The sequence below is a fragment of the Nicotiana tabacum genome, chromosome 16 (genome assembly GCF_000715075.1).
Source record: "Nicotiana tabacum cultivar K326 chromosome 16, ASM71507v2, whole genome shotgun sequence".
NCBI lineage: Eukaryota > Viridiplantae > Streptophyta > Magnoliopsida > Solanales > Solanaceae > Nicotiana > Nicotiana tabacum.
Window position 1 is genome coordinate 63,868,372 of NC_134095.1, and position 72,089 is coordinate 63,940,460.

The 72,089-nt window shown below is 37.3% G+C and overlaps 3 protein-coding genes and 2 long non-coding RNA genes across 8 annotated transcripts in view; all 5 read left to right on the top strand.

Annotated features, from left to right (window-relative positions):
• Positions 1 to 3,427: 3,427 nt before the first annotated feature.
• On the top strand, positions 3,428 to 4,076 carry LOC142170270 (uncharacterized). Its single transcript, XM_075232140.1, has 2 exons — positions 3,428 to 3,778; positions 4,017 to 4,076. Exons 1-2 carry the CDS (start codon positions 3,428 to 3,430, stop codon positions 4,074 to 4,076), a joined length of 411 nt encoding a protein of 136 aa, XP_075088241.1.
• A 2,796-nt stretch (positions 4,077 to 6,872) lies between these two features.
• LOC107821995 (uncharacterized) lies at positions 6,873 to 14,491 on the top strand. Its single transcript, XM_075232883.1, has 5 exons — positions 6,873 to 8,070; positions 8,215 to 8,951; positions 9,035 to 9,124; positions 12,767 to 13,543; positions 13,950 to 14,491. Exons 1-5 carry the CDS (start codon positions 7,959 to 7,961, stop codon positions 14,082 to 14,084), a joined length of 1,851 nt encoding a protein of 616 aa, XP_075088984.1. The 5' UTR covers positions 6,873 to 7,958; the 3' UTR covers positions 14,085 to 14,491.
• A 2,441-nt stretch (positions 14,492 to 16,932) lies between these two features.
• Positions 16,933 to 25,227, top strand: LOC107821996 (uncharacterized). Of its 4 annotated transcripts, none has more exons than XR_012700073.1 (6): positions 17,346 to 17,939; positions 18,937 to 20,607; positions 21,298 to 21,632; positions 22,371 to 22,705; positions 24,622 to 24,682; positions 24,830 to 25,227. It is a non-coding gene; the product is annotated as an uncharacterized LOC107821996 (long non-coding RNA). The 4 variants fall into 4 exon arrangements; XR_012700072.1 differs by having other exon boundaries at positions 17,347 to 17,939; positions 21,298 to 21,614; XR_001656278.2 differs by lacking the exon at positions 17,346 to 17,939 and adding an exon at positions 16,933 to 17,338 and having other exon boundaries at positions 21,298 to 22,705.
• Positions 25,228 to 54,959: 29,732 nt separating this feature from the next.
• Positions 54,960 to 55,598, top strand: LOC107782475 (uncharacterized). Its single transcript, XM_016603361.2, has one exon. It carries the CDS (start codon positions 54,960 to 54,962, stop codon positions 55,596 to 55,598), a length of 639 nt encoding a protein of 212 aa, XP_016458847.2.
• A 16,248-nt stretch (positions 55,599 to 71,846) lies between these two features.
• The window catches only part of LOC142170695 (uncharacterized), a 2,727-nt gene continuing 2,484 nt past the window's right edge, over positions 71,847 to 72,089 (top strand). The window contains exon 1 of the long non-coding RNA XR_012700074.1: positions 71,847 to 72,089. This exon is cut by the window's right edge and continues 1,797 nt beyond it. This is a non-coding gene — a long non-coding RNA (uncharacterized LOC142170695).

The following is a 72,089-nucleotide window of genomic DNA, read 5'->3' on the forward strand; positions in this document are numbered from 1 at the left end:
GCACTTGCGATGGAATTTTTGTAGGTGCAGCGTTGCAGAAGCGACAAAGAGGCCGCAAGCGCGGTTTTGCTGGACAAAAACTATAAATAGAACACTTCGAGATTTTTCACCATTTTCATAATTTTAAGCTCGGATTTTGGGGATTTGAGAGGGATTTTGAAGAATCACTAAGGTAAGTTCCTTGTGCCTATTTATCTTCAGTAATAGTGTTTCTCCACTGATTTTACACCTAGTTGGTGAGTTTTTGAGGTGAAATTTGGGAGATTAGGGCTTGAGAATGGGAGAGTGAATTTCGGGGATTTGGAAGGGCAAATGATGTCGGATTTTTATGAATTTAGTATGGTTAAACTCGTGAGTGAATAGGCTTTCGGGTTTTGTGACTTATGTTAGATTTCGAGGCATAGGCATGAGGGTCGGATTTGAGTCGATTTCGGATTTTGGCTATAATTTAGTAGTTCTCTTGTGGAATTGATTTCTTTAGCCTTTATTGATTGTGTTGTACTACTTGTGGCTAGATTTGTGGCATTTGGAGGCCGATTTGAGAGGCAAAGACATTGCGGAGTAGGACTTTGCTCGGTTTGAGGTAAGTAACACTTTCAAACTTGGTTCTGAGGGTTCAAAACCCCTAATTATATGTTATGTGACTGGTACTGAGGTGACGCACATGCCAAGTGATGGACGTGCGGGCGTGCACCGTGAGAAATGTGACATGGTTGACTCCATGGCACCATATAGTGACTCTATCTTGTTGATATCCGTGTTTTTATTATGTGTTAGTAATTGAGCTATCAATAATGCTAGATATCATGTTAGATTTTATGCTGGTACTGTTGAGACCCCTAGTGGTCATTTCTTACTGTCATCTATTAATTTTATTGGTATTCTGTACTCAGTCATATTCATGCATTTTTATATCATATCCTAATCTCAATTGTTATTTATTGATACATCATATCATTGTTCCGGGTTAGCTTCCATGACATTGTGAGCCCGTGGGTGAGACTGGAGAGATTGATGACTGAGTGAGATTGAGAGCCTGATTATGAGTGATAGTTACGGGATCGGGTTGCACGCCGCAGTGGTTATTCTGATTTGTGATAGCGCTTGGGCTGCAGGAGCCCCTCCGGAGTCTATAACACACCCCCATTGAGCGAAGATGATATATTGAGGGATGGATCTTCCATGGACATGGATCTTGTTCGAAATACTTGATACCTGGAGATGGATTATCTCCATAGGGTTGGATTGCCTATTTCCTCGGTACCGAGTGACTATTGTCAGTGATGTATGTATATATTCTGGGATGGATCTTCCCTGGGCCATATGAGCCATATATAATACTGAGTGGTTGAGTATTTGAGAGTGTGAGCACCTGAGGCTGACAGCGTGGTACATCACATACATCATATGCATTGGCATGTAGAGGTAGCAAAATTATATTCTTTACGTTGTTCGTACCTGCTCTAATTTATGGTTTTGAACTGCCCATTAAATTGAAAGCATGCCTAAAAATCTGTTTAGTTATTCCTGTTGTTATTTGTAACAATTGAGCTCGTCACTATCTTTTTGTCCAAAGTTTGGACTCGTTACTTACTAAGTTTATGCACTCACGTTACTCCCCGCACCTCATGTCAGATCCAAGCGATACCGGTCATAGCGGTGGTTGCTGATTGAGGTTCTAGAGCTTGGAGACTATCAAGGTAGATGCACGACATTCGCAGGCCTTGACTCTCCTTCTTTATCATTGTCGTATTTCAGTTTATTTCTCTAGATATTGTAGTGGACTGTATTCTGATTAGACGCTCATGTACTTAGTGACACCCCGAATTTTGGGGTAGATTGTATCATACTTTAGGATTTACTATTCTTTTAAAAGGATTTCTTAAATGTTAATTGCTTACGTTATGATTTTAGAGTTGTTGAGTTGACGAGTTGAGGTTGGCCTAGTTCCACGAAGGCGCCATCACGATGGTTTATTTTGGATCGTGATAGGAGACATATTCTCCTATGGTGGATGCAATCACTTTCAGGTATCTTATAAATCTGTTAATCCATAAAAAACTTGATATGCATCTGATGGATGTTGTCACAACCTATTTATATGGCACATTAAATAGCGAAATTTATATGAAAATCCCTGAAGGGCTTAAAGTTGTTGAAACTAATAAAAGCTTTCGGGAAACTTGTTCCATACAACTTCAATCCTTATAGGGATTGAAACAATCAGGCCGAATATGGTATAATCGCCAGAGTGAGTATTTGCTGAAAGAAGGGTATAAGAATGGTCCAATTTCACTTCCAGTTAAGGTTGTTAAATTAATTGAGGCTTACTGTAGAAACTACCTATAGTCTGGTGGAAATGTGCTTACCAAAAAATCATTGCTTTCTTGGGAAAAGATATGTCTCCCTAAATCTGTAGGGGTACTTAACCTTACCAATCTGCAGATGTGGAATAGTGCTGCAATTGCCAAGACCTACTGGGATTTAACTCATAAGCAGGATACTTATGGATCAAATGGATCCATGCTTATTATGTTAAAAAGCAAAGGATTGATGATATGAGCATCCCTCAGAGTGCAAGCTGGACGATCAGGAAGATCTTTGAAGCTAAACATATAATCAATCAACTTCACAAGCCACTAGATGAGCAAAAAAGTATTATTAAGCACATATATTTATAATTGATAGCAATTCACTCTAAGATGGATTGTAGATGCTTAATGTTCCAGAACAATGCTAGACCTAAAGCCATATTTACTATGTGGCTATAGAACCGTGGAAGATTGCTAACAAAAGATAGGCTGAAGAGATGAGGTCTCCATATGGATGAGACATGTGTGTTGTGCCAGGCTGATAAGGAAACAAGAGAACACTTGTTTGCATAATGCTCATATGCCAACAAATTATGGAACAGGTTATCTCAATGGGCTCAAGTCCACTCCATTGTTCCCAACACTTGGATACAGTATTTCCAGCTCATCATTCATCACTCAAAAGGGAAGACAACTTCAACAATGCTACTTAAAATGATGTATGCTGAATACATACATGTGCTATGGAGAGAAAGGAATACTCGAATATTTGAGGGTGCAAGTAGAGAACATGAAGCACTGGCAAGGGAGGTTGTGAGCATGTGCTACTTTAGGGCAGATAAAAAAGTGAAGGGGCTGATACAAAATCTATACTTTTGAAAGAAAAAATTAGAAGAAGAAAAGTAGGCATATTGTTTTGATTTGTGTTTAGTTAGATAATACATGTATTGGGTTAGAAGGAACAGATAGTGTTAGATCTTGGGTACTCCTTGTAGAGAACAACTAGTTAGGATTGATATGCTATGCTTTGTAAGGTTTTCCTTGGTGATTAATAATAATTTTAATTACCAAAAAAAAAAAGAATGATCCAATTTGTCCTTGTGTATTTATAAAAAATGTCTGGATCTGAATTTGTTATAATCGCTGTGTATGTTGATGATCTAAATATCATTAGAACTCCTGGGGAACTTCCAAAAGCAGTTGACTGTTTGAAAAAAGAGTTTGAAATGAAATATCTTGGAAAGACAAAATTTTATATTGGTCTACAAATTAGGCATATGAAAGTTGAAATTTTTGTCCATCAATCAACTTATACCGAAAAGATCCTAAAGCGTTTTTATAAAGCACATTCATTGAGTATCCCGATGGTTACGAGATCACTTAATATAGATAAAGATTCATTCCGACCTCATGAAAATGATGGAGAGCTTCTTGGTGATGAAACTCCATATCTTAATGCAATTGGGGTACTAATATATCTTGCAAATAATACTCGACTAGATACAACTTTTGTTGTAAGTTTATTAGCAAGATTTAGTTCCTTTCCAACGACAAGACACTGGAATGGTGTTAAGCATATTTTTAAATACCTCCGAGGGACTATTGATATGAGATTATTTTATTCTTATGAATTCGATACACAAATGAATAGTTATGCAGATGCAGGTTATTTGTTTGACTCATATAAATCTCGATTTCAAACAGGCTATCTATTTACTTGTGGAGGTACAACTATTTTATGACGTTCAACAGAACAAACTTTAGCTGCTACATCTTCCAATCATGCAAAGATAATAGCTATTCATGAAGCTAGTCGAGAATGTGTACGGTTGAGCTCAGTGACTCAACACATTCAACAACTGTGTGGTCTTTCTTTAAAGATGAAGATTCTGACGATATTGTATGAAGATAATGCTACTTGTATAGCTCAACTAAAAGGAGGATATATCAAAATAGACAGAACAAAACACATTTCAACAAAGTTATTTTTCACGCATGATCTTCAACAAAATGATAAGATAGATGTTCAACAAATCCGTTCAATGATAATATGGCAGATTTATTCGCTAAGGCATTGCCAACATCAACATTTGAGAAGCTGAGGCATAAAATTGGAATGCATCGTCTTCGAGATATCAAATAAAGTTTCATCGGGGGGAGTATTGATCACACCCAACTCTAGTTCTAAAAAGGATAAGCGGTCGCTGCAAATATAATCCGGTCTAAAAGTCCGGGATCGAATCCCACAGAGAACTAAGATTTCGCTATAACTGTTCAGTATACTAAGAAGACAAGCTCGAACAATTCCTAAATTATAGATATTAAGATTCTTATATCTAACTAATTGACTAACAAACTAAAGCAGTAAATTAACAACTAAAGATACTAAGGATTAGAGACTAAATTAAGGAGGTCTAGAGTTATGGTTTCCTCAATTGTCGGAATCCTTCCCGCTAAGTCTCCTACAATTTCGCCTAAGTATTATCTACTGATCATACGCACTCGACTTATCGTAATTCTCTCTCGAGCAACTACAATAATGTATTAGTCATATTCTCTCGAACTACGCTAGCTCGCACTTTTTTACCGCTCACTAGGATCACGTCAAAGCTTCGTTATCTCTATTCCCATTTTTAAACCCGCTGTATTGATCTCCCATATGCCTTAGGAGTGACATTGTTCAACAACCACCTAAATATATATACTTTCTCAAGCAACACATAATAAATAAGCACAGTCAATTGATCAACTGAAATAAGCACGTAGTTGAACAAGTAGATAAAATTAAAGGTTAAATTATATTAAAACATACAAGAATTCTTCCTCCAAGAGGTTCCACCAAAACTCTAGATAATAAATTAGTTACTCATAATAGTATGTAAAACTACAATACTAAAAGTCATAACCAACAATGAAAAGTATGAAGAAGAAGGGGAAAAACTCGTGGTTGAATCTTCCTCCTTCCTCCTAACGTATTCTCGCCTCCTTGGGTGTTGTCTTACCTTAAAGCAGTATCTCCCCCCTTTAAAATCATGTTTTAGGATGTATTTATAGTGATTAAGGTTTGTTTGGGCCGAAATTCCTTCTCCTAGTTCTGATGGGAAAAGTTGAATTTTCTGCCCCCGGTCCCGGTCTGGAGAAGTGACCCTCACTTCATTGTCCGGGACTTTCCTAATTTATTTTGCTTCGGTCCAGGTCTGGCGATGTGAATCTTGCTTCGCTGTCCGAGACTTTTCTCTTCAGCTTTTTTTCACCAATTTTCTTCCATTTGATCCTTTTCCATGCACGTTTGTTCCTACACATAAGAAACACGTAATAAGTATATTTTCACTTCAAAAAACATGTGATCTCCCATAACTCACATAAGAAATAATATATAAACATACTAAAAAAATATGCACTTTTCATCATTTATCAAGTATAATACTCGTTGTACTCTTTTTTTCTTAAGTAAGGTTGTGTCCCAATTAGGTTTTCCTGGTAAAGTTTTTAATGAGACAACACTCAATGCGTATTACAAGATGTGTGTACTCTTTTTCCTTCACCAGACATTTTCCCACTGAATTTTTCCTAATAAGGTTTTAACGAGGCACATTATCTTTTAGATGGACATTCAATGGAGAGTGTTATGAATATTTTAAAGTGGATGTCTAATGAATACTCCATACATCCAGATTCCATGAACCATTTGAGTTCATATATTTAGTTAATTCATAACTTAATATTTGTAACCTTTAGGTGTATTCTTGTAACATTTCATGTATCCTATATCCTATAAATAGGGTATACTTTATCTTATGAAGTACACACAAGAAACACATTTGAATAAGATAACTTCTACGTTCTCCTCCTATACATCTTGTCTATATTACTATATTATTATATTTTGTTTTCATTTCTTAATATCCAAAGATAATTCAACCACTAACGCTCTTACCTTGCACATCTTTGAGTTAGAAATATACTCTAAATTTATCAAATGTAAAGACCGACTTTCTTTCATTTGCCTTTCTCCTAACCTTTACAGTTGACTAGATTTCACCCTCTAGAAATAAAATAATAAAATAATAGTAGTAAAAGGAAAAGAGAGAAATCGATGCAAACTGTTTATAAATTAGAAACCTTTACGATTGACAAGTTTTTTTTTTGCATCCAGAGTTTGAATCCTTTTTCTGACAGAGCCAAACTATTCTTTTTCTTTACATATAATATAATATAATTTCTTTAAATAATAATAATAATGCTTGAGCATCAAACCTAATATGCGGTTATGCCATAACTAAGCCAAACTTCAAAGAAAGTTTAACTAATCCCCCTAATTGATTATTATTGGGGACAGGTGAGAAAGCTAGAATTGCTAAGCACAGTAAGATGCATTCAAACTGCATATAGTATATTTAAAAAAGCACACATAAGACACAAAAAGAGAATTCATTACCTAACAACATCAAATAGGAGTAGGAAGTAACCATTTTATTTTATCAATAACACAAACACAAAATATAAAAAAAATAAATAATTTTTTCATTTTAATAGCCTTTTTCAGTTTCCCCTAACCCTCTCCTTCCCAATCTTGTGTGTACATACATACACACGCACAACGGCACAAGCACTACAATCTATATCTCTACCCTAATATACACACATAACCATAACCACAGTCTCCTTATTGTTTTTTGCCCTAGTCTCTCTTCTCGAACCCACTCTCGCTGCTCTCTCCCTCTCTTGTTCGCCTCTCTCTCTGTCTCACGCCTTTCGTTTAATACTGCGCTTATTACATATTGAGAACAAACAATTCACCATCTATTGTCGATAATTTGGTATTCACCCAACCCCCACCCCCCAGGCCAAAACGGAAATATATTTCGCGTATATTAAGAGTTTTGGTTTTGGCGTTATTTTAGAGCGGTTAGGGTTTTGTTGAGGATCTTATTCGGTTCTTAATCGCTCGCTGCTTTTATTTTTCTCATAATCCGTAACAATCAGTTTGTTAATGTTCTAATTTTGGATTATGTGGGTGATTTTTGCTGTGTAATATCTGGGTTGGTGTTGTAGAAAACCTAGGTTTTGTTGGGGGAAGTTGTTGCGGGTCTAGGGTTTGTGAATTTGTGAATTAACTCCCCATTTGGCATGGTGGGTCGGTGAGTTTTAGGTTCTGTTTGGTTCATTACTCGTTGAAATCTTGTTGTGGAAACCGAAAAGGGGTATTTCTTCTGTAATTGCAATGATAGTCTGATAATTGCTCAAATTGTTTGATAATCCATCTTCTTTTGGTAAAAGAGATGGAGTAACAGAAGAAATTTGATTTATAGGTACTTGAATTTTGTTCATTTCGTTTTGGAAAATTACGTGGGTATTAAGATTGGAAAACCCTTTATTGGTGTTTATTGGGCTGGCTTCGAATTAGTAAGCCAAAGGCAGGATTGTGATAGAGAGGTAAATTTGCCTCAAATATATAGAGGAAAGCAAAAGTGCATGGTTGATTTCTTTTGGGGAATTTTAGATTGACTAATGTAATGTGGTTGTTTACGCAAATGGTTGGATAGGCAGGGTAAACGTTCTGGACATATTGGGTTCAGAAAGGAGAAAAAGTGAGTTGTAATAAAGTCTTGTTGTAGAGTAATCTGATCATGTTCTACGGCGCCCATGGAAAGGAGTGAACCAGCATTAGTTCCAGAATGGTTGAGAAGTACTGGAAGTGTTACTGGGGGTGGTGGCTCTTCAAGTCCCCACTTTGCATCCTCTTCTTTGCATTCAGGTAATTAACTGTCAGCTGCTTTGAATTGTTTTCAGTTTTAATTAACTATAAGCGCGTGTTTAAATGGAGCTGAATGGTAGTAGTTAGTTTTGTTAATTAACTTTAAGTAAACATTTTTGCACATTTGTGTTACTTTTGCTGCAGATGTTACTTTATCCACGCTGTCTTCTCGCAATAGATCTCCTAGGAGTGTTAGTGACAAAGATAGCCCACGTTCTGTGTTTTTGGATCGCAGTTCATCGTCGAATTCTAGGCGTAGTTCTAGTGGTACTAGTTCGAAGCATCCGTACAGTAGCTTTAATAGAAGTCATCGTGATAAAAATCGTGAAAGAGAGAAAGAAAGATCAGGTACCGTTGATCTGTGGGATCATGACTCATCTGATCCTCTGGGGAATATTTTAGCCGTTAGAGTTGATAAGAACAGCTTGAGGCGCTCTCAGTCACTGGTGTCCAGGAAACCTGGCGAGTTCTTGCCCCGTAGGACTGAGGATTTGAAAGGTGGTATTAGTAGCACCCATAACAGTGGTAATGGTATTCATTCTGGGGGAAGTAGTTTTAATGGTAGCCAGAAGGCGACATTTGAGAAAGACTTCCCTTCTCTTGGGATTGAAGAAAGGCAAGTCACCAGAGTTTCATCTCCTGGGTTGAGCTCAGCAGTTCAGAGTTTGCCAATTGGAAACTCAGCTTTGCTTGGTGCTGATAAATGGACCTCTGCATTGGCAGAGGTGCCTCCTATAATTGGCAGCATCAGTATGGGGAGCTCAGCTTCTCAACAAAGTATTGCTGCAGCTCCAACAACTAGCGCATCGAGTGGGATGGCTAGTCTTAACATGGCTGAAGCATTGTCACAAGCACCGCCACGTGTCCGTGCCACCACCCAGGTATTTTTTTTAATTTCTAGTTATTACTTATTCTGATAATTTTGGAAGAGGTGTTCATGTGTGTATGTTTTGATCATTTGTAGATCCCTGATAAGACACAGAGGCTGGAGGAATTAGCTATAAAGCAATCCAGACAGTTGATACCTGTGATACCTTCAACGCCTAAAGCCTTGGTACGACATCATGTTATATGCACACAATGCTCATATGCTTTAATAATGCATTTAACCGGGACTTATTTTTTTCCTTATGACTTCATCTATAGGGGTTATCATTTATTGGTTTGTTTGTATGCAGCTATAGAAAGAATTGGTGGGGGAGTACAATCATGATACAATTGAGAATTCCGTAGTCATTTCTGTTTTTTATCCTTTTGCAGTTGGTCATTGATTTAGCTCTATTGAACTTTTCTTTTCGTCACTTATGGATTGAATGCTAATAATCTTTTGTAGCAGACTAAGTTATTATAGAATATATTAAGACACAGGAAGCTTCGGATATGAATGTGATAGCCAAGTTTCTGTAGGTCTCATTTGTGAATAGAAGTGCAACTAACTTGTGCTGGTTATAGGTCTTTGATGAGTCTTGATGGACTATTAACCATTTTATTATTCAATATAAAGAGGCTATTTGGTTGTGCTGGGCGGTTGTGTGGTGTCCGCGCATTGTTGACATATACCATTTTCCATGTTCATAATATCTTGACCTGTACATTGTCTTATGCCTTGAGCTGCTGGAGTGCATGTAGCGGGATTGAAACTCAGTTGGCTATATAGCTTTTCAAGATATAAGGAAACATTAAGCTATTCAAGATTTCCTGGTAACACATACAAGAGCTTATCTTCAACGCACTAGCTTTAGTCGATTGTAGGATGTGGTTACACCCTGGAATAATAAATAAAAGTTGTGGGAATTTCATTGTACAAATTGATATAAACCATGATTAGTAGTGTAATTAATAAGAATCATTGGAAGTGTGGAGTTGTGTGACAACTATAGTTCAAATACATGCCTTGATACAAGTGCGAGGGTTCTTTTTTCCCATTCTTGTTGTCAAAGACTTGCCTCCTCTCAGTATCTGAATTCTACTTAACTTACAAACAATGCTGCCCTTCATGATCTGGATAATCCTCTAACCAGTTTCTCACTATCTTGCTCTGTAGACCTATTTCTCCATTTATTATCCAGATGATCCCCTAATCAGTGATTCATTATCTTGCTCTATAGACCTTGTCCTTCTTTAATTTTTCTTTGAAGTTTTTTAAGCCCTTGATTGAAGTGATAGTCAATTTTTAATGTCTTTATTACTTGTACTTTGCCTTTAATTGTATTTGATCCACACATTATTGTATTGGCTGGGTCGTTGAGTAGAATCATGTCTATGATTGCCTTTTGTTTTATCCACCTGCTGATGTTGCTTGTACAGTAGACGATTATATTATATTGGTGAAATAAGTTGGTCGGACACGGGTGCGGGTGTCCGACACGCATGCGGATCTAGAGGTCGGATCCTTTGAGATGTAAATTCTAAGATTTGGGAATACGGATCCTAGTATGGATACGGGTGCGGGGTTTCCGACTTAAAGTAATTCAACAAATATTTCTAAATTATGATATTTTTTGTGGAATACTTACATATAACTTGTAAAGTGTGGATTTCTTTTTTATTTTCAAGTTGTAGATAAGAAAAAGATTGATTTCCGAGACAAGGTATGCTATTTCTCCAAATTTACCCTAGTTTTGGGTTTGATTCGGGAATCAAATTGTATCTTGTCTCGAATTTTTCCGTCCATCATGGTCAAAGTACCCAAAATTGTTTGACCAGATCCGGTATGGATCCCATACCCACACCCATACTAGTGTCGTGCCGATAGGGGTGCGACACCTAAATTGTCGTGTCAGAGCAACTTAGCTGGTGAAGCTAGATACCTAGCTACTAAGTTGCTCGGGTGCGGGTGCCCGATACTGGTGCAGATCTAGAAGTCGGATCCTTGATGATCTAAATTTTAAGATTCTGGGGTATGGATCCAGGTATGGATACATGTGTTGGGATTCAGCTAAAAATAATTCAAATATCTAAAGGTAGAGGTATAAAAATATGTCTAAATTATGAGACATTATTTGGAAAACTTAAAAATATTCCGAGAAGGAGATGAAAGAAAAAGGACTAACATAGAAATCTCTTATATGCAAGGTATTCCATTTCTTCAATTTCAGTCTAGCTTTTATTTTGATTTCAAAAATAATTATATCTTTCCTGAATTTCTCCATCTATTTTGGTCAAAGTATCCAAAATCGGTTGACCATATCCGGTATGGATCCTACACCCACGCCCACACCCACGCCATGTCGACATGGGTGCGACACCAAAAGTGAAGAGTCCGAGCAACTATCCAAAGGAAAATGGCCAATAAATGGTGAACTACAGTTGTCAAATAAACAAACTAGAACGCAAAATTACTGGAAGGTCATTAGGGGAAACTTTTGAGGGATTGATTAACCGGGGAATGCTGCTAATTCATCTTTAGGACAACCAATGTTTTATAGTAAATGATCATGAATGATGTTAAATAAAACTTGGAATTTGTGTGTAAATTATGGCACTTGAACTTTTATTGTTCCCTATTTAATGTCATAACCTTGTGGTTGATCACATTCATTGGTCAGGTGAATTATTTAGTCTCTTTAATAATTTTTGGGCACTTACAAAAGATAGTAGTACTAGAATTCAAATGGTTACTTGGTTATGTTTGACCTGTTTATGTAACATTATGCTGTCCCAACCTCTTGCTCCCACCCTCTCAGGGAGTGTATTGCCATGAATATGTAAAACTTGTTTAGAGGAGTTTGTGATGGGTGTGTGCTTTTGTTGGGAGCTAGTGTGCTTTCCTAGTTCTATCTCACTGGAAAAGCAATATTAGAGAACAAACATAAAGGAATCACATCTTCAGCTAATTACTGGTACCTATATTGTGCCTTCTCTCCTCTAAAGCTTAACGCACTAAGGGGTCGTTTGGTTCGAAGACAACTTATGCATGGATTAACAATGCATGGATTAGTATTTTCAAGGAAAAGACAAATTAAATCTAAAGAGTGTGAGGAGCTTTTTGTCAAATTTTGTTCAATCCATGTATTACTTTACCTGTATTCTTATTCTATATTCTACCCTGCATAAAATAATAAGTAGATTCCAGCATAACTTATGCGAGTATTATTTCATGTGGAAAACAAAAGAAGCAACTAAAAAACGTATATAATTGTTCGGAGTTTAATGCAGTGATGATGTTTCTCTGTGCACCTCTCTTGGCCAATGGTTCACATTTCCTGCTGTATGTATGTTTTTTGTCGTTGTAAAGTACCATGATGGTTCCTTCTCTGGCATAATCATTCACCTGTACTTGGGTCCTAGCAGTTCTGTAGCACTTGTTGTTACTGTGAAGGGTATTATTTCTGATGCACTGTTTACTGCTTTTTCCACAAATTGCTTGTTCTCTGGCACTCAAGGAACCAAATTGGTAGCTACATTTTAGCTTTTTCTTTCTTACACAGAGGGAGGGAGGGAGGGAGGGAGAGAGAGTGTGTGTGTTGTAGTGTAGTGTAGCTTTTATGCATCTTTTACTTAGAAAAGACAGCAGACTGTCTACTCGAAAGGAAAAAGGTTGGAATCCATCTTGCTTATGAATATTGTTGAAGAATCTGTTTATTTTCCATTTTAGTTGTATCTTCCTCTAGTATTTGGATATAGAATTTATGTTCAAAGGTTTGTGCTTGATTGATAGTTGATATCCATGTTAATGGGAAGTAATTGTTTCCAGGTTTCCAGTTCTGCTGATAAATCTAAGCAACCAAAAGCCACAGCTAGGGCAAATGAGATGGTTGGCTTAGCTAAGAGTATGCAACAACCTTTTTCCACTCAACTTGCAAATCAGCCCCGTAGTGGACAAGTCAGATCGGAAGCTCCAGCTACCTCTCATGGCAAAACTCTTCTGGTTCTGAAGCCAGGACGGGAAAATGGTGTCACCTCTTTATCAAAAGAAGCACTGAATCCAGCTAACAATACTGGCGGTAGATTAGCTAATTGCTCTCCTGCAGTGGCTCCTTCAGCTCCTGCTTTGACCAGTCCAACTTCGAGGGTGACTTCCCTTGAATCTAAAGCTGCTACATTGTCGCTGAAAGCACGATCTACTGCAGAGAAGAGATCTTCTCTGTCTCAAGCCCAAAGCAGGAGTGATTTTTTCAATCTAATGAGGAAGAAGACTTCATTAAATTCTTCTACTGTCCTTTCAGACTCTGGTATGGCTTCATCTGACAGTAGTGAGCAATCTGGTATTAAAACTAAAGATGAGGATAGTGCCTCATTGAGTCCTTGTGTTTCTGAAAATGGAAGTGAGAGAACCAGCAATGGAGACACTCATGAATCTCAGAACCATGTTCAAAGCCATAATGGTATTGAGGAGAACAACTCATCCATAAATGGAGCGCTATATCCAGATGAGGAAGAGGCTGCTTTCCTACGTTCTCTTGGTTGGGATGAAAATGCTGGGGAAGACGAAGGCCTGACAGAGGAAGAAATTAATGCATTTTATCAGGAGGTAACCAACTCTACTTGCTGGTTTCTATATTATGATAAGAGATACTTCCAGTGTTAGATTAGTTATGTTAAAAGATAAGCCATGATTAAGTTGTTTTGCCTGCGAGTTTGATACTAGTGAGGTTTCGTGGAGAATGTTCATGGCATATGTACCTGAACATGACCCACAGAAAGTAAGTTTTGTTCTAAAATTCTTAATAGATGCTATGTGGTTCTGGTGTTGGTCTTGTGGTCTGCCCCTGAGACGCACTTTCTTTATGTAAATTTGGAGCAGAGTTGTACCATTGGCGTTATTTTTTCTTTTTTTTTGGGGGTGGGGGGCTCAAAATTTAAGTCAGAAACTACACTGAAAAATAAAGCTTGTTTTCCCTTCAGACTGTGTTTGACTTAACTCCCTACTTTTGCAGTATATGAAACTGAAGCCTTCCTTGAAGGTGTACAAAGGTGCCCAGCCAAAGTGTTTGATGCTGCCTGAGATGCATGTTGCTACTAATCGTGGACCTGCTTCTTCCGAGTCGACTTCTTCTGAATCTGATGCTTGAATATAATTTCGCACGTATGGATGCATACAATTGGGTTTGTCAAGAGATACATCTCTTCTTTTTGTGATCTATTTTGTTTTGGAGCATCTCTGATGCATGTTAACAAGTGGAGGGTGGCTTTTGGAATTTTGAAGTTCAGAGAAGAGAAATAAGTTAGTCTGCTGGTGTCCTACTGGCTCAAAAGTAAGCTAAGGTATCAAAGGTAGCGTTTTATAAGTAGAGTTTAGGAAAATGTTAGTCTGCAGTGGATGATGCTGGGCAAATTGCTTCTTTTTGGAAATTTTTTGTGCTTTTCCTTTCCAGTATCAATTGAAAAGGAAAGAGAAGGTTTTACGTTGTTTTGGTCAATTTTACGGGGAAGAAGGAAAATTGCAAAGTTCATTATAGAATTTTCTTTTCAGTCGTAATCGCAAAGCTCGTGTTGATATAATCCTATCTATATTTTTGTCTTTAACTGTTTGGCTAAGTTTCTTTTGTGATATTAATATTTTCAATTGCAATAGGCTCACTTCTTAGAGCAGTTTGATGGATGTAGTAGGTGGCAGTGACGGGTAGGGAGATGCCTTTTGGGAGATTACAGCGTGCATAGTTTCTGTTGAAGTGCTTTGACTGGTGGCTCTGTTGTTGGAGCATGTATTTTCCTTCACAGTGATTGATCGGTTTTCTTAGAGTTGGAAATAATGTAAAATGCCTTTTGACTGATTTTCTTAAGCAGGTAATGAGGGGTTAATACTGCTTAATGGTGTTGAATCTTTTGAAAGAAAACTACAGTATCCAGGTTCTGTTTAAGTATTAAAATTGCAATAAAAACAGAAGGTAAATGGATTCAAGTTGCATTTTAACCTTGAAAGTGCCGGTCTCTTTTCTTTTTCCCATTCAAAATTGCTCTCCTCTTCTCAATTGAGAATGTCTTTCTGGACAGACGATTGACACCTCAATGGAGTAAAGATATTAGGGGTATGGAACTTTATTTCTTCTCACTCCGAGGAAGGTTCACTAGTCCTTCTGCTTTGTTATTAGGCAGACCCCTGTAGGCCTATCGACCAATGACTGATGTGATCCCTACTTGCGTAATAGAAAAATGGATTTCGTTGTGGAGGTAAATGAATGATGAAATTAAGGATATCACGTAACTTGATTGTGTACAAAGGCAACTTGGTCTCTGGCTATAAAGTTTCCAGTATTTTGCACCGCTTGTGAATTATAAGAGGAGGATCCCCCGCTGCAAGGAAACAACGGATCGACTTTTCTAACTCTCTTTAAAGAGTCTGTTTTCAAATTCACTTGCTTGCAAGTTTTGGGTTAGCAGGTTGTTGACTGGGAGAGCTGGTAAAAGGGAACAACAATCTCCCCCAGCAATACCAAAGATCCATCCAAGGAATGAGCTTCCCTTCCTGTGGACTACAAGGAAAAGATAGAATCTCGTCCGGCAACAGTAGCTGAGTCAATGACAGATGCTCTTGGAAAGAACCTTTCATTCGATGCTTCTGATTCAAGCTTATTCTTTTCTACCTTTTGAATTAATCTAGAAGCTCAATTAGCAGATTCATTAGAAACCTTTCGACCAGTATAATCATTAAATTTCTCGCATATATAACCAGCATAGCTCTTGTATGAGCGAAGTAATGCCTTCATCCTTTCTCTCCATGTATGCTTAGGAACCATACCAATCCATCCCGAACTTAGTGGTTAAACTCAACAAGTATGGGAAGGGTCCTCCTCTCCCTGGTCAAAGCTCCGTGAACGAGAACTCGTTTTGTTTGTTGGCCGGCTAATGATGGTTTTCTGTCCCAATTCAACCTTACAGTCTTCGGATGACCCAAAAAAGCTAATACCTTTTTTCTCACAAGCTATTAGTACTACTTTTCACTGGAATGCCACTTTGGAAGTTAAATTGAAAGCAATTATTGTTCATTTTAGAAATTTTCACATTGAGAAAAGTAACATGTCTTGATATTTTATTGCCGTATGTAAACTCAACTCCACTTTAAAATCAATCCTGGTTAAAAGTGAGATAATAAAAAATGATACAAGATTACCACAACCGGGGGAGAGGGATAGTTACTTTCCTATTTGTGTCTCGGAAAAAATGATGAGATAATAAAAATGACACACAATGTGGGGGATGGAGAATAATTTTGAAGTCTACATTAAGGGAAAAAAAGAGAGCAAAAAGGATAAGATTTAAGTGTTTTTTGGTAGTTATTTTCAATTACAATAAAGTCAAGTCCTAGTACAACTGTTGTTAGTCATAAATAAATTAATCAAATATTACATTTTCCCAATGTTTTCCTACATATTTACAATCTTCAACTTATTGTGGAGTAAAGTTTCAGCTAATGGTCGGGTTCAAGTATTTTAGTATTAACCCGTTTGACATTGATGAAAAAACCAGGTGACAACATTTAATTGAATATTTATTACACCTCAGATTTGTATATACATACGCGCTATATTTTTTGCAATTGTTCCAGCTTTTGTGTTAAAGTGGAACATAAGAAATAAAATTGCAGGGCCAAAATGGAACAAACAAGATAAAGTTGGAGGGTCAAAATAGAACAAGATAGAGATAGAGTGTCAAAATGAAAAATGGTGTCAAGTTGAATTGGCTGTATATGTATTTGGCCAAAATAAAAACTAGACTAGAAACACGAGTAAATCAATAGGAAAATCTGAGTCGCCTCATTGGCTTGTACATTTAGCTGTCTATTGTGTACATACTAAGGTGGATTACGCAAGTGAAATACAGGGTATTATAGTCATTCTCGCTCACGTCTATATATATATATTCAAACCCTAGCTAAATCAATGGTATCGCTCAATCGCCATTTTCTAGTCTCTTATCAAATTTCCCTATGCAGCTGACTTGTAAATGTTCTTCGAGTATCTTCATTCTTCCTTAATCCTAATGAAGTTTTAGAGGCGAAGATACTCGAAAAACATTTACTTGTTATTTGTATAGAATTACTATATATAGTCCGTCAGAACTCAAACACAATTTCTTCCTCCAGATCTGTGCTTACCAAATCGATAGTTTAGCTCAATCGCCGTTTCTCAGTCTCTTAAATTTCTCCTAGTTGTCAAAAGTTCGTACAGGTGACTTGTAAATGTTTTGCTGACCTTCTAATATGATATAACTGGCAAAACATTTACACGTACCTTGTATGAACTTTTGATTCTAGCTTTGCTGAAACCTTTTGATGGAGAACTGCTCTAACTCAAGTGGCCAACCTGAAAGGCTGTGATATTCACAGGTCGGCGAGTTTAAAAAACACATTAATTGGTATAATGTTTCCATTTTTGCTTAGAACACTTCGAAATGAATTAATTAAACAAAATCAGCACTAACTCAACTGAGTTTTTGGATCTAACATGAGGGAAAAATTTAATAATTAATTGTTATTTTGATGTTAAACAGAGACGCTCTATGCTTTAATAGGAGTTAGCAAATCTCTTGGGATTCATAATGGAAGAAAAAGATCTATTAGTTGAGAATATGTTTTAGTCAAGTGAGCACTTTTATTTTACATCCTATACTATTCTTGTAGTTGTTTAGCGTTTTAGAGATTTATACATCAATAGAAAATATAAAGAATCTTTAATACTTATTATTATTGTTTTTGTTTTGTATACGGCGATCTATCGAGACCCCTCCCCAATATTACTATACACTTTTCTTAGATCTCAATAGCAATCCCAAGAACCCAAATCCCTGTTCTCAGATCTAACCAATTTTACATCAAAAGCTGCTGCTTAAATGCAGTCACTTTAGGAAATTTTCTCTGTTTTCTTGATCTGCGGTGGCTTGTTTTCTTGATTACTTATAATCAAGGTAGAATTTTTACACCAATTTTGGTAAGTTCTTGGATTTACTGCAATTGGGTAGTGTTCAGTTTTTTCAGATAAGTTGATTGATTCTTGGAATATCAATGTTTTACTACTGCAAATTATGTTTATTCAATCTCAATTGGTTCGTGTAGAATACTATGAAATCTGCGTTTGATTGTTAATATGAATGGCCTGATTTATTTGCTTGACCAAAATTTGATATCGTGGAGCTGTTCTTGGGTGGAAATGGATCTGCTAGCTTACTATTTTGTTTAAAGATAAATAATCTTTTAAGGGAAGTTTGGATCCATTGCCTGATAAGACATTAATATCTTGGAACTTATATATCCAATTTATTTAACTTAAATATTTCTTAAGGTGAAGCATACAAGTTATATCTACACTACATTTTTGGCATTTCATGTTGTCAATGAGAAATGTCCTGCAATTTTGAAAGCATGTAGGGGTTAGTGCTACGAATGTTTTCTTAAGGAGCTAAAGTTTTAGTAGATGGTCAGGATTGAAAGCTTACTGCATCAGAGAGTACACTGAAACAGTATTTATTTCGCCTTGATCTGCAGTTTCATAGTTTGTGCAATTAAGCAGAAACCATTAGGATTTAACAGTTTGCAGCAGTTTGAATTTGTTGGACCTGTGAAAAAGAACAAAAATCTAGACAAGCAAATATTGTATTCTTATGAAAACAAATCTTATGAAATTAATCATGGAGAAAGTAAAATAACAAAGAAGTTCACTAATTTGAAAAACTTCGATACAAGTGTAGTACTGTAACCTTGAAGTTTTCTATGTTTTATGTGATTGACTTTAATCTTCACGGAAATGGCATGTTTGTGCGTTTGGAGGCTAATTGGGTGCTATAGAGGCAAATTTATGCTAGAAATGGCATGCTTGTGTACTCGTTAATTTTGATATGTTTCTCTTCATTACTTGCAAAATAATCAGGTTTAGACATCTCTTCTGATTGTTATTGCCATTTAATGACCAATTTTATCCACCTATTCAGAAAAGAAGAAAGAAGAAAACTACCATTTGATCACGCTTGGCACATTCAATAGACTACACCTGAACTCCAGAAAAACAAGGACAGAGGCAGACCAATCAGGGTGATAATTATTGTAACACACAGGTTGTACTGGATAGAGTGGGTGTCATTGTATTCATGAATCTCTGTACTGTCTTTAATGTTGGAGTTCCACCATTCATTGTGGCAGTCCAATGCAAAAATTGATCACTAAAAAGCTGCTTGTTTTCTGTCTGTATGTCATAGTGGTCCTAATCAAAATCTTTCAGGCATATGATGGAGATCAGAATCTAATGGTTGATTTGTGGATAGATTCCTTGATTATTTCTCCATGATAATGTTCTTTTACCATAAATATCTCTTTACATTAAAGTTTATTTTTGGTATTGGATAAACCATCCGACATTTGTCAGCAATAATACAGTGTAGCAGGGCCTTAGAGTATATATTAGTGAAGTAGGACTCTTTTCTGATTGGTCAAGGCTCTTGAGTTTTCCTATGTGTCTTCAGAAATATTTATCTGATTCAAAGACCTGCAGCTCCTGTGCATGCCTATTTCATTTATCTGATTAGCTTATTAAACATGGTCTAAATTTGTAATTATACTAGTTTGTTATTCCTGATTTTATGGAAGTTCACATTTTGACCACATTCCTCCCCCTCCTCACGCCAATAGAAGAAAATATCCATCTCTGGAAAATGTTCAACAACTTTTTGTTGCATTTGTAGGAGTGAAGTTTTTGTGGTAATCTCGTTGTTTGTGCCTCTCTAATGTAAATATCTGCAGTGTTATCGGTATCCATTTTAGGATAATCAAAAGTTTGTAAGGTGGCGTTTCTTTGAGGTTTTCCGAAACTTGAGTTTGCAGACTCAGCTTTAAACCTTGAGAAAAGTGTTTGTTTGGGTGTGTTTGCAAAAACTGAGAGATTTGGAAAACTCAGTTTGGAAATCTTCACATAAAGTTATATTTGTTCTGGAAACAAGTCAAAGGAACACTTTTTCCAAAACTCAAAACCTGGGTTTGCAAACTCAGTTTTTGGAGAACTCCAAACACTATGTTTTTCATATTGGTTGTACAGCTGGTTCACTTTACTACAAAGAGATTTTAATTCGACTGTTTAATTAGCTAAATCTCTTATCTTTGCCATGATTCTTAGTGTTTTTTTTTGTTTCTGATATAATTTGTTTATGATGTGGAGATTCAAGCCTTTTTTGCCCAAGGAACAGGCTGGGCTTGAAGGTCGCACCATTGATATTGGCAGTCTCAAAGTTCATGTGCGCAATGCAATTGGAGTAGGCGGATTCTCTTGTGTTTATTGCCCGAGATGTACTACATGGTTCAAAGCAGTATGCATTAAAGCATATTATTGTTAATGATGAAGAATCACTTGATCTAGTACTGAAAGAAATTTCAGTGATGAAATCGCTCAAGGGTCATCCTAATATTGTCACACTAAATGCGCATACCTTCTTGGATATGGGTCGTACAAAGGAAGCTCTCCTTGTTATGGAATATTGTGAGAAATCCTTGGTCAGTGTCCTTGAGAACCGAGGAGCTGGCTTCTTTGAGGAGAAACAAGTCCTCTTAATATTCAGGGATGTATGCAATGCTGTCTTTGCTATGCACTGGCAGTCCCCAACCATAGCTCAAAGGTAAAGTCGGACACTCTTAAGCCCGAATAGTTTTTTGAAATGATGATGATGAATGTTTGTAGTAATTTCAGTTGAGCTTAGGCTTTGTTTATGGTAGTCTTCAAAATGTTTCATCTTTTTAGTGACTTAGGGCTTCATAATTCCTTTCTTTGCTTGTAATATTTCAGTAGTTTGTATGTTAAATATGTTGTGATGTAATTCATATCTGTCTATATATTTGCTTCCAGCTTAATTTTGTTCAGTGCCTTTGATTTTTCTGTCATTCTATGGTTTCTGTTGATGGTACTAATATATTGTCTCTTTTCGTTTTCTTGAGCCGAGGGTCTATCCGAAACAACCTCTCTACCCCCTCGGGGTAGGGGTAAGGTCTGCGTACACACTACCCTCCCCAGACCACACTTGTGGGATTTTACCGGGTCGTTGTTGTTGTTGTTTTTGTTTTGTGTAATATTGGCTTGAGTTGAGTTTATATGGTGTAACATGGTCAGTGAGTATTCATATAGCCGATCCCAACATGTTTGGAACTGAGGCGTAGTAGGAGTTGTCAAAATAGACAAGTTAATGTGTATTGGAAGGCATGATTTTTTCCGTCGAAATCCTGAATGACGTTTTCCTTTATTTATGTGTGCCAGTAATTACTTCTAATTCTTTTCATTCTTGTTTGTATCAACAATCTTCTTATTGTTGTAGGATCGAATCAGAGAGCATTATTAGTGGATTGTCGGCAAAATTTCTTCATTGAGCAAACTTCTTTTGTCGTCCTCCCAAGATGTTGTGGGTATAGATGCTCATCTAGAGCAAGTGAAACCTGCTATGGATGAAAACTGATGACATTCAAAATAATTATTGGTATCTGGGGCATGGGAGGAATAGGGAATACGGCAGTTGCACGAGCCAGTTTGAAGCTTCTTGTTTCCGTGGAGATGTTAAAGAATACAGGCGTAGCGTGTGCGCTCATTGCAAAATGCCCTTCTTGGTAAACTGTTAAGGGAGAAAGATGAATGTCGGTAAGGAAGTGCATGATAGTGAGTAGACTTCCTTTTAAGAAGGTTCCTATTTGTGTCTGATGACATAGATCACACACACCAATTGGATTACTTAGCAGGGGATCTTGGTTGGTTTGGTAACCAGTAGAATGCATGATTTGATACATGATATGGGTAAATATGTGGTGAATATGCAAAAGATCCTGAATGTAGCAGTATGGCGCATTGAAGATACTCATTGAGTTCTATCATTGAATTAGAACGAAAGTACATGACAAATTTATTGGTCATGTCTTAATTAGGAATTCCTTCGATCAACAACAACGACAATAACAAACCCCGTGTATTCACACATGTGGAGTATGGGGAGGGTAGTGTGTATACAAACCTTACCCCTACCTAGCGAAGCTAAAGAGACGAATTCCTTCTATCACTTGATAAAAAAAAAACTTAAAAGACTCTGAATCTGAAGAACCTCTGAGAAAATGTTCTTTAGAAAATAGAATTGTGTAATTAATTGCTTAGCGAAATAGTTCATCTGTTGAGCAACATTTTTCTTAAAAAAGGACCTAACCAATACGGTACCTTAAATTTTCCAATGGCGCTCCTCGAGAAACTGCTCGTGCAATAGTAAAGTTTAACCTTGATATTATAGAGTAGAAATATAACTAAAAGAAAGTAAAAAGGAATTGGGCATCGCGAGGAGTGAAAGTACTTATATTTGCAGAGGGATCCTTGTACTGCGTTTGAAATTATACTTTGTTATCTTTTAAGCAGGGGGCCAAAGCAATGGAGGCAATCTGGATTCGTCGTCCCCCAAAAACTATTCTTTAGCAGAGGGCCATGAAAATTCTATGAACTCATCATGGATCAAACAGATGTTGCACATAGATAATGTGATGATCCTTTTTGATTCGCGATGACTGACAGATAATGTGATGGATGTTGTGAGTTGCCTTGATGGCTCTGTTGATTATTTGTCCAACAACTTGTGTTGGTTTGTCTGGGATCGCTATCCTTCAGAATCACTTCCATCGAATTTTGAACGCAATAGACTTGTTCATCTTCGACTCACACGGATATCACTATGTCAATTATGGAGAGGAACAAAGGTACAGTAAATAATTATTGTTGTCCCATTTTCGTTGGCATATTTCCTAAATTGCATATCAGCTTTCTTACATTCCTTGCAATTTAATACTGTTCTTATGCTATTTCATATATGCTGTTACAATTTGGGAAATCAAACAACTTTTACTGTGACTATAATCTGTCAAATATCCTAAGTGTTTTAAACTATAAAAGATTTTGATTTATAGTATTTTTGTATAAATGTCTCAGAAATTTAAGTCTGATGTCCAAGCTCACACCAAAATTACAAGTGTTAACCTTCGAAATCAAAACCAAGTCATTATTTTTGGGAGGGACAGAGTAGTTTTTCTAATACAATATAGGAACACTATCACAAAGTCAAAAACAATTTGCAGATAATGACGGAAACTCCTACATAAAATGTAATAATGATCTCCACAAAGTAAAACATGTCCTGTTTTAACTGAATAAGTTTTTATAACGTTTCTAGTCAATTATTTATAACATCTGAAAATTAGTTCAAAAAACTCATTCCATATAATCAAGTTTTTCCCCTTACCCTGTCAGTATCTAACAGAGGAAAAATCTAAAGAAAATATATAGTATGTATAAAGACAAAATCTTACGGTGCTCTACTTTACGTTTTGTTGACCCCTGGTCATTATAAGTTCATTGACCTCTGATGAGCTATACAAGAGCCCCTTTAGGCACAAGTTTAGTACATTATCTTTGGGCTCACCCCTTCCTATGTATGAGTACAACAACAACAACATACCCAGTAAAATCCCACTAGTGGGGTCTGGAGAGAGTCGAGTGTACGCATACCTTACCCCTACCCCGAAGAGGGTAGAGAGGCTGTTCCAATGTATGAGCGGATTTTTTTTTTTTTTTTTTTGTAACTAAACAATTTTATTTACCAAAGTAATATTTACACATTTGATTCTCTTTATAGCTTGATCTGGACATAAGTCCCAGATTCAGCCATCTATTCTTTTCCCACTACTCCTATTCTATTCATAACTACCTTTTTACATATCTATATGAACAATAGGATAGTAGTTTAACTCTAGTAACCTACTCTTCAATCATTGCTTCAAATTCCCTCGACAATGTATTTGTTGTGTTACCAGTCGAGTGTTTGTTTCAGCATTCCTCTGTGTTGCTTGAAAGATTTGTGCATTCCTCTCTTGCCATATATAGTATATGCTTCTAGCTAGTGTCATCCTGTAAATTTCAGCGTTGGAACTTCTACCTTTACAGTGTTGTTCAGCCCATTCCAATTCTTGATCCCACGTCATCACCTGTCTATGAACCCTCTACCATTCGAGCATTGCTGCCCATATTTGTGTTGAGAATGAACATTCGAGGAATAGGTGATCGATAGTTTCTTCTTCTGTGTGACACAGTGGGCAGGTAGTATCTTCCAAGCAGCCTCATCTCCTCAATCTGTCCCTTGTTAGTAGCCTTCTATGTGCAGCCAGGAATAAGATGAATATCCATTTAGGTAGCCCATCTCCTCAATCTGTCCCTTGTTGAGTGGATTGGTAATATGGACTTTTTTGTTTGACTCACTATTGACCTACTACCCAATCTGTGATCACTATAATTTATTCCTGAAGCCATGGGAAGCACCATCCTTCTATGATTTCTTTTTAACTCTATTGTTGGTACTTGGTAGTTGTGCATGCTGTTTGTTTTTTGTCTATCTCTTTTTGGGTTGTCAACAAGATTTGTGAATTCTAAGAACGGTATATCTCAGCTACTCTTATGTGCTTGATAGAATGCATATAATAAGTGAAAGAGCTAATGTGGCATGATTGCAATTATAAGTTTCCTATTTAGTATAGGGATTTAGGGACTAGACCTGTTGAGGAATTGAGATGCTTCATTAGTTCTTGTTTCATTCATTTGCATTTCCCCCCATTCTTTTGTGCAGGAGATTGCTTTGTTAAGTTAGTTTCAGCACGAAAACACAGTACGGTATTATGTCACACTAGGTAATTGTTGTTATTGCTTCCTCGATTATATTTTCTTTGCTCCTTTCTTTGGGAGTCAGAATTGTTGTTCATCTTTCCCATGATTGCTTGTTCTGTTATATGCAAATTCGAAGTTGTTCTCACTTTCCAACGTCTTATTTTATGCAGTTCTGAATATGAGAATGGCTACCACGACACACCACGGGTATATATTCTTAAACCTTCTTGGTTTGCAGTGTGTTATGTCTTACAGCTTGAAGCACGTTTCTATTAGCTGGAGCTATTGGGGAGTGCAGAAAAATCCAGTAATCGAAGATCGATTCAATAGCAGCTCCTGCACCTACTGATTTTTGAACCTTCTAACATCTCGAGCTTGATATTGTACTTTAATCTCAATTAGATGGCTATAACAGTCTGTCCCAAGCTGTAGTTTTTGCACTCTATGGATAGGAATCAAAGATAATTTGTGGGGGCTGTAACACCTGTACCGCAAGTTGTCTCATGAATATGTTTTTGGTGTAATTACTGTGATGTATTCATGTAAATGATGTTTATTACTTTCTGGACTTTCTGTCCCAAGCTGCATTTTTTGGACCTTATGGAGAGGAATCAAAGATCCTTTAAGGGGTCTACGTCACCTTTTTCGGACCTTATGCTTAGGTGTTTTGTGAATCTGTTTTTTGGTGTAATTACTGTGATGTGAATTATGTAAATTATTTTTTGCAATTTGTTGATACTTGAAGTTTTACCCATGAGCCAAATATGTCTTCGTGCAACTTCATACATCCACTGTATGTATGCAGCAAATCAATAAAATCCTTATTGTTTTTATCCCTGAATTTTTTTCAAAGTTGTGATCTTTAAGATCTGCCATTCCTTGTTTATAAAACTTGAGCAACTTTGAGGGTACGGTACCATTTACTTATATCCAGTACATATATTTCGCACGAGTTTTTCTAGTCGACTTTGAATATGGTAGCGTTTGGGCTCAACTCTACTCTTGTTACTTGTACCTTTAGGCAATTTTCGGTGGCTGTCCCTTTTCTGTTGTTTAATAGATGATTATATATATATTTGTTTGTATATAGGACATCTTTCTTCCACTTTGAGTTTTATTCTCTTCTCCTTCATTCTTCACTTCTTCGGTGTATGGTAGAACACACTCTCTCTCTCTCTACATGTTTATTCTCTCTCTTACTAATTCCTGTATTTGATATCTTAAGCAGAACGATAGTGACCTCTCTTCAAAAAGTTTTATGTTGGTTGGTCTGTGCTTGTGGATCGGTTCTATCTTGGGTATCATCAAAATCCCAAAGGCAGATTTTTTTTTTTTGCATCACATGGTTCAAATCTAACATTGAAGTTGGTAAGTTCACATTTTCCCGGTCTGAATCTCAATTATTGAAAAGTAATCAAGAATGAAGCAAACATCTAATGATTAGAAATGGAGTTCTTTCAACCAGTAAATATTTCTATTTTTTTATCATGGGAAAAAGTTGATACACATTGTTGCTCTTGATCTGCAAAGCTGTGTTCTTTTTGCGACTCGAGTTTTCTTCAAAATCTTCGCCCACAATTTTTTTTGCCTGAACCTTCGGCAAAATCTTACTTTCAATATCAGAACATGCTAATAGATGTAGAATTACATAATTTACTTATATGATATTTCATTGGTTTTTCAGAATCTCGGAAATCTAAGCGTGTAAAACAGTAAGCTTATATCTCTCTAGCACTCCATGTCATTTGAGAAAATGAAATCTTAGGTATTCATTTCCCATAGGATGCAAGTTTGGGTTATATAGAGCAAACAGTCTGCATTCTAACGTACCTTATTTGTGTATCTGAAAGCTCTGTCTACGTAATTCTCATTTGTTTCCTATAACACCTAAAAGAGAATACCAAAATAACATGCCTATTGTCACGACCCCAGTTCGCCCTCCGTGAACTATCGTGACGGCACCCAGTCTCTACGACTAGGTAAGCCTAACAAATGCGGAAATAAATAATTTGCGGAAGAAATAATTAAAAACCAGAATAACAAAATGAAATAATGTTTACGATGCCGCTCGACATATACAATACAAACTCTCGAATCTAACAACATTTCCCAAAACCCGGAATCTCATGAAAACACAAGCATTTGGATGTCTACAAATATCTAACTCCAGAGTGTCTAACAAAAGAAAATACAGAAGGGCTAATACTTAAAGAGAGAATAGAGAGGACTCCTCGGTCTGCGGACGCAGCAGATATACCTCGAAGTCTCTGGAAAAGTCGTCTCGCCTCAAGGGTGATAGGACTGAGTCGAAGTACCTAGATCTACACATGAAAAACATGCGCAGAAAGGGCATGAGTACACCACAACGGTACTCAGTAAGTGCCAAACTTAACCTCGGTCGGGTAGTGACGAGGAAGGTCAGGCCCCTACTGAGGTTAAATGAAATACAAGGTTTAACAATGTAGAACAAATCAGTATAAGTAAGTGCAACAGTAAAAGTAACACAGGATATGAAGAACAACAACAATTACTACAGAGGCAGAGTAAGCACAGAAATAAATACAGCTCAACACAGAGATAACAACCGGGGGATCTCCCAGGATACTGTCCTGTAGTCCCAAATATAAATATCCAGTGGATCTCCCGGGATACCGTCCCGTAATCCAACTCATAATGCGAAGGGATCTCCCGGAATACCGATTCGTAGTCCCAAATGTAAATACTCAATACAGGGAAAATCTACCGGGTGCAGTCTTGTAGTTCCAATATAAAAGTGCAGGGGGATCTCTCGGAATACCGATCCGTAGTCCCAAAGTAGACATGCAGGGGGAGGAGATCTCGCGGGATACCGTCTCGTAGTCCCAAAATAAACACACAGCACAACACGAAGGATATGCAATTCAATTCAAAATTCCACACCAAGGTAAAACATGTATTTCTAGTCTAGCATGCTGCACATAATCCAAATAAGGTAGTTTGAACAAGTAAAGCAATTAAGTCAATTAAACATGCTTCCCTAGGCTAACAACAGGCTAAAATTTCAAGTAGTATAAACAGGAAAAGAAAACACAATTAGAATTACTTATTGAAAATCGAATTTTCAACAATTAGCACAAGTACGCACTCATCACCTCACGTACAAGGCATTTCAAATATCAATAATACCAAATCCTAAGGGGAGTTCCTCCACACAAGGTTAGGCAAGCCACTTACCTCGAACCGACTCAAAATCAACCCGAAACCACATTTTTGCCACGAGTACTCGACTCCAAATGACCCAAATCTATTCAATTCAATTGCATAATATAAATATAACTTCAAACAATTGATTTCACAAATAAATTCGAAGCTAATACACGAAATTAGGTAAAATGACCAAAATGCCCTTCGGGCCCACGTCTCGGAATCGGGTAAAATTTACATTTTCAGAATCCTCATACTCTCACGAGTCTAACCATACCAAATTATTCAAATTCAATATCAAATCCCCAATCAAAACTCGAAATTTAGGTCTAAGAACTTTCCCCCAATTTTCATCCAAATTTCGAAATTAGAAATTAAATGATGAATTCATGTTTAGATTAATGGGTTACAAGCAAAAAGGATTTAAGAATCGTTACCCAATCGATATCTCTGAAAATCCCTCAAAACCTCGCTTAAATCCGAGCTCCCAAGCTCTAGTTTTCACAAAAATGGCTAAACCCTCGATTTTTAACTTAAACATTCTGCCCAGACGCGTTCTTCTTCGTGAACACGAGCCAACAGTCGCGAACGTGATGCTAAAATTTCCACTTGCCAGTCTTCCTCTTCGCGAACGCGATGCCCGAGTCGCGAACGCGATGGTCATCTTCTCTCCTCCTACGCGAACGCGAGACTGCCTTCGCGAATGCATAGGTATAAGACCTTCTAGCTTCGCGAACGCGGGAGCACCTTCGCGAACGTGAATCATTAAACCTCCCCCAGCCCCAGCTCCTCTTCGCGAACACGAGACCCCACTCGCGAATGCGAAGAAGGAAACCAGAACTGGGCTGTTGCAATTTTTCTGCAATTTCCCTAAGTCCAAAAATGACCTGTTGAGCATCCGAAACACACCCGAGGCCCCCGGGACCTCAACCAAACATGCCAACCAATCCTAAAACATCATTCAAACCTTTTCAAATCTTCGGAACGTTCAAAACAACATCAAAACACCAATTTAACATTGGATTTAAGCCTAAGAACTCCAAAAACTCTCAAATTACGCTTTCGGTCAAAAAGTTTATCAAACATCGTCCGAATGACCTGAAATTTTGCAAGCATGTAACATTCAACACTACAGAGCTACTCCAACTTCCGAAATTCCATTCCGACCCCGATATCAAAATCTCACTATCGAATCGGAAACTTCAAAAAGTTCAACTTTCGACATGTCAAGCCTAAATAAGCTACGGACCTCCAAAACATAATCCGAACACGCCCCTAAGCCCGAAATCACCCAACGGAGCTAAAGGAACCAGCAGAATTCCATTCCGAGGACATCTTCACACTGCTCCGACTACGGTCCAAATTCTAAAGCTTAAGCTCTCGTTTAGGGACTAAGTGTCCCAAAACACTCCGAAACTCAAAACCAAACATCCCGACGAATTAAAATAGTAGAAACAAACATGGGGAAAACAGTCAATAGGGGATCGGGGCATTAATTCTTAAAACAACCGACCGGATCGTTACATCCTCCTATACTTAAACATTCATTCGTCCTCGAATGAGCATTGAGACATACATGAAGTAGTGAAAAGATGAGGGTAACGCCTGCGCATATCCTGCTCGGTCTCCCAAGTCGCCTCCTCGACCGACTGACCCAGTCACTGAACCTTCACTGATGCAATGTTCTTTGACCTCAGCTTTCGGATATGCCTGTCCAATATTGTCTAATATTGCCACTGGCTCCTCAACATAAGATAGATCCTTGTCCAACTGAACTGAACTGAAATCCAACACATGCGACGGATCACCGTGATACCTCCAGAGCATCGAAACATGAAATACCGGGTGAACTCCTGCCAAGATGGGAGGCAAGGCAAGCTCATAAGCAACCTCCCCAACACGCCTCAATATCTCAAAAGGGCCAATAAACCTCGGACTCCAACCTATGTTCCAACTCGTCACTACTTTCAACCTAAGGTTAGGTTTGTTACTTATTGAGTATATGTGGTCGGTTGTACTCATACTACACTTTTACACCTTGCGTACAGATGTTGGATGCTGATATTGCATAATTCGACGGGAGCTAGAATTGAAGACGTAACTGCGTTCCGGTTGTAGCTGCCTCTTGTTCATGGTAGCCTTAGATTCATAAAAATCTGTTTATGTACATTTCGAACATATGATGTATTTATTTCATACTAGCTTTGTAAATTCTAATCTTAGAAGCTTATGATTTGTACTACCGGTCCATGAGAATTCATTGTATAAAAGCAGTTTTATTATCATTTCTTCTCTTAATAAGTGTTATTTGTACTGGTTTTATTGTTAACTGGCTTACCTAGTAGGTTAGGTTAGGTGCCATCACAACTAATAGAATTTTGGGTCGTGACAATTTGAAGTTGAAGTTGAAGAGTTTGGTGGCATGAAGTTATATTCTCTGTCATTTCTTTTTTTTTTGTTGGAGAACATTGGTAGGAATGAACTATTTGTAAGCATAAACTTTAATTCATACCAGGATCTTGAACATGATAATCTTACATGTAATTTCCATAGAAAACATACCTGAAGCGGAATCCATTATCTTGAAGCGGAAGCGATAATTCAAAAATTGGTTTCTCGCCCCTTGCCCTAACTTTATGTTACCGCCGCCTTTAATGATGGAAGAGAGAATAAAAATACGGTAACCCTAATGGGTGAGGATAGGACCAATTTATAGAGGTTCTCACTTAATCCGGTACGTCCATCAAGTAACCAATCGGACGGATGAGATTTGCTCATTAATTAAATATTAATTATAGGCCTAATCTTATTGGGCCACATACACGTAAGAAAATAGTTTACATTCTCCCACTTGGCCCAATAATCACATAATATTAATATTTAATATAGTAACATTAGTTGCGCATAAACAAATCTCTTCTATAATGTTCATCATAAATACCATAATACGATAAACTACTAAATGTGAGTTATGGCGGTTATATATAATTTGTCTACATACTCCCTTCCATATACCCAACATTAGCAACTCATTGTACCAAGTCCATAAGCTATAAAATATTATGGTCCACAATAATATCTCATTGAGACTTATCCTGTAATATCTCAAAACAATAATGTGTACACCATTATGAGAAACATGAAATCACTAATGTATATCAGAAACATATAAATGAGCTCAGAGTGTCAAAACATCATAAATACATCAGTCATAAATACAGCCAAGACCCATTCTATGTACGTGTTCTTTAAATATCTTTGGCTGTAAACCTTTCGTTAATGGATCTGCAATCATGAGATCAGTTCTAATATGCTCAAGTGACACTCTTTGTTTCTGAACTTCCTCCTTGACGGTAAAGTACTTTAATTCCATATGTTTGGCACCTTTGGAGTACTTATCGTTCTTGGAGAAGAATACTGCTGCAGAATTATCACAGTAAATTTTCAGCGGCTTGGTAATGGTGTCGACAACCCCAAGTCCTGAAATAAAGTTTCACAGCCATAATGCATGAATTGTGGCTTCAAAACATGCCACAAATTCTGCTCCCATCATGGATGTAGCAATAACAGACTGTTTGGCACTCTTCCACGATATTGCTCCTTCAGCTAATTGGAACAAATAACCAGTGGATTTTCTAGTGTCAATACATCCAGCGAAATCTGAATCCGAGTATCCAACAACTTCCAAATGCTTGGATCTTCTATACATGAGCATGTAATCCTTCGTTCCTTTCAGGTACCTCAAAACTTTCTTTGCAGCTTTCCAATGATCAATTCCTGGGTTACTCTGATATCTTTCTAGCATTTCGACCGCAAAACTAATATCTGGTCTTGTGCAAGTCTGAGCATACATCAGACTACCAACAATTGAAGAGTAAGGAATTGATTCCATTTCCTTTCGTTCTACATCATTCTTTGGGCATTGCATGAGACTAAATTTGTCCCCTTTTTGAATTGGAACAATTCCTGCTGAACAATTATTCATGTTGAATATCTATAGAACTCTTTCGATATAGCCTTTCTGAGACAATCCCAATAATCCTTGTGATCTATCACGGAATATTTCTATTCCTATCACATAGGATGCCTCACCCATATCTTTCATTTCAAAATTCTTAGAGAGAAAATCTTTAGTCTCACGTAATATGCCTAAATCATTAGCAACAAGTAGAATATCATCAACATATAGGACTAAAAATATAAACTTGCTCCCACTGATCTTTTGGTATATACACCGATCAACGGTATTTTCCACAAATCCAAAAGATGTTATGGTATCATTAAACTTTATATACCATTGTCGTGAGGCTTGTTTAAGTCCATATATTGACTTCTTCAGCTTACACACCATTTGACCTTTTCCTTTAGTTTCGAAACCCTCTGGTTGGTCCATATAAACTTCTTCCTCGAGGTCTCCATTAAGAAAGACAGTTTTCACATCCATTTGGTGTAACTCTAAATCATAATGAGCCACCAGAGCCATAATAATTCTTAACGAGTCTTTCTTTGAGACCGGCGAAAAGGTCTCTTTATAATCAATGCCTCCTTTCTGAGTATAACCCTTGGCAACAAGTCTGGCTTTGTATCTCTCAATATTTCCATTTGAATCGCATTTGGTCTTAAAGACCCATCTACACCCGATTCTCTTAGAACTTTCTGGCAATTCAACAAGATCCCAGACTTTATTGTATTCCATGGATTTTAACTCTTCCTTCATGGCATCAATCCATTTGTTAGACTCATTACTTTCTATGGCTTGTGAAAATAAAACCGGATCCTTATTAAGACCAATGTCAAAATCTGACTCTTGCAAATAAACCACGTAATCATCCGAAATAGCCGATTTTCTAACTCTTTGAGATTTTCTTAATGGCATTTCTTGTGGTTCATTTGTGTCAGATATTTGTGAGTTAGTTTCTTCATGAAGTGTTTCATCCAAATTTTGCTCTGTGTTGTCAAAGCGTTCTTCAACAACTGGAACAATATTTGGTATTTGTGTGGAAGTAGGCACATTTCTGGGTAATAGAATATTGACCCTCACCTCTTTAATTTCCACACTTTGCTTTTCAACACGCCCACTAACTTCACCATTCTCAATGAATCTTGCATTACTGGTTTCAACAATTCTCGAACTATGGTTTGGACAGTAAAACACATACCCTTTAGATTTCTCTGGGTAACCAATAAAGTAACCACTTACTGTTCGAGAATCTAATTTCTTTTCTTGTGGATTATAAACTCTAGCTTCCGCTGGGCAACCCCAAACATGCAGGTGCCTTAAACTAGGTTTCCTTCCTGTCCACAGTTCAAAAGGGGTCTTTGGAACTGCCTTACTAGGAACCCTGTTTAATAAATATACAACGGTTTTAAGAGCATACATCCACAATGATTTGGGTAATGAGGAATTACTTATCATGCTCCTAACCATATCCATAAGTGTTCGATTGCGCCTTTATGCAACACCATTTTGTTGAGGTGTTTCTGGCATAGTATACTGTGCACATATGCCACGTTCCTCGAGGAACTTTGCAAATGGACCTGGACATTGTCCTGATTCATTATATTTTCCATAATATTCACCACCTCTACCTGACCTAATGATTTTCACCTTTTTATCTAATTGCCTTTCAACCTCATTAACAAATACTTTGAGAGCATCTGGTGCTTGAGATTTTTCTTTCAGCAAATAGATGTATCCATAACGTGAAAAATCATCGATAAAAGTGATAAAATATTTCTCTCCACCAAAATATGGAACATCAAAAGGTCCACAAATATCGGTGTGTATAATTTCAAAAAGCTGGGTGCTTCTTGTGGCACCTTTCTTACTATGCTTGGTTTGCTTTCCCTTAATGCAATCCAAACATATAGTAAGATCAGTAAAATTTAGATTCGGAAGAATCTCATTTTTTACTAATCTTTCTAACCTTTCTTTGGATATATGACCCAAATGTCTATGCCACAAGTAAGCAGAACTTTCATCTAGTGAACTACGTTTCATTCCAACATTATGTTGAACAGTAAGAAGGGATTCAGAAAAAGCAATATCGAGTTTCAATTTATATAAACCATCACTGAGAAAGCCAGAACCATAAAAAATAGCATTTTTATATAAATTGAAACATCCATTTCCAAACTTTAAATCAAATCCAGAAACATCAAGTCTTGAAAGAGAAATCAAATTCCTAGAAACTGAAGGTACATAAAGAGTCTGTAATAGATCAAGGTGATGTCCAGTCTCCATGATCAAACGATAAGTCCCTATGCCTTCTATTGGAGCCTTCATACGATTTCCATGAACAAGAAATCCTTAATTGGATTTGTAGTTTGGATCGTAAGGAATCCCTGCAACGTAGTAGATACATGAGCAGTTGCACCAGAATCAAGCCACCAAGTATTATTAGGAACTTCTACTAAATTTGATTCGAAACATACAAAAGCACTTATTGTACCTTTCTTTTCGAACCAAGCTTTACGTTTCAGGCAATCTTTCTGATAGTGTTCTTCCTTGTTACAGAAACGACACGTATCTGCCTCATGTTCCTTGTTAGCATCCTGTTGAGATTTAACAGGTGCTTTCTTCTTCTTGAACTTGTTGGCCTTCACTTTAAGTCCTTTACCAGCTCCTTGACCCATGAGGTTAATTGAATGATTCCCTTGTTTCTTAAGTCTCGACTCCTCCTGAGTAAGCATACTGGACAATTCACTAACATTCCACTTATCCTTAATAGTGTTATAGTTAATTTGAAAAGGTCCATACTCAGGAGGTAACGAGTTCAGAATAAACTGAACCAAGAAGGAGTCATCCACTTTCATCCCCAAGGTCTGAAGTCTTGCTGCAATGTTAGTCATCTCGATGATATGGTTTTGCATACTACGCGACCCATCAAACTTCATGGTCGTGAGTTCAGCCATTAGTGTACCAGCGAGAGACTTATCTGCAGAACGAAAACGTTCTTCCACAAACGTCAGGTATTCCCTGGCACTTTCTGTTTGTGGAATAGTACTCTTAATGTTGTTGGCAATATTCATTCGCATAAACATAAGGCTTAGCCTGTTAGAGCGTTCCCATGCTTTATGGAAAGACTTCTCATCCGCACTGCTCGAATCAGTAACGGTAGCGGGCTTATCATTCAGCAGAGCCAAGTCAAGATCCATTACACCTAAGTGGAACTGGACTTGTTCACGCCATTCAGAGAAGTTCAATCCATTGAACACAGTAACAGATGAAGCAAGCGAATGAAAAGGAATAGCTGCAAAATAGATAATACATGCTCACAAATCAATATGGATTCAACAAAACAGTTAAAACATATCACAATTCTCCTTTGGGTAGATACTACGATACACTATCATAATTTAAATGCCATTTAGTCTTTAACAGATAACTAAATATTTTTAACCAAATATATATGCCATCTTTGGACAGACAATATATATCTGACTAAGAAAATTAATTTACCTCATCATATTCACTATTCATAGAATAATTGATTCACCTTTGGGTAAATCCTTAAGTTCTAGCAATAGTGAAAATTAATTTATCCATTTATTTTAATCATAGGCATTTCATTAATTTCATGGATAAACTATAATTTTATGCATGCAAACTTTTCATGAACATACTAGTTTGGCCACTTTGGTGACTAACAAACTATATAAACATAAATGCATACATAAAATAAATATCAGAAAATTTTATGCATGTGAATACTTTAAACAATCTAGTTTGGTTACTTTGGTGACTAACAAACTATTTACACATTAATCACATATATAAAATAATTAATAAATAGTTTTATCAACTAATAGCCCAACTAATCTATGGGGTACTACTACCCACCACAGGTACCGGGTAAAGGTTGCAACTTTTTCAACAAATTAAGATCCAATAAACATAAAATCTAACCCAATCAATAAGCAGATTCATCCAAACCAAATAAACACAACTCATTCTTCAATAATATCAACCCGTTAAAAAAAAAACTATACTAACACATAATTAGAGATATGTGCAATAAAGATACATACAAGCACTTGTTTACACCTAAAGTGAAGCAGTAACTTGTCTAATTTTAAATCAAATTATGGCAACTTAACTTTTTTTTTTAAAAAAATACGTTCATAATAGTCTTAATATGTTGGAACATATTATCTTTAGGGCATTCAAAGAGAAACTTTGGCCAAACTGAATCGTTAATTTGAAACAGAAATTTCATGGTGAATTGATATCGTAAAATTAAAGGAACTTGAATCAGATTCGAAAATATTACAAATCCCATTAAAACAGTTACGCATCAAACATAATAATATAATCTTTCTTTTACGAAGATTATCAATTCAAATATCCAGGCTCATGATACCACATGTAAGCATAAACTTTAATTCATACCAGGATCTTGAACATGATAATCTTACATGTAATTGCCATAGAAAACATATCTGAAGCGGAATCCATTATCTTGAAGCGGAAGCGTTAATTCAAAAACTGGTTTCTCGCCTCTTGCCATAACTTTATGTTACCGTCGCCTTTAATGATGGAAGAGAGAATAAAAATACGGTAACCCTAATGGGTGAGGAGAGGACCAATTTATAGAGGTTCTCACTTAATCCGGTACGTCCATCAAGTAACCGATCGGACGGATGAGATTTGCTCATTAATTAAATATTAATTATGGGTCTAATCTTATTGGGCCACATACACGTAAGAAAATAGTTTACACTATTTTGTTAATGTATTTGCAATAGTTTTCTACGAGATCAAGTTTTAGTTGTTTTTCTTATGCTTTGTTCTAATTGATATTAGACATATGTCACTGTAGAAATTACATATGGGTCATTCTATTATTACTTTCCTCAATCTCTCTTCTCTTAGTATGCTAGATAGGTTGAAGCCCGTGCCTTCCACGGGCCTAAACATGATGATCATAATAGGTGAGTAACTTTCTTTCTAGCTTTCTTCGGTTGTCTTTTTTTCCTTTTGTTTTCTTTCTAAAGGACCAAGAATAAACTCATTGAAAAACAACCTAAACAACGTATCATATTCATGCTACCTCAACAAGAAAATGCCAATTACTGCAGTATTGTCTTGTGAGTTAAACCCAAATCAATATTTCATTTAAAGCAGATTGAACTATTTGCTAGTTCCAAATCTTAGCTAAGAGTTTTTCCAAGTTAATAAAATAGTGCTGCTTAGATAGTTCCAAATAATAGTTCGAGAATTTTTTTCAAGCTAATAAAATAGTGTTGCTTAAATGACAGTGATCTATACTGGAATGAAACATAATAATCACAGGCAAAAGACTTATCTATTAGAAATATGTGCATAATGAGCCATTTGTATTTACAATAAGCACAAAAGTGGACAGAGCTACATTGTAAATTTCTGGTGCTATGAGTAGCGGGTATATTGACCACAATGGCAGACTGGTGAACAGAGGATGCATCTTCATTTATAACAAAACATATCGCTTCCCCTGGCTTCTTAGGATGTTGATCACTCCAATATCTGGAAAAGGAAAAAAAAAATCTTAAATAATGCTTATGTCACTTAACACAACAAAACAGAAGAAGTTAATGATCAGTAAAGATGAAATTGTACATAGTTAAGATCAAGGCCAAAAGTTGCAGTACATAAATTTGACTTGAGCAAAGATGGAAACTGCATGAGTTCTCATAAATGTTGAATGCTCATATCATTTTTTTCTAGCTGCACAATCCAGTAATGAGGACCTGTCATTCGGAATTAGATGCCTATATGAAGAGTATGGATTGTAAATAGAGCGGATAACCATTTTTACGGTATTTTCGCTTCCAGCCCAGATCCATCCTAAACAAAAGAGCGGCTCTAAGCGAGGGCATAGTGATATAGTGCTCATACTCGAGTTGCTCAAATCGAGTAGGAATATCAGGATTGCCTTGGAATGCAGTGAGGGAGTGTTGCCTAAATATAAATTTCGTAATTCTATAGGCACTTGATGAGAAATCAATTTAATTGATCCGCTACCACAACAAAAGTTTGGTGATTCATATTGGAACCTTTTTGCTCCACAAAATTTACAATCTGGAACTTCTTTTAAATGCACATAATTTTTTCAATTCATCATTCAGCAATTCGACATCTAAATTTTCTTTTACTTATACATGATGAATTATGACAATGTTATGGAAGGAGACAGTAATATAATATTATACGATTATATTCTTGGCAAATAGATATATACCTATACCTTTATGTGCAATAGATGCTGGAGTAGAAGAATTCCTTACATTATATGTACTTGAAGTTGATCCTGACAGTGCAATGGTTTGGAATATTTAAAGTATACAATTTTTGTACTCTCACCTACTTCAAAGATGGACAAGCAATCAATCATATTATATCCTTTGACGATAATAATTAGCATATTTGTAGTTGCAGAAGCATGACCTAACAAATGAAAAAAATTAAAAAGAAACTTTAATGCTTGTAGATCAATGTATACATCACAATATACCTATATAAGTACATACAACATTGTGTGTGTAATTAAGTATGTCGTCTTTTAGAAGTTAGACATCAATATACTTGTTGGGAATAACCCCGTAAAAATAATATTTATGGTATTAATAATAAACGCGGACCACTAAGTTATGGTTAAATCAGCAAGAATAAAAATGCAGCAAAAATGACACCAAGATTTTACGGGAAAACTCTTCTGAATAAGGGAAAAACCACGGCCAAGAAGAGCAACTGATATCACTATAGCGAGGAATTTTACACTGTGTAGTAACGAGTACAAATACTCCTAAGACCACTACACCCTCAAAAGAAAAAATAATCTTTTGCTTTTTCCACCCCACTACAATATCTCTCACACTCTATTTTTTCTTCACAGACTATTTTCTTATAGTCTATAGAATACCTTGTTTTCTATCTTTCACTCAGATGTATTGTCTGGGATTTTTGGTGTATAGAAATGAGAGCCGAAGCTCTCTTTTTATTGGCAGAGTCTTGCCTACTACACTTGACCTACCCTTTTTGACAATGCAGAAGAAAAAGTTGCGGAAGAAAAGTGTTCCTAAATTTATGGGATGGACCCCAAAATACTTTCTACCTTCTTGTGAATGTAACGGAGGGTCCACAACTGTAAGAGCATTTTGTCTTTGAGATAAGTACCAACTTCCCGTGTATTACTCTTACTCGCCGTTTTTTTAGTTCAGCTCTCTTAGCTTGCAGTTGCACCAAAAGTGATTGTTGACATGCTCTAATTTCAGCTACCCAATTTTCCCATGTCCTTTGCCTAACTCCTCTGTATATACAACCTGAATTCTAAGGACCGCCTTTTCCGCGCATATATACACGGGCGGCATGAATAATATTTTTTCAAAATAATTTTGGCAATCTGTCAGCCAAGTCAAGTATGGACAACCTTTAAAATTACTAAACTCGAATAAAGGTATAATAAAATATCACACAGTTAAAGTAAGACAAATGCATCATTTTAGTATCTTTACACAAGCTTGAGATTTTCAAACACTAAATTGATCTTCAGAATGCACAAAGAACATGCACGTTTGGAAGATTACTCGCATTATATTTGTTTTTGGACTTTCCCAGTATATCTTTGTGCACAGATGATAAAATTCCAATTTCCAGGTTGTAGTCCCCTCTGTTCCCTGAAGCATTATGAAAATGACTACGTCAACTAAAATATGAAGCTTGTCACCTAAACTTACCAGTTACCACAAATAACCATCAAATTTGCTTGCTTAAACATCTGAAAGCTAAAATGTTCCTTATTTTGGGTGATTTGCATTCTTCAAAAGTATACATATCCTTGACAGTATTGAAACTAAGGCCCTTAACCACTTTGGTCCTTTTTGGCTAAAAGTTCTCTAAACACTTGGTTCTCTTTTGACCACACAACTACTTATTCATTTGCAATTGGAATAGCAAGTGGGTGTATGCGTTCCTCAGCAACATTAAAAAGTGATCTACCAAATGTTGTGGCAAAAATATAGATTCACGATCCAAAATGATCCTAAAATCTCTATCATAACCAAAAGTTTTGCACTAACTTCGCCTTTACTGGTTCTTTGAAAGGCCAACATACGATGAGACATAAACTAAAATACCACAAGCTCAACAATATATATACTGCCTACCTTCCAAATGAAAATAACTACGTTGATCCGATGTTGGAACTGAACCAAACAAAGAATGTTAAAGAGTCCTCTGACGCCTAATAAACTCTTACTACATATTAAGCTATATGGCTAGGAACTCTACTATTGCTCTTGCTTTTTCCCCTATCTACATTTTTGCTACCTCCCAACTCCGTAGTCAAGATTTATATTCAGCAATTATTATAGTTAAAAGTAACATAGCAGGGAGTAAATTACAAAAGCAGCTTCATACCTTTTTCCATGTGGTGGAGGAATTCCAAAATTCGTGCTCCAACTGCATCACAATCTTTTTCCCCTAAAATTATTTTTTATCACTTCAATTTCTCATTCGGCATCAGATATCAAAATGTTAAAGCACTTGTCCATTCTCCTTCTAGCAGACTCACAAATTTGAAGAAAAAAGGAAAAAACTTGAGAATTGAGGGAAAAAAATGAAGAGAACCAAGCAGTTGCTGTTGAGAACACAAAAGGAATAACCTACTGAAATTAGAAAAGCAAAACTCAAAACTGAATTACGTACTGATAAATGAATTTGGTTATCTGAACCACCTACTGTAGTAGTCATGTTTGAGTTATCATATCTCATTAACCCTCCAGTAATATATTAGTATTCATAGATACTCTGCTACAAGCACTGCTGCCTGATGTAGCATAAGCATATACTACTAACATCTACACTTTCCAAGTAAATATCCAAAATTAGGGACCAACATTGGTGAGTTTCAATGCTCATGTTTATCAACTTTTAGTTGGACTTCCAAAAATGTTACTTGAACTTAAAATAAGTAGGAGTATAAAAAAGTCCTCTGCAGACACTATGGATACGTCAGACTTGTTGATAGCAAATAGTCGTGACTAAAAGGAATCTGATTGATTCATAACTTTTCTGCGTCACTCTAACACTTTTCTCCAAGTGAAGTATAACTTTAATTTCTTCTTTTCTGCTACTTTCATGTAATTTAACTGGGAAGTCGGCAATTTTCACAATAGAGTTTTCCTTGTATTATCATTCTGCTCAAACTGTTAAAAAGGTATATATGTTAGGTGGTCCATTTTTATTGAGCTTTTAGTCATGTTTATTAGAAGAACTCATAAGATGTATGTGATCATGGCTTCAGCTTGATGTTGTAAGAATCCATAAAGTCCAAAAACAAGATTTCCTAAATATCTAATTCTCTTAATAAGATCTTATACATCCTTTCTGAGTTAATCTTCTCACTGTATAAGATAGACAAATAAAACCTAGCCAATCTACTCTTAGCCTTGTGAACCAACACACTATAATTATGCAATCTTCTAAGGTTCTTTTAGAAGAATTGCTAACTGAAATAGCAATTCACAAGAAAGTTGGCATTGGAAATACCTTCTTATCCTTTCCTTAAACCTTACAAAACCAGGAAACTCCAATGATTGACTGCCTGCCTATTCTAACGGGGCATTCTATTCCTTCAAGTCCCACAACTCTAAATGTGTCTATTCCTTCGATGCCTTTCTATGGAAACAAGGCTAGAATGACTTATTGCCCACCAACATAAGCCCATTATTATTCGACTAAGTAGGTAGTTGCTTTAACCCCAATAAAATCATTTCAAGAATCCTCCTCTAGGATTGGCAAGTTAACGTGAAATCATGATCGTGAGAGTAATGGAAGTTAAACTAAAGGAACAGAACCAAAAGTATTCATGTGAAGTAAATGGCAATTTGTGTTAGCTATCATGTGCTCTTCGAATTATAAATTGCTTTAATACCATTAACCAATCGTTTAATATTTTGCTCATGATAAGCCTTACATATCAATTTCATCTTCCAGTCTCATAATTCTTTAAGCTCTGTTTTCCAATCAGTTACTCATTAATTCAATAGCATGTTAGCACATGTCTCATCAAGTATTATTTTCTTCTTCTTCATTAATTTAATTTACACTATTTCTGACTATCTTCTCTCAAGTTTGTCGAATAAAAGAATTTTGGTGATTTAACTTAGTATATATGTCAAAATTTGGTTATGCTCTTAATGTCTAAAAGCTTAATTTAACATGTAATGCCTGTTTGCTTAGACCTTTTAGTTCTAATGGTAATGAGAAAGATCTTGCCTCGTGTACCATTCTAGCATTGACCTCAGGCTTTGACCGAAGCTTTAGGTGCCATCTGTTCAAGAAAAAAGTAAAATATACTAGCATATTTATAATTTTCATATGCTTTGTTGCTTCTACTGATATGTTGCTGATAGTATTTTCTATTTTACTACAATTGACCATTTTCTAATTTGGACTTAGTGTTCCGAATTAATAAGTGCCTTAGTTTATGACTGGATCAAAATATCTTCTAGAGGGAACTGAAAAATCTGAGAAAGGAAGCTATACATTGGCAAATATTAAAAGGTGACTTGTTGTTCTTTTCTTTTACGGTTGTTCATAAATTCCACAAAAATTTTCATTACTGTCATCGACACGTACTGATCACTTGATTTTCCATTAAAACTTCAGAATTTCAAAGTGAACTAATCGTGTAATTAAAACTCTGAAGTTCCAAAAGAAAATCTTTTTCTGTTGCGATTCAATTCCCTCTCTTAAGTAACTGATTATTAAAATTCCAAATTAAAGTTCCAATATTTTAAGTAACGAAACGAGAAAGTGTACAAATTCCATAATAGTTTTATCACAGGCATTTATGATACTCCGAAAGATTTTATTGACGTACTTATCATGCATTGCATTCATTTACATTGACCCATGGCCAGATGGCATTATATACGCGTATATATGTATATTATGTATGTATATGGGATATGAGAAAAGGTGATGACATTATACGCACCACCACCTGATCAGCTGGTATACATTTATGATTTTGCACACAGTGGCACCAGATGACGTTATATACGCGTATATATATAAATATATGTATATGGGATATGGGAAAACACCACCACCTGATCAGCTAGTATACGTTGATGATTTGCCCATAGTGGCCGAGATGATGTGATGGGATGCCCTCAGAGGCATGATGAATTTATGAACACATGTACCTATGCACGACATAAGATTCATACGCATATGCATAACACTATACGTATTTCATGATTTACAGAGTCATCCAAACTTACGAGTTGAGTCATTTACTCTATAGTTCTTCCATGTCTTTAATTCATGTTGACTTATTGTTATGTTCCATTTCTGTCTTACATACTCGGTACATTATTCATATTGACATTCTTTTGTTTAGGATGCTGCATTCATGCCTCCAGGTATAGACAATCAGTTTGACGAGCCCTCATAGTAGACGAGGTCAGCATTCAGTGAGGGATTAGTAAGACTCCACCCCATTCGGAGTGCAGCCGAGTTTTATGAGTCATCGTGTCAGAATTTTGCTCCAGTTGCTACCCTACCTGCTCAGCCAGCTAGAGGTGGAGGTCGCCCTAAAGGGGGAGGCCAGGCCAAATACTATGCCCTTCCTGCCCGTACCGAGGTTGTTGCCTCCGATTCTGTCATCACAGGTATTGTCCTGGTTTGTTACAGAGATGCATCAGTTCTATTCGATCCTGGCTCCACTTATTCTTATGTGTCTTCTTATTTTGCTCTGCATTTGGGTGTACCTCGGGATTCTCTGAGTTCCCCTCTTTATGTTTCTACTCATGTGGGAGATTCTCTTGTTGTGGACCGCGTTTATCGGTCGTGTCTGGTTGCTCTTAGTAGTTTTGAGACTAGAGCCGATTTATTGTTGCTCAGCATGGTAGATTTTGATATTATCTTGGGCATGCACTGGTTGTCGCCCCATTATGCTATTCTTGATTGTCACGCCAAAATCGTGGCGTTGGCTATGCTAGGCACTTACCAGCACATGAAGTCGGTTGTGCTAATACTACACTCTGTACTGTGTGCAAATCCCGGTGCTACAGCTTTTGGAATGCAGTGAGGTGGCTGCCTTCAGTCCATTCAGGCAACTTGAGGTAGTCCTGCAGGCATTCGTAGGCCCTGGCGTCTCCTTCCATCTTTCCATTTTGTTTCTTTCATGTATTTCAGAGACAGTGTCGTATTTATCTTTCGGACCCTTAATTGTAGTATTCCTAGAAAGTCTATAAAATTGTGACACCAGTTCTGGGTAGTTTTATATGGATCTGTATTGGAATTATTATTAACTTGTTATATTTCAGTCTTCCGCTTTATTATTTCCGTTATGTATATGATGTTTATTAACCACTATTAAGGGATTAAAAATGAAAAAAAGCTAAGTAATCGGAATAATTGGCTTGCCTATCTTTCACTAGTAGGTGCCATCACGACTCCCGAGGGTGGAAAATTCGGGTCGTGACATGAGCGTGGATGTAAGGTTTGAATCAGAGGTCATCCCAAGTAGAGACAACTTCAAGTACCTTTGGTCGGTTATCTAGGGGGGGGGAGATCGATGAAGATATCACACATCGTATTGGGGTAGGATGGATGAAGTGGAGGTTAGCATCTGGAGTCTTGTGTGACAAGAGTGTGCCACCAATACTCAAAGGTAAGTTCTATAAAGTGGTGGTTAGATCGACCATAATGTATGGGGCTGAGTGTTGGCCTGTTAAGAACTCAGATATTCAGAAGATGAAAGTAGCAGAAATGAGGATGTTGAGGTGGATGTGAGGTCACACTAGGATGGATAAGATTAGGAATGATGATATTCAGGAGAAGGTACAGTGGCTCCCATTGATGACAAGATGCAGGAAGCGAGGCTCAGATGGTTCGGGCATGTTCAGAGGAGAAGCCCAGATGCTCCTGTAAGGAGGTGTAAGCGGTTGGTTGTGGAGGGCACGAGAAAAGGTAGAGGGCGGCCTAAGAAGTATTGGGTAGAGGTGATCGAGCATGATATGGCGAGACTTCATATTTCCGAGGACATGACACTTGATAGGAAGATGTGGAGGTCGAGTATTAGGGTTGTGGGTTAGGATGTAGTTGAGTCTTGCCTTACTTTGTACCTTTATGAGACTACTCTGGTAGGATATTTGTCTAAGATAGCTAGTGGTAATGTTGTGTCTTACTATTTCGCTTTTCAGTGCATGACCTATTTACTAGCTATCGCTTTTGCTTTGCATCATTCTTCTAAATTTCATGTTGTTCCTATTTTTCCTATGATTTTTGTGGTGATACTAATATTGTCTCCTTTTGTCTTTTTATTTTCTTGAGCCGGGGGTCTTTCGGAAATAACCTCTCTACTCTTTCGGGTTAGGGGTAAGATCTGCATACACATTACCCTCCCCAGACCCTACTAATGGGATTTTGCTGGGTTGTTGTTGTTATTCCTTTAGCCTGTCCTACTAGATATTATCAAATGCAGTATCTTTAAATTTCAGATAAACTGCGACTTGACTAACAAAACTCACAATGATGACTTACGTGTGAGACTTTAAAGCATGAGATAATTTTTGAAAATGCAGTAAAAACGATCTACATATTATTAAAAGAAGTCGTCAAGCATGACAATAATGATTAGTTTTTAAAGTTAAAATAGAAGAGGAAGTTTTTTTTTCGTTTTATTGTGAAATGTAATTAAGTCAATAGATATAGAGGAAATTGAAATAAAATACTAAGTTACGGTGACTGGAAAATTGGATCAATTGAGAGAAATTTCAGAAATATTTGAAAAATGATTGGTGTGCTTACACGAAGTCAAAAGAGAAAGAAGGTAAGGACGAAAAGAAAGGGCCTTCGAAGAAAATATTGCTCAAAGATAAATCTAAAATATGATAAATACGTTATGAAAATACAAACAAACTGTAATCAAAGCCAAAAGTAAATTTTTGTGTTTGTCGTTTATGCTTACATACCGTTTTCGTTTCTTTCATAAGATTTATCCAATAGATTGAACTTTTTTATATAATATATATTAAAATGTTTTGAGAAATATTCATCGATAGGACAAAAAACTTGGTAAGTGAATCAATCGATATTACAGGAATATATCATACAAGAATTTGATTATATAAAGAAGAAATGCATATATGAATTTGAATTTCTTTCAAATTGTAACGATGCTGTCGGTCGTTTGTGTATTTGAGCCACATTATTTTCCCTTTTCATGTTTCACACATGTGTATTTGTGGTTTTATGACTTACGGGGTTGGTTAGTTTCTTTGCGGAAAAGTTATTGGTTGATTTGGACCCTTTGGTTCTTGGTTTAAAAGCCTAAGTTCAAAATGTTGACCAAAATTTAACTTTTGTGAAAACGACATTGGAACGGTATTTTGATGGCTCCGATAGGTTCCTATCGTGATTTTGAACTAGGGCGTATGCCCGGAATCGAATTCGGAGGTCCCTAGTATCACGACCAAAAATTTAATTAGTTGTGATGATACTTAACCCAACCCACTAGGTAGCCCAATTAACAATAATCCAATTCAAATGAGATTTACTGAGAAATAAATGATAAAATAAATGAACTTTTATACAACCACCCAAGGATTGGTAGTACAAATTATGAGCTTCTAAGACCTAGAGTTTTCAAAGCTAGTATGAAATAAATACTCATATGTTCGAAATATAAAGAACATATTTATAATTCTAAAGCTACCAAGGACAAGTGACAGCTATAATCAGAATGCAGTTATATCTCCAATACCAGCTCCCGCCATACACAACAACATTAACTCCAAAAACTGCAAGCAAGGTGCAGAAGTGCAGTATGAGTAAAACCGACCCCTTGTACTCAATAAGTAACAAACCCAATCTTAGGTTGAAAGCAATGACGAGTTTGGACGAAGGTCAGTGGACAACATCAATAGCGAATAACAGTTCATAACAGTGTAGTGAAGCAGTAAGGGTATATAAATTAGGAAATATATGCTCAGCCAGATCACAGTTACGGGAAACGTAGGCATGCTTTTCCAGTAAAACAGTCAATTCAAAATCTCACCACCAAGAAACAACTAATCATGAGATTATCAAAAGAATAATATTGTCAATTCACAACACCAAATAAGAGTTTTCATTTACCTGTTAGCATGAGAAAAATAAATCTCTATGCCTACATGTCAATATACATGTTAAGTCACCAATAATCAGATACTGTCTAGCATGAGGAATATACATCTCTATCTTACATGTCAAATAAACATATCAAATCATAAATGTCACGTTATCGCCTAACACGAGGAAAATGCATCTCTATGCCTACATGTTAGGCATACATGTCAAGTAGTCAAATGTCATATCACTGTCTAACATGAGGAAGGTGCATCTCTATGCCTACATATCAAATAAACATTTCAAGAACTCAGCGTCACAATGAACTCATTAAACGTACACAATCTTAGCACACTCTAGGTGTGTGACTCAAATACCCTAAAACATTACCATGGATCCATCAAATACTCACATTTAGCACTGTACAGGTGCCTGGCATAACTTCCCATCACCAAAGCATGTATATGAAATGTTGTGCCTACTCCAACTGCTGGCATGTCAGACTCTGAAGGGACGGATTCTACCCAAGCTCTAATCATAATCACTTATCCCAATAGAAGGGCCTGATGCAAACGTAGCCTCAAATCAGTGTCGTTTAGACCGAGGTGGGGCCTGGCATACGCGTAACCTTAATATCAATTTAAGCATTGCAGCGTGCAACCCAATCCAAATATTAATATAAATGAGGCTCTATGGCATACCTTAGTCATCAATCTGCTCAAGTCTCATTGTGCAGACATCTCACAGCAACAACATCCAATTATATAACACGAGATAACATAATATGTCTCAAATACAATTCAAACTTGTGTCACATACATGGACACCAATAACATATGAGACAACATATCTACAATGCACTGGGACTGAGATATAACATGCGAATATAACTATCATGACTTTACAATATGACTACGGCTAAGGCACATAGCTCAACATGGCGAAAATAGCCCTATCACGTCTCAAACAATTGAACAGGTAGTCTAGACATGATTTCTAACATGAACAATATCCCACGTAGTCACATAAACGAAGAAAACATGATGTCAAAGAAGAATGATAGCAAAATAAGGCATGTAATAGTCTAGGAACTACCCGCATAATGAATACCTCGGTGCACGCACTCGCGCCTGTTACCTAGCACGCGCATCACCCCAATACGTCTCATATAAGATAGTTCTCAGGTTTAAATACCCTCAAATAAAAGTTCAAATATGTTATTTAATTCGAACAAGCCAAATATAATACGAGAAGCCAAACAACATTCTAGAAATGCCATTCCGCGCAAATCAACCTCTGAACGACTCGAAACTAGCCAAAAGCAACTCAAAACATCAAATAATACCTCAGGAAACAATCACAAATGATAAAGGTCAAATCTTTACACATTTACTCAAAGTCAACCAAAAAAGTAAAACTCGGGCCCATACCTCGGTACCCAATAAAACTCACAAAATTTGACTGTCCATTCAATTACTAGTCCAACCATACTAATTTCACTTATATCCGACTCCAAATCGATGTTCAAACCTCAAAAATTCATTTTAGGAAAGTTTAGACAAAAACTTCCAATTTCTCTTCTGAAATCATCAATCAAATGCCAACAAAGAAGATATAATCATGGTATATAATCAAAATCGTGTAGAAAACTCTTATCCCAATCCATTTGGTGAAAATTACCTCCAAAATGACATTACAAAGCTATTTCAATTCCTGGAACCAAAATCCGAACCCGATATCATCAAAGTCAACTCTCAATCAAACTTATGAACTTTCCAAACCTTCAAATTTCCAACTTTCGCCAAAATAGTGCTGAAACCTTCTAGAAACATTCAAAAGCAAATCCGAGCATACGCCCAAGTCCAAAATAAACTTTCGGACCTAATGGAATCATCAAAACTCCGATTCGAGGTCAAATACCCAAAAGTCAAACTTGGTTAACTCTTCTAACTTAAATCTTCCTAGTTGAGAATCATTTCTCCAAATCAATCCCGAATCACCTGAAAACCAAAATCGACGATTCACACAAGTCATAATACATCATATGAATCTCTTCAAGACTTTAAACAGCTGAACGGAATGCAAATGCTCAAAACGTCCGGTCGGGTCTTTACATTCTCTCCCACTTAAACATACATTCGTCATCGAACGTGCCGAGAGTCATTCCAAAGCCATCAAATCTCTGTGTAAACTCATCGTGGACAAACCTGGGGTGATCTCACATCACTCCAATCAATATAAGCTTGACAACACAACATAACTAAAGATCCTTGCTTCAACTTAGTCCGTAAACCTTAGAATACAATTTCCAACATCCAAAATTCATTATAAGGCCCGAATCTCACATCAACACAGTCTGAACAGGTTGTATCAACCCATAACCATAACAAAGATGTAATAAAATGATATACCACCTAGCTCGCATGCTCGTAGTAGTAATTTTCAATTATAGTGGCTGCTCAAAAACAGATCCGGTACCTGTGCATTCGACGAGAAAGAAAGAGTAGAAAGATAGGGTTTTCATCGATTTGGTAGTAAATCTCATATCAAATAAATCTCATTCAAAACCTTCGTACACTGCTGATGATGAAAGAAACACGCATAAACTCATAACCACTCATCAATTCAACAAGTCATGGAGATCTCTCTCGCCCGACAAGAACCAAAGCCAAATTATAAGTAGACTTCCAATATTATTCTTTCAAACATACCGTACTCAAATATAATAGAACCCATTCTAGGTCCAATGACCTCATCTCATCAAAAATCGCTATTCTATTGGCATGCCACACCAATACAACCTAAAGTCACAAACCGTGCAACACATGCACCAATAAGCAACATTTCAAATGTATTCAAACATGCAAAATGACTCAAATGAGAGAACCATCCCTCAAGCTCAACAAGTGCCACCACAAATGCAATGCTATGAACCCATCATACATAGTAGAACCAAGACGCATGAATATATCACAAAGGCTCATATCCCAACATATCCCCGGTGCAATGCGTGACCCATCCAAACAATGGTCCATATAAAATACCCCAAGCAGCAATGCTCAAAATTAACAACCACACACAATTCGATATCAAGTACACGAAGTGCATGACCATAACCACAAATAAGCGAATAACACTGCCCGGAAAGACCATAACCGAGGTGCAATCAACCATTCAACACCCCTAGAGCCATCTTGCTTGAATTCCGCTACAAGGTCCAAACAGAATGCATCAAGTGTACAATTAACCAACAGAACAATCCATTGTAGCATAGAAGAGTAACACCTAGATCATATCAGAACATGAACCAGCTTAACTCTAACCGAAAGACACACCCCTCAACTATAATAGTGTTGAGCCAACAAATTTGACCCAGTGTAGAATACACCTCCTCATTGGGCCTACCTATTACATCTCACATTTTCGTACGTTAAAAGTTTCTTCTTCAGTTAATTAACATAGACTCGGGAATGAAATTATCTTGAAATTAACGTATTTATTCTATTTATAATAACCGATAAGTAAGTATCATGAAGGGTACACAAATTAAAGAAAACGAGTTTCGTTGAAGGTTGCTGATTTGGGATAAAATACGGGTCGAGCGATAATACCCGATATTTACGGACTAGTACTATACAAGGTATCATATGACCATGATAGAATGATGTATAAGATGTAATAAAAATAAGTAGAATTTTAAGTAAATTGAGACAATTCTTAATTATGCGGGTAATTGGTTAGTTATTGGGTAACATGACATTACATAATTAAGTAACAACTTATCAGATAAGACCAAATATCCCCCCTCTAAAAAACGTGGTAGTAACCCGCTATTGCTACATATGAATAAGTAGTCATATAATATTAGGTGGTAACTAATGTGTTAGATATACACTACTTCATTTTTAACAAATTCAATATTTTAATCAAATGGATCACTACTTCATTTTTCTAACGTTTTCAAGACTACAATTGGATAGGAGGTTTGGTACCATAACATTGAATTTTCCTACAAAGTTCCTACAACCATAGACATTAGCATTTTTGCAATCCAAAACGTTAGCCATTAAGTAAGCACTACAACCAGACGTGAAGAAGGATTTCTTCAGTTCTAACGCTACAAGTGATTTCTTCAACCAACAAGATTTCCTGGCACAGTAGCAAACATCTTATGGGGATCGCCTGAAGCAGCTTGAGGTGCGGATTGAAAAGATGGAGCGGTGTGAGGTTGGAGACTTGCCAAAGCTTCGTGATGAGGAGGCTTTTTCTTTCTAAGGAACGGTTTTAGATGTTTTAGCCATTATTATTGTTGAGAAATTCGAAAGAAGAGAAGGAGATGATGCTGTAGCAAAGATTATAAATGTTGTGAAGGGGACCTATTTATAGCGGTAATCTTAACAGTTTGGGGAAGCTAATGGCCGACCATCAGTCATCTTCAATAAATGGCCTTGGGAACTATACAGAAGCGACCTTTCAATCACTTCAGTCACTGACGTCACAGGATTAACATCATGATCGGGTATCAGAGCATCGAGGATCAAATCGTTTCTTATCATTTTACTCTAAGAAACGCGTGGACTATCTGTATACGGTCAAAATCAGGTATGCTCGATTTTATGGGCTCGAAGGGTCGCTTCAAGCCCGAGTTCAGGATGGGTCGAGTTCGAGCCTGATGGACCAAGTTCGAGCCCGATGACAAATGCAAAGCTCGAGCATCGAAGTATGCGATGGGCATCGAAGCCGAGTATGACCAATCCCGAAATGATACCGTTATGGGTTTGTAACAGAATGAACAAGATTCCTGCCACGTTCCCAAGATCATGGCGTAAATTCCAGAATGGATTTGTACGAGTTAGTACTATTCCGTACTAGGCGGTTAGACAGCTGTCCCAATAAGATTCCTTACTGTAAATAAAAATGTACCTTATTTAGGGTTCCCCTATTATATAAAGGGGACCCCAATCATGTGTAACCATCATCAATCATTGGCAAAAGAATACACTCTCTTACTTTCTTGCTCATTGCTCACCAGAATAGTCCTTTAACTTTATTGTTCTTACTTTATTGTTCTTGACCTACCTCGAGACCACCTTAGCTCGAGACTGGCTTGCACACTGGTTTGATTTTACTTATTTCTTTCTTTTATACGTTAGATTTTTTGATTATTAATTAGTATTGAACTAACTCACATATCTTTAAAACTATAAATCAAGTTTAATTGTTACTCGTATTTTCGAGGTAAACAACATGTTAATTAGGATCGACGTTCACACGAATATGTATTGTTTCTTTCTTTAAGATGCAAAAGTTGCACATGAAAGATAAGGAGAAGTGGAGCAATATGTTAATGAAAGGAACAAGGCGAAATTTAGGGAATGAGAAAATCATAGAAAATCACAGACATGTACACTACCTATTAACCATGGAACCAGGTACACATCTTTTCCCTTATTAGTTGGTAACTATAGAAATTCATAATGACAAATAAAGTTCTCCATGAATAGCCTGCAACCCTTATTTGAGTAAATATCTTGAATTAGTTTGAATAAAAGAAACACTTTGGAACAGAGCTTCATAATATCCAACTGCAATGAATTCTTCCCCAAAAAAGTAGCCTAAACATTCAGAAGAACAAACACAAAATTGAATAATAATCCTACCTTAGTCAAATACATTAACAAAATATTTGCAAGAAAGCCAGACAAACTAAAATTAAATGAGGAGTCCAGGCTTTTTCGATTCAAAAAAGAGTCCAAGTTTTTCCTTTATTAAGCAAAATTCCTTAAAATAATGCATGTTCATTTAACTAATAAAGAAAAGAGAGCAAACACAGTGATATTACATAGACAAGGAAACACCCAAAAAAGTTACGAATATAAATTAATGCAATAATTAAACAGAAGTTTCACGTTAAGCGCCAGCTAACATACCAATCTAAACTACTAAGTCACAGAAGAGCTAAGCAACTATTGTGAGGAAACATTTTCCGGCAATGCTAGCATTCAAGGTTTATTTGGGGCGTACAATATTCAACAACAATTCAATTATAATATGAGCAAAAATGGTGAAACACTCACGTGCGGTAACTTTGAATAGCCATTTCATAGCCCTGACTCCTGAGTGTCCTGACATATATAGAGTTCAAGAAATATCAACCGGTAAGAAGTACAAAATTTTATGCAAATAATCGATTCAATCTTTGTCAAATCACTAAGAAAAACACATTTAAACTAAATTATCAACACTAAAAGAAAGAGGACTCTCTGTACCATTACTCGTTACAACCATCTCGATAGAGAAACCCATCAAATTTCGGGGAAAAAGGGACTGATAAGAAAAAGAAAAAAGAAAAAACCTAAAATAAAAGAAAGCCCATTGAGAAACATCAAAGCGGTAAGGCTTTATTTCAGTTTATTTACAAGTTTTGAAAAGAATTCTTTGGTTATTCTTTTGTTTCAATCTGTTGCATGATTTTATTGATTGACTTGATTTGTTTCTCCCTCTTTTTTCTTAGTTAGCATCTATAGTTTAAACATGAGAGATTTTATGTAACTCAATTAACACAAGATTATACATAAACCAACTTTGAAATCAAGTATTTCCGTTGTGTCAAATTCATGAATTATGAAAGTGAGATATCATGAAATACCCAACTCGGGGTAATTAGGTTGGAAAACAACCATCAAGATTTGATTACACAGTGAAGGATCTTTCATTTGACATTTGAAAAATAAATTCTTATTTTCCCTTAGCACGTGCTATTCTGTTGCTTCTACTCGTTCAACTCTACAACAAAGTATAAATGGTGGGGTCTTTCATTAAATATGTTGGTGTTAGTGATGTTAACACCGTAAATAAAGATGTAGTAGCAATTTGAATCTTTGTTTGCTTATTGAGTTCATTACCTTCAAAGAAGTCAAAACTGTAGGTTAGTTGCAAACTTGAAATCCAACTGTCTTGTTTCTTTTTTCTGCTATTCACTTTTGTGGTCATAATGAGAGTGAAGATTCCAAATATAAAGGTCTTTTCTTTAACTTTTGGAATTTTATGGGGATAAGCATTCGGACGTGGGAAAGGTAATATTACATAAAGCTCCACAAAAATGATATGATGATTTGTCCAGTAATTCAAAAGGATAATGTGGATGCTTATGCTAAAGAAACAATTAAAGCTATCCTCAAAGAGTTAGATGATGATTTCTTTGAGATATTAGTTGATGAAATGACTTCTCACATAAAGAGAAAATGGCACTAGTTATACGATATATTAACAAAAGTGGGGAGGTGATAGAGCGCTTTATGGCTGTTGTCCATATGAATGATACATCTGCACTATCATTATAGAAAATAATTAATTATTTGCTTTTGGTTCACTCGTTAAGTTTATCCAAGTTACGTGGACAAGGTTATAGCGGAGCTAGTAATATGCAAGGAAGAATAAATGGCCTGAAGTCTTGTTTAGTCCATCAGTTCATCCAAATTACGCGTTCATTGTTTTGCCCATCAGTTGCAATTGAGACTTGTAGCTCTTTCTAAAAAGTATCTGGATATGAATAATTTTTTGATGTTGTCACGAATGCATTGAATCATATCGGAGTATATTTTAATCATAAGAAATTACTTCGACAACACCAAGTAAAAAATCTAGAAGAATTACTTAAATCTGGAAAAATAATTACTGGGCAAGGATTGAATCAAGAATGTGGACTCCAACAACCAGGTGATACTCTATAGGGATCCCATTTTAAGACCTTGAAAATTTTTATGATTATATTTTCTTCAATTATTAATGTGTTTAAAGATATGCAACAAAATAGTTCTCATTCTCTTGAGAGATTTGCAGCAAAAAATCTTTTGGGCAATATTCATGAATTTGAATTTGTATTTTTGTTGCACTTGATGGTCAAGATGTTTCTTCTTACAAATGAATTGAACAAAGCTTTATAAAAGAGAGACCAATACAACATCAATGCTATGAGCTTGCTTGACCTTATAAAGACAAGATTGCAAACGATGAGAGAAAGTGAATTGAAGTCTTTGATGAATGAGGTTTACTCATTTTGTGGTAAACATGATATTATGATTCTCAAAATGGATGAAGACTATCCAAGGTCGAAGCGCAAGAAGTCTGAAGTTTCTTATGCACATCACTTTCGTGTGGAAGTATTTTATGCAGTTATTGATTTGCTACTTCATGAGCTAAATAGACGTTTTGATGTAGTGACTAGTGACTTACTTCTTGGTATGACTTGCTTGAATATGGTTGATTCATTTGCTAATTTTGACAAAGACAGAATAATGATGTTGACCGAGTATTATCCTAGTGAGTTTGATGACAACAAGCTTCGAGATCTTAGTTTTCAGCTTTATAGTTTCATTGTCTATGCTCGAACGTGTGATAGAAAGTTTGTCAACTTGAAGGGTATTAAGGATCTTGCTATAGTGATGGCAAAGACAAAATTGGATCAAACTTGGTGTCATATTTATTTACTTGTGAAGCTTACTTTGATTCTACCTGTTGCTACTGCAAGCGTGGAAAGAACATTCTCCTCAATGAAGCTCATAAAAAATAATCTATGTAATAGCATTAGTGAAGAATTTTTGAATGGTTGTTTAGTTTTTAATATGAGCGTAAGGTATTTGCAATTGTAAGCAATGATGCTATTATAGATAATTTTTAAAGTATGAAAACTCATCGAGTACAATTGTAAATTGTGATAATGAAACTAATTATTTTTATCTCCCTAAGTTATTTTACTGTAAGTATTTATGTCATCAAACTTAATATTTATCTTAAAAGCAATGGTACACCCATCTTTTTGGAATCCTAGATCTGGCTCTCTCGAGGTCAGATTGTTATTCGGGAAATTAGAATAGGTCTATTTCATCATTTAGAACTTGTGTGCAAAGTTCAGGTTCATTCTGGATTGATTAGGCTTGAATCAGATGCTTGGTTTGAAGTTGAAAGTATATGAACTTAAAGATTCTGGGATTTGGTGTTGATTACAGTGTTTAGAGCCATTGATAGGTTTGGGAGATGTATTAGGACTTGTTGGTCTTATTGGATGGGGTCCCTTGGGGTTTAGGTAAGTTTTGGACCATTTTGGTTGAGTTTGGCATAGATGATCTTTTGGTTCTCTAGTGTTCTTCACGTTTGCGATCATTATGGCGCATCTACATATAAGGTTTTGGATGACCGGTGATTTGTTCATCTCATTCATTTTGAAGTTGTCACGTTCACAAAGCTTTGTTGTCACGGGGTTTTTGGCCATCGCGTTTGCGTAGGTGTGGACCTTGGCGCTCGCATAGGAGGATTCACATTCGCGAAGCATAGCTGGAGCTGGAGCTGGAGGCAGTTTGACCTTCGCGATCGTGAGGGTACTACCGTGATTGCGTAAGGTACTGTTGGGCAATGCATTTAAGTTGCCATTTTCGGAATTTTACCCATTATTTCATATTTTGAGCCCTAGATTTCGAGAAGATGAGACTTTGAAGAGTAATTTTACTACTACATTGGAGGTAAGTAATTTTCACTTGGATTTGATTTTATATAGTGATTACCCATGGATATCTACACTAAAGCTTGGAATTTTGAAAGAAAATTTAGGGGTTGTCTACATTTTAAGGAAGTGTATTTTGGGGATTTGAGCATCAATTTGGATTCATTTTTGGAAACTAATTATATATTTGGACTAGGTGGGTTATGGATTATTAAATTTTGGTACTGTCTTGAATTTTGGGCACGTGAGCCCGAGTTGACTTTTATTGACTTTTGGAGATTTCTTCAAAGATCGAAGATTATGGATTGGAATAACTTTCTATGGTATTTTTGACTTTCTTGAATGATATTTAGCTTGGATTTGTGCGATTGGAGGGCTAGATCGAGGTTTTGACGGGATTCGAGGTTGAATACTAGCCTGGATGAGGTTAATATCTTGCCTAAGTTTGGTTTGAGGTTAGTTTTCCTATTAGCTGTGATATTTGTTATATGTTAGGGGTGGTGTATATGCAATGTGATGAGTGTATATGCGTCAACCCTGGTTATTCATGATCTGAGTAGATCTTAGGCTATTATATGCCTTGTTTTGTTATCATGCTTCTTTTTAATATCATGTTTTCTCCATTTGTCTGACTACGTGAGTTATTATTCATGATAGGAATTATGTCTAGGCTATTTGCTAATTTGTTTGAGACATGATAGGGCTATTGTTTTTTCTATGTTGAGCTATTTTCCTTTGCTGTAGTTATATTGTTCAGTCGTGATATTATATTCGCGTATACTATCGCTATCTTTGTGCACTTTAATAGCCTAAGACCAACCGTGCAATTTCTAGATGGCAGAAGTAAAAAAAGAATTATTTATCCAAAGACTCACACACATGGCACACAAACTGTTTGACTTAACATAGTTTTAGCCCTCGAATCAACACTTGGCAACTCGAAGCTTTCATCATATTTACATGTATAACTCTAGGTAAACATAGAGTCAAAGAGCGAGACTCAAGTTCACATAGTTGATTTCCCTTTTTTTGTATTAATGGAAGGGTATATGCTATTTACAAGCACACATGCTTGTAACTAGACAATTACACCAAACCGGTCAAAATATTTCATTCTATTGCCCTGGTTCTAGTATTACACCCTTGGAAAACAACCCGGTGAAGAAAAATCAAGGGGGATTCATTACTAATTACTAAAGATGTATATACAACTATCTACTTATTTTTGATTTTTTATATACAAAGATAACCTATGTACAAAAACCACGCAACACAAGTATATACAGAAGTTTGCTTATATAACACAAAAACATGTACAACAGTTCAATTCACAAAAGAGTTTGTACAAGGCTATCCCACCCCTAACTGAAAAGCATGCATTGTCCCCAATGCATAAGAATGTAAAACAGAGTTTAGGGGCTCCCTAAGGCGCACTAGGCGCTATGGGAGTCGGAAGCTGACTGAATGATGGTGGGGTCACCCTCTGATGCTGAAGCTAGGACCGATGAGATCTCGGCTTGAGGAGTGACTTCCACTGATGGAGGAGGGATCTCCAACTGGCCCGAAACTGGAGCTGGGGCCTGTGAGCTGCTAGCCTCGCCTGCTGATAGCTGAGTGGCCGATGGATTTTCTTCGGTAACCATATCTGCTAGCAAATATTCTATTGCCTTCTGAACTGCTGCTTGTTCTTCCTCTACAACTGTAGGGACATCAACCTGATTACCTTTCTCCTGAGGGCCCTTATCCTCCTCAGACCATGACTCCTCATCAGTCTCTCCCTTGTCTGCCTCCCCACCTTCGGACTCTGCAGAGTGTCCGGAATCTTCCTCAGAAGGGATGTCAATATGTGCAGGGGAAGCTGGAGGCTGGGAAGCCCTGACAATCTGAGGTGCAGGAGTTGTCATCAAGGTGGAGAAATCAAAATCTAATCCAGCCACGGATGTGCCCGCCCCATGCTCTCCTTCTTTGGGCATGAAGGAGGATAGATCGAACTCTAGAGTTTGCATTTTGTGGAGCCCAGTCTTCAGTGTGGCAATCTCATCACAGAGCTTTGGCAAGTCTCCAACCTCACTTCGCTCCATCTTTTCAATCCGCACCTTAAGCTGCTTTAGGCGATCCCCATAAGATGTTTGCTACTGTTGGAGGGCCATCACTGAGGACTGGATAGGGGTCAATGCTTGTTTGATGAGTGCGGGGAGGTTCTTCAGAAGGTGGTCTACCTTAGCATTTGCATGTTGAGCTAAGAGACCGAGCCTCGAAATGGCTGGCAGTGGGGCAGAAGGCTGTGCAATAGTGGCCTGGAAGGTGGGTTGTGGTGTGGAAGTGGAGGCCATTGTGGCTTGAGGAGAAGCAGGAGTCTAAGAGTCTGAGATCTCTGTATCAACAGGAATCGAGGTCTGAACCTCTAGGGGAGCAACAACTACCGCGTCATTAATGCACGTGATATCAATATCCTTCAACGCTTTCCCCGTCTTGTCAGTGTGTGGCATTGAAGGGACTTCCACAGCCTTACAGAGGGCTGTGATCAAGCTTGGGAATGGAAGTGACGTGGTTGTCTGGTTGGCCCAGATCCCTAACTCTCGGAAGATAAAGTCACCCACATCAATTTTTATCCCAGTCATAATGCATGCAATGAGAAGAGCTTTCTCAATGCTTATATCAGTCTCATTTCGGGATGATATCAATCTAGATGTGACAAAGCTGAGGCAGAATCTACCCTCTTGTGTGAGATCTTCCTTGAATATTTTATGCAGAGGGTCAATCCAAGCAGGGGTCCCCTTGGCTATCACTGAGGCTATCTAACCATGCTCAATATCTATGTTGGCCCATTTGTTGTTATACACTGTTGTGCCCGATCTCCAGTTTGGAAAATAGAACTCATTTATGGTGTCACTACTACAAAACAGCTGCTTCCCCCGACCAAGACAGTATCATAGAAAACTTTGTTGCGCTTGTGGTGAGGTGTACTGGAGGCTCCATAAGATGCATAAAATTCATGCACCACTGGTTCATTGTAATCATCAGGCAGCTCAATGAAATACTCCCAGTTTCTAGCCTTGATGTTCTCCAGTATATGAGTGTACTGCTCCTGTAGCCCGTTCAGACTCAGTTGTTTCTCGACAAGGATTTTCCGTTTTGTGAGCCCTTCTCTATACACCTCTAGAGCCTTCGACCCCAAACCTGAGTTGGAAATCATCTCCTCTTTTTCTTCTTGCCTCAGCTTGTAGGTCAACTGATGGCAAGGTCTCCTCCTCACCAGACTAGGAGGGATGTGCAGTAGTAGGGTCCGGTCGTGAACGTTTGGCTTGCTGTGCTTGACGACTGGTGGAGGCCCTTTCTTGGAAGAAGATATATGTTTCTTGGGAGCCATATCTACAATGAAATTAAGTGTGAGAAACATAGCAGACATTAGAAGAAAAATCACAAAGAAAGTCAAGTATGCGACAGGGTATGCGATTGCATAACCACTATGCGGACCGCAAACCTATCGCAAAACTTTTGTCTACTGAAGGGATATAATTATGCGATGGGATTTGCGATCGCATATCCATTATGCGGTTCACATGCCCATTACAAAACTATTTTCTTGGAAAGGTCATCACACTATACGATCTTAAAATTCACCGCAAAGATGAATTTGCGATCGCAAATTAGCCGCAAACCATATGTTAAAAAAGGCCAGATACTGTTTAGGTATGCGATGGTTTGCGGTCCGCATATCACTTATGCGATCACAAAGCCTCCGCAAATTGTCATCTTACTCAGGCCACCTAGGGTTTGTTATGCGGCAACAATGCGGACCGCAAATCGACTATGCGGTCTGCAAAAATCATCGTCCTCAACGTTTTGACTTTATCCTATACAATGGTGACCCTAATTTCACTACCTAGCACCCTGAGCCTAACTAATTATCTAAGAACCCCCCCTATTACGAGCAGATACCCAAACAACAAAGAGGAATAAAAAAACAAAAACCAAAGGAAACAAAAAATGGGAAAACACACAACAAAATTTAAACTAAAATTTACAGGGATGAAATTGGGAAAGGAGAACATACCAGGAATGGAGAATTTAGAACACTTGGAAGATTAATGCACAAAGTGGGATCGTTGTTTACTCTGTTCACTAGCCGTTTTTTCTTTCTCCTTTTTCTTTTTGTGTTTCGTTTTCTTTTTGTTCTTTTTTTGTTTAAGAGGGAAATCTTAGTGCTGGTGTGTGTTTATGTGCAAAGGTAGGGGGTACTTACCTATGAAGTTTATGGTTTGTAAGTCATTGCATAACACCTTATGCGACTGCATAAGTGTTATGCAGTGGTTTCAACTGAAGTTACTCATGGACACAATGCGGTGCACTTATGCAATCACATAAATGAAATGTGGTCCGCAAAGTACACGTCCTCACCGCATTTCTACCCCCAATATTTTCCAAACAAACTGTCCAGGTATGCGATCACTATACGGTCTGTATAGTTAAAATGCGACCACATATGTATAGCAGACTTCCCATTGTGACTTTTCTTCCCTTTCACACGCAATTTTACCCTGTGTAACGATATTTTGAATCACCTGCACTCTAACACACACTTTAAATTGCTCAATTAAATCTATCTAACAAAATTTAAAATTTAAAGGACAAAAAGGGTGTTACCACACATGGGTTGCCTCCCATGAAGAGCTTGATTTAACGTCGCGACACGACAAAGTTGGCCTTTCTTTGGTTTCACTCATTGGTCGGGCATGGACCATCTTTGAGAGCCAACTGTTCCACCAAGTGTTTTTCTCCATCTGTGCCCAAGTAGTGCTTGACTCGCTGGACATTTACTTTGAAGGTTCGGAGCCCATCCTCCGATTCTAATTCCACAGCTCCAAAAGGGGATACATCTACCACCTTGAACGGACTGGACCATTTCGATTTGAGCTTGCCTGAAAACAATTTGAGCCTTGAGTTAAAGAGCAAAACCAAGTCACTCGACTTGAACTCACTTTTCAAGATCTTTATGTCGTGGACGAACTTCATCCTTTCTTTGTACACAACTGCACTTTCATATGCATGGAAACGGAATTCCTCAATTTCATTGAGTTGTGTTAACCTCAAATTTGCAGCTTCAGCCCAGTCCAAGTTCAACCTTTTTAAAGCTCACATGGCTTTGTGCTCCAGTTCTACGAGTAGATGACAAGCCTTGCCGAAGACTAACCAATAAGGAGAAGTGCTAATAGGGGTTTTGTACGCCGTGCGGTATGCCCACAATGCGTCATCTAGCTTCTTTGACCAGTCGGTCCTGTTTGCATTAACAGTCTTTGCTAGAATATTCTTTATCTCCCGGTTGAAAACATCAACTTGGACACTTGATTGGGGATGATAAGGTGTGGCCACCTTATGTTTGACGCCATATTTCTCTAGTATCCCCATGAAAGCCTTGTTACATAAGTGAGACCCACCATCACTAAGAATGGCTCTAGGAGTGCCACACCGCGTGAATATGTTTTTCTTTAAGAATGTGGTCACACTCCTTGCCTCATTGTTTGGTAAGGCAATTGCTTCAACACATTTGGACACATAGTCCACAGCCACCAAGATATATTTCATACCACAAGAGCTTACAAAGGGGCCCATAAAATCAATTCCCCATACATCAAAGATTTCTATCTCCATCACAAAGTCCATTGGCATTTCATGCCTCTTGGAGATTGATCCTTGCCTTTGGCATTGGTAGCAAGCCTTGATCATTTGATTGGCATCATGATAAATTGACGGCCAATAATAACCACATTCAAGCACCTTTGCCGCTGTTCAATTGCCCCCATGGTGACCCCCGATCGGTGAGTCATGGCATGCCTTTAGAATTGACATAATCTCCTCTTATAGAACATATCTTCTGATGATGTTATCAGCACAAACACGGGACAAGAATGGTTTTTCCCAATATTATTACCGACAATTTCACAAAAACTTCTTCTTCTGATAAGCTTCCAATCCATCCGGGATAAGGTCGCTAACCAAGTAGTTAGCAATATCGGCATACCAAGGAGAAAAAGTGTTAGATAATGCCAATATGTGTTCATCCGGGAAAGCATCGTTGATTTCAAGATCTCCCTTTGGTCTCCCTGCCTCTTCAAGCCTTGATAGATGATCTGCCACTTGATTTTCCGTCCCTTTTCGATCTTTGACTTCAAAGTCAAATTCTTGCAACAACAGGACCCACCAAATCAACCTAGGCTTTGCATCCTTCTTTGCCATAAGATAGCGAAGAGCAGCATGGTCTGTGTACACTATTACCTTGGATCCCAACAAATAAGCCCGAAATTTCTCAAAGGCATAGACAATGGAAAGAAGTTCTTGCTCAATCACCGTATAGTTCATTTGCGCCCCATTGAGTGTCTTGCTTGCATAATAGACCGGGTGGAGAACCTTGTTGTGACGTTGGCCAAGCACTGCCCCAATAGCTACACCACTGGCGTCACATATGAGTTCTAATGGAAGAAACCAATCGTGTGTGACAATAATAGGTGTCGTGGTGAGCTTTTGTTTCAATTCCTCAAAGGCTTTGAGGCACTTCTCGTGAAACACAAATTTTGCATCTTTCTCAAGGAGTTTGCACATGGGATTTGAAATTTTGGAAAAATCCTTGATGAAACGCCTATAGAATCCAGCATGCCCCAAGAAACTTCGGACACCTTTAACTGAAGTAGTGGAGGAAGCTTGGAAATGATATCGATCTTTTCCCGGTCAAACTCTATGCCATGTTTTGAAATTTTATGCCCCTAGACAATGCCTTCATCCACCATGAAGTGGCATTTCTCCCAGTTAAGTACAAGGTTAGTCTCCTCACATCTCTTGACCACTTGTCTAAGATTGTTAAGACAATGCTCAAAAGAGTCACCTACCACCGAAAAGTCATCCATGAAAACCTCTAGAAAATCCTCCACAATATCTGAAAAGATGGACATCATGCATCTTTGAATAGTAGCCGGAGTGTTGCACAAACCAAACGGCATCCGACTAAAGGGCAAATGAATGTTGTCTTCTCTTGGTCCTCCAATGCTATGTTGATTTGGTTGTAACCAGAATATCCATCAGGAAAGCAATAGAATGACCTCCCCCCTAGCCGATCAAGCATTTGATCAATAAAAGACATAGGGAAATGGTCTTTGCACGTGGCACTATTGAGCTTCCGATAGTCCATACACACCATCCGGTAACCATTCTTGTTGGGATGATCTCATTTTTATTATTTTCAATCACGGTTATGCCTCCCTTTTTTGGCACACATTGCATCGGGCTCACCCAAGAACTATTGGCAATGGGGTAGACTACCCCGACATCCAACCACTTGATGATTTCTTTCTTTACCACCTCCTGCATGGACGGGTTCAACCGTCGTTGATGCTCCAAACTTGGTTTAGTCTCATTCTCCAATTGGATCTTGTGTTCGCAAATTTCGGCGGGAATCCCTCGGATGTCCGCAATTGTCCACCCAATAGCTTGACTATGCTCCTTCAAGACATCCAACAATTGTTATACCTGCACATCATTCAACAAAGAAGAAACGATTACCGGTAAAGTATCATTTGAGTCAAGAAATTTATACCTCAAGTGTGGTGGAAGTGGTTTGAGCTCTAGTTGTGGTGGCTCTATAATAGAAAGCTTTGCGGTAGGAGTGGCTCTATTCTCCAAGTCGAGAGAGAGCTTCTTCGAAGCATAAGTGTAGGAACCAAGCCCTTCCAATGCATTGACTGATTCCATATACCCCTCCATGTCTTTACCATTGAAGTTTACCAAAATAGCCACCAATGCCTCACCGAGGCATTGTTCTTCCATATTTATTTCAACTGCATCTTCCACTTCATCAACAACATCAATCACCAAGATGCTTTCATATTCATGTGGTAGTTTCATACCCTTGCTTGCTTGGAATGTAACCTCTTCATCATTCACAAGGAATTTGATCTCATTCCGTTCCGAATCCATTAGTGCTCTTCCGTGGCAAAGAATGGCCTCCCCAAGGTTATAGGGATCTCTTTGTCAACTGCATAATCAAGGATTACGAAATCGACTGGTAAATAAAACTTGCCCACTTTTACAAGCACATCATCGACAATTCCCACCAGTCTCTTTATGGAACGATCGACCAGTTGCAATCTCATACTTGTGGACCTTGGTATACCTAACCCTGCTTGCTTGTAAATGGCAAGAGGCATTAAGTTGATGCTAGCCCCGTTATCACAAAGGGCTCGTGCAAAATTATGTGCCCCAATAGTACATGGAATAGTGAAAGCTCCCGGGTCTTCTTTCTTTTGAATGGTGGATGTTGCAATGATGGAACTAACCCAGTGAGTCACATTCACCACTTCATTCTTGGTGGTTCTCTTCTTGGTAATCAAGTCTTTCAAATATTTAGCAAAACCCGACACCTCTTGAAATGCTTCCACAAAAGGAATATTCACCGATAACTGCTTGAGAATGTCATAAAACTTTTCAAGTTTGCTATCATCAACCTTCCTAGCAAGTCTTTAAGGGAATGGAGGAGGAGGTCTAAGAATAGGGGGTAGAGTTTTTGGTGTCTCTTTTACCTTTTCCTATACCTCTTCCCGATTTACTTCTTGAACTTTCAACTCTTCCGGAACCTTTTTAACTTCAACAACACTTGGCTCTTCAACCTCAACCTCTTGTTCGGACTCTTCTACTTCAACCACTTGTTCACTCTCTCCTTGTAGTACCTTCCCACTCCGAGTAGTAATTGCCATGATATGAGAAGTTGGGCCACTCCCACTACCCTTTGGCTTCACAATTGTGTCACTACGAAGTGTTCTGATCACGCCCAGCTATGCCTTATAAAAAGGACAATGCGGACGTTGCAAATATAACCCGAGTATTACGCCCAGGGTCGAATCCACAGAGAGTTAACCTATCAATCACTATTTTTGGACCCACTAAACTCTTCAGAACCAGCTTCCCAAATGTTTGAATCACAAGTTGATGGTTTCAATAGTAACTAAACTTGCAAGTAAATTAAACAGCTGTAAACTAAAATGCTAAGGTTGTAAACAATGATGAGAAAAAGCTAAGGTAAAGATTTCCCCTATTGATGGAATCCCTTCTGTTTATGCTTCATACAAATTTACCAACACACCTCTATCAATTATGAACACTTTTCTTACCGTAAATCTCTCCCGAGTAATCACAGTAATATACTATTGCACTCTCCCGAGATACACTAGCTAGCTTTAATTAACACAGTTCACTTAAGATTGCACCCAAGACTTCGTTATCCCTAATCCCGCCTTTAAACCCGCAGTTATAGATTCCTCTTATACTTTAGGAGTGGTGTTATTCAACAATAACCTAAATATGCACTCTCTCCCGAGTTATGCACACTAAATAGGCACAACTAATTGAGGATCCTGTCAATTAACTACAACAAGAACATAGTTGAATAAATAAAGATTGAAACTAGCAATTTGTATTCACATAAACAAGAAGTTCATCCCCCAATAGGTTCCATCAAAACCTTAGACAAAGGATTTAGCTACTCCTAACTATGGGTAAATAAACTAAAACAATATTCATCATAAAACTTGCAAGAAAAATAAAGAGAAGAAGAAACCAAGATGTTTTGGGTGATCTCTCACACTTGTTCTTCTTCCAAAACTCCTCTCCAAAACAATCCATCCTCTCTTGGGCGGAGTCTAGTGTTTAAAATAGGGTTTTGGGCTTAAAATCCCGTGTTTTGCACTTTAGTCCCTGAAATTTCCGCCTCCTTCCGCGGTTCTACCGCATTTGCGGTCAAACCGCGGTCAAACATGGCCTCTGCTGCTTTAATTGTCTGCGAGCAGCCCTCACCGCGGTTCTGCCGCAGTCGCGGTAAAACCTCGGTATTTCATCCTGTTACGTTTGGAATATGAAAAAACGTAAAACATGAAAGTTGTGTCCCTTTGAGTTATATTTCCAACCATATATTATGGAGCCCAAATGGGATTCTGAGTAAAAAGTTATGTCTATTTTACTAGATAGTGCGCAATATGCCTCTTCGAGTTTTCGTTTTGTTGTTTTATCATTCGTTGATCCCCGAACGCGATCCCGTCTTAATTCCTTGAGCTCTTACTCAGAATTCAAAGCTCAAAACCACTCAAGATAGAAAGAATTCACTCACTCTCAGAAATAACATTCATATGCCACAAAAGATGCACCATAAGCTTGCCCGTAATGTACTACTCCACTAATCGAGCTCATTCAATCTTGGATCAATTAGGACTTTATTTGGTTGTAATGTAGGTTGAGGGACGAGTAAGATACATTTAGATATAAGAGTGACTACACCCCCCAAGCACTTTAATACATACACTTTAATATTTAAAACCCCACTTATGTCAAACCAAAACTCCACCTTCATATCAATGTATATTAACTCCATACTTCTTTAAGCACAATTACATCAAAAGTCACCGCCACAAGAAATATTCTTCACAACAATACAACTCTTTTTTTTCTTTCTTTTTCAATTCAAGTGGCTCTTACATTTTTTTTATAAATAGTGCACATTTCTCCTTATTTCATTAGTTCCACTCAAAAGCCAAACCAACCACCCCACACTTTAACTTTTATAAAGTTCATAACAATTCAAGTGCTCATGAGAGGTGAAAAGGTTCAAAAGATGGTTAATTCAAACAAATGGGTAAGGCTTGTAATGTGGTTGCCAAAGAAACAGGATTACAGGCTCAAAGGGGTTAACTACGATACATAACAATTAGGCGGGTAAAATATAGATATCTGGCTCAACAAAGAAACGCCTATATCACTTCCAAGACTGAACAAAACTACTATTTCGCTTTGCAAACATACAGGGCAAGTTCTAGGCATCAAATGCAATGCACAGAATACAACAACCCTCACGCACACATGGCACATGACTCACTCAAGATTGGATCATCAAGACACTCTAGTCAAAGCAGTTAAGAAAAGTTAAGATCATACAATTTAAGGTACTTCTACAAGAGTAAAAAACTGAGCCTAAGCGTCACAACCAAAGTACTCACCATTCTCAAGGCATAACAAAGTCAAGAGATATTGCTTCACTTCAAAACACAACATAATGGCTCCTACTCCCAAAAAAAAAAACTAACTACACCTGGTTCAAATAAAACCCTTGGAAAAGAACCGTGATTTAAAGAAAAACCAAGGGGTAATTATTACTACCTAACAAAAGAAAATCTTTTTGTACTTTTTCTTTAGACTTAAATCCCTCAAGAAAATTGTCTAATAGATCCATCGTCTGGAAAAGTCCAATCTTTTCTATAAAAAAATGTTCAATTAAACTAATACAACTAAAATAGCATAGAATGTCCCCCAGACAATCTCCTCACCCCACACTTAAAATTGTGCATTGTCCCCAATGCACACCATAACTAATAAAAAGGGTAAAAGAAACTCCCTGGTAGGCTAAAGGCCGAAGCATTAACAGCTCATGGGGTACTCAGACTTCTCCCAAGTTTGGTCCTTTGTGCGGGTACCTCACACTTAGTTTCAACCATTTGGTTTGCTGTTGCATCCTTCCAATACCTTTGCTTTCCATGCTCCTAGAAAATAAAAAATTGACACTACAAAAATAATACAATTAAAAAAAAATAAAAAAAATAAAAGAAAGCAATAAAGTTAGGTTGCCTCCCAACAAGCGCTTGGTTTAACGTCGCGGCATGACGTGAATCACTTTTACCACTTTTCTCGCCACTTGGACGATATGAACTGTGCACCTAGCTTGGAATCAAGCTTGTGACCACGAGCGATAGGGGGTGGTAAGTTTATTATCGAGTCGAGCCTTAAATTCTTCATTTTGCACTTCTTGGCTCTCATGTGAAGAATGTCATTTTGTTTTTTTGTTTCCTCAAATTGTAAAATGTATGGTTGTTGCCTTTCCTCCTCGCAGTCCCTCACGGACTCATGTAGTTCAATTTTTATATCACTACACAATTCTAATGTTGAAAAATGCTTGGAATGTGACTTCAAACCTTCATTTTGCAATTTTTCTATTTTGACATCCTCTTCTTCCCCCGGACTAGAGTCATTCTCAACCAGATTTTTATTTACACCGGTTGATTCTAAGTCCATGTTTTTCTCGGCATCATTGGTACTCATGGGGTCGGTTGGCAGAGGTTCAATTCTTGACTCTTCAAATTTTAGCTCACATTCTTCCTCATTTTCAAGAATGGTCTCTAACATGAGCATTATTTTCTCATTTTGGGCATTTGAGAGTTCTTGGTTTTGATTAAGTGCCAAGGAATTTTGGAGACTATTTTTCAAAAACTCCTCCAAGGCACTTTGTTCTTTGTGTCCTCCTTCAACTAAGCACTCCAACATGAGCTTGAACTCTCCCTTTCGGCCATGCTCAACTTCTTCCAATTCGTTAGCCCTATCATTTTCATCAAAAACAATAGAATCATCATAGCGGGGGCTTGGGGAAGGGAAGGACCAATCAACACAATCATCCCAATGACCATTTTGAAAACCAAACTTATCATGAATACTCCACTCATGGGTTTGAGATTGTGCGTACAATCCGCCCCCTGGAAAATTTAAACAACTTTGCCACGAGTGTGGTCCTCCACAATAAAGACAAGGGTCATCACAATATGAACAACTACCATCCCACCATTTTTTATTATATGATGCCATTTTTCAAAACTAAAAAAATAAACAACCAAACAATAAAATTAGACTAAGGTAAGAAAAATTAATTACACAAATATTCACAAGTTGGGTATAGAGAAAACTGACCACACTAAGAATTTTTGTATTTCTATCAATGGTAATTGATAATTCCGTTAACTCCCCGGCAACGGCACCAAAATTTGATCACGCCCAGCTATGCCTTATAAAAAGGACAATGCGGACGTTGCACATATAACCCAAGTATTACGCCCAGGGTCGAATCCACAGAGAGTTAACCTATCAATCACTATTTTTAGACCCACTAAACTCTTCAGAACCAGCTTCCCAAATGTTTGAATCACAAGTTGATGGTTTCTATAGTAACTAAAATTGCAAGTAAATTAAACAGCTGTAAACTAAAATGCTAAGGTTGTAAACAATGATGAGAAAAAGCTAAGGTAAAGATTTCCCCTATTGATGGAATCCCTTCTGTTTATGCTTCATACAAATTTACCAACACACCTCTATCAATTATGAACACTTTTCTTACCGTAAATCTCTCCCGAGTAATCACAGTAATATACTATTGCACTCTCCCGAGATACACTAGCCAGCTTTAATTAACACAGTTCACTTAAGATTGCACCCAAGACTTCGTTATCCCTAATCCCGCCTTTAAACCCGCAGTTATAGATTCCTCTTATACTTTAGGAGTGGTGTTATTCAATAATAACCTAAATATGCACTCTCTCCCGAGTTATGCACACTAAATAGGCACAACTAATTCAGGATCCTGTCAATTAACTACAACAAGAACATAGTTGAATAAATAAAGATTGAAACTAGCAATTTGTATTCACATAAACAAGAAGTTCATCCCCCAATAGGTTCCATCAAAACCTTAGACAAAGGATTTAGCTACTCCTAACTATGGGTAAATAAATTAAAACAATATTCATCATAAAACTTGCAAGAAAAATAAAGAGAAGAAGAAACCAAGATGTTTTGGGTGATCTCTCACACTTGTTCTTCTTCCAAAACTCCTCTCCAAAACAATCCATCCTCTCTTGGGCGGAGTCTAGTGTTTAAAATAGGGTTTTGGGCTTAAAATCCCGTGTTTTGCACTTTAGTCCCTGAAATTTCCGCCTCCTACCGCAGTTCTACCGCGGTCAAACCGCAGTCAAACATGGCCTCTGCTGCTTCAATTGTCTGCGAGCAGCCCTCACCGCGGTTCTGCCGCGGTCGCGGTAAAACCGCGGTATTTCATCCTGTAACGTTTGTAATATGGAAAAACGTAAAACATGAATGTTGTGGCCCTTTGAGTTAGCTTTCCAACCATATATTATGGAGCCCAAATGAGGTTCTGAGTAAAAAGTTATGTCTATTTTACTAGACAGTGTGCAATATGCCTCTTCGAGTTTTTGTTTTGTTGTTTTATCATCCGTTGATCCCCGAACGCGATCCCGGCTTAATTCCTTGATCTCTTACTCAGAATTCAAAGCTCAAAACCACTTAAATTTATTCCATAACATCTATATAGCTCGGAATCACACCTACAAGGCATAAAACACACAATTAGTGCAAAACACTAGCGATTAAAGAGCAAACTCAACTAAAGTACAATAAATTAGAGTGTAATAATCGACTAAAATACGTAATTATTGCCTATCATCATGTTCTCTTTTGCTTTGGATTTTGTTCCCTAGAGAGATCTCTCATTTGCATCTCCAATTTTTGAATGGATGCGGTATGAGAGCCAACAAGCTCGGTCATATTCCTCATAGAAGTGTCGGACTTCTCTTGATTTTGCAATACCCGTTCAAGCATGCTTTCCAACTTGGAATCACTTGAGGAACCTTGATTTGAATATTGACCCTTTGGAGGAACATAAGGGTTTGAACTCCGATTTGAGAAGTTGTTTTTGTTGTTGTTGTTATTCCAATTTCCTTGATTTGAGCCACCTTGGTCATTTCGCCACTATTGGTTGCCTTGTTGATCACGCCCAACTATGCCTTATAAAAAGGATAATGCGGACGTTGCAAATATAACCCGAGTATTACGCCCAGGGTCGAATCCACAGAGAGTTAACCTATCAATCACTATTTTTAGACCCACTAAACTCTTCAGAACCAGCTTCCCAAATGTTTGAATCACAAGTTGTTGGTTTCTATAGTAACTAAAATTGCAAGTAAATTAAACAGCTGTAAACTAAAATGCTAAGGTTGTAAACAATGATGAGAAAAAGCTAAGGTAAAGATTTCCTCTATTGATGGAATCCCTTCTGTTTATGCTTCATACAAATTTACCAACACACCTCTATCAATCATGAACACTTTTCTTACCGTAAATCTCTCCCGAGTAATCACAGTAATATACTATTGCACTCTCCCGAGATACACTAGCTAGCTTTAATTAACACAGTTCACTTAAGATTGCACCCAAGACTTCGTTATCCCTAATCCCGCCTTTAAACCCGCAGTTATAGATTCCTCTTATACTTTAGGAGTGGTGTTATTCAACAATAACCTAAATATGCACTCTCTCCCGAGTTATGCACACTAAATAGGCACAACTAATTGAGGATCCTGTCAATTAACTACAACAAGAACATAGTTGAATAAATAAAGATTGAAACTAGCAATTTGTATTCACATAAACAAGAAGTTCATCCCTCAATAGGTTCCATCAAAACCTTAGACAAAGGATTTAGCTACTCCTAACTATGGGTAAATAAACTAAAACAATATTCATCATAAAACTTGCAAGAAAAATAAAGAGAAGAAGAAACCAAGATGTTTTGGGTGATCTCTCACACTTGTTCTTCTTCCAAAACTCCTTTCCAAAACAATCCATCCTCTCTTGGGCGGAGTCTAGTGTTTAAAATAGGGTTTTGGGCTTAAAATCCCGTGTTTTGCACTTTAGTCCCTGAAATTTCCGCCTCCTGCCGCGGTTCTACCGCGGTCGCGGTCAAACCGCGGTCAAACATGGCCTCTGCTGCTTC

Coding starts and splice junctions, on each gene's coding strand:
- LOC142170270 (XM_075232140.1), top strand. CDS start 3,428: ATGTCTGGATCTGAATTTGTTATAATCGCTGTGTATGTTGATGATCTA. Junction 3,779..4,016: donor CATATCTTAATGCAATTGGG/GTACTAATATAT, acceptor GATTTCAAACAG/GCTATCTATTTACTTGTGGA.
- LOC107821995 (XM_075232883.1), top strand. CDS start 7,959: ATGGAAAGGAGTGAACCAGCATTAGTTCCAGAATGGTTGAGAAGTACT. Junction 8,952..9,034: donor GTGTCCGTGCCACCACCCAG/GTATTTTTTTTA, acceptor GATCATTTGTAG/ATCCCTGATAAGACACAGAG. Junction 9,125..12,766: donor CTTCAACGCCTAAAGCCTTG/GTACGACATCAT, acceptor AATTGTTTCCAG/GTTTCCAGTTCTGCTGATAA.
- LOC107782475 (XM_016603361.2), top strand. CDS start 54,960: ATGAGAGAAAGTGAATTGAAGTCTTTGATGAATGAGGTTTACTCATTT.